Source organism: Anabrus simplex, chromosome 1 (genome assembly GCF_040414725.1).
Source record: "Anabrus simplex isolate iqAnaSimp1 chromosome 1, ASM4041472v1, whole genome shotgun sequence".
Taxonomy (NCBI): domain Eukaryota; kingdom Metazoa; phylum Arthropoda; class Insecta; order Orthoptera; family Tettigoniidae; genus Anabrus; species Anabrus simplex.
Genome location: NC_090265.1, coordinates 1,008,905,476 through 1,008,977,564, shown reverse-complemented (window position 1 = coordinate 1,008,977,564; position 72,089 = coordinate 1,008,905,476). Strand labels below are relative to the sequence as shown.

General features: G+C 39.5%; 1 protein-coding gene across 1 annotated transcript; it reads right to left on the bottom strand.

Moving 5' to 3' along the window:
• Positions 1-18,532: 18,532 nt before the first annotated feature.
• Smug (Single-strand-selective monofunctional uracil-DNA glycosylase) lies at positions 18,533-53,635 on the bottom strand. The gene is made up of 5 exons (XM_068228141.1): positions 53,050-53,635; positions 38,720-38,983; positions 27,049-27,201; positions 23,390-23,508; positions 18,533-18,883 (listed from the first exon to the last, which is right to left on the bottom strand). The coding sequence occupies exons 1-5, from the start codon at positions 53,434-53,436 to the stop codon at positions 18,877-18,879; spliced, it is 930 nt and encodes a 309-aa protein (XP_068084242.1). The 5' UTR covers positions 53,437-53,635; the 3' UTR covers positions 18,533-18,876.
• Positions 53,636-72,089: the final 18,454 nt, after the last annotated feature.

The window sequence follows — 72,089 nt, the reverse complement described above, 5'->3', positions numbered from 1 at the left end:
TGAGAGAGAGAGAGAGAGAGAGAGAGAGAAAGAAAAAGTAAGTTTACCTTCCATGAATACAATGGGCTGAATTGTATATGAATGTGATATTTCAGATACTGATTACACTCCGACAGTTGTGTTTTTCACCAATGCTACATAGCGTACGGTCTCGGTGAATTTCATAATTAAACCCAGATTGGCTGGTATTCAGAATTTCAGCTGATGAATAATTAGGAACAAATTTTTCAGTGAATTCAATACCAAATGCAATAACAGAATTCTCAGTCTCTTTATATGACTGAACATGTTTGTAAGGTATAAATCTTGGGAGCTGCCTTGAAATTCCAAACCCAAGTAGATCCAGCTTTAAAATCGGTCAATTCAAGCGCTCTTAGCTTTATATAAATATCATGTACAGCCATTAGAATAGCCCTTGCCTCTTGGATATTAGACCACACTTACTCCAATATGACTTTGAGTTTCTCACATCTTATTCCTTTGTTGTTGATTTTGTTGTTCATATCATCATCTTCTGTCTGCAAACAAAGGTTTTACCAGAAATTTTGATAAATGTGATATTTTTCTTCTACATATTATGTGCTTCCCTAAGAGGTATTTAATTTCCTGCTACTTAAAAAAAATCTCAATAAAGCTGCACATCTCATCACTAACAAGAACCAATAGCTAATTCAATTTAAAGATGTTGAAATAGGAAAAGCATTCAGAAGCAAAATTCAAAGAATTTAACAAAAGAATGTCAGGGCAGTAGCAACACAAACCTGTACTGTGTTCAATGGTTGGAAGTTTGATCCTCAACTTGATCATCACCACTTCTTGGCATGATTGAGATTGTACTTGCTTTACATTATGTTTAACTTTGATTCCCAGAACAATGCTTTTATTGTTCAGTTCACTCGACAAGTTAAATACGGGGTATTTCATTGCCAATTTCCAAGATTTTTAATTTATTCTGTCAATTATAAAAATGGTTATGGTTTCAGATAAAGAGTATTTAATTAGACTGCTCAGAGAGAGAGGTGTTTACACTTCAGATATATATTATATTTAATAAACATTCACAGAAACTATAATTTTATACATCACGACACTTTCTCAAAGTTTAGAAATGAAGTACAGTATATAGTTCTTGAATTACCTAAATGAGTTAACAAAATTATAGCACCTTCATAATTTGTACAGATCTTTTAAAAAATTGCACATTTCTTTTCAGAATTTTGGTTAATACAATGGCATGTAAATTAATCCAAATACAGTCATTTCTAAGACAATTTATAGCTAATGTTGACAGAATCATGTGTTCCTGGAGTACTGTTCCCACTTTCAAGCTAATAGCATTGTAGGTATACGGTAGCACTATTATTAACATTATTGGGCATAATTTGGTGTTCTTTATAATGCAGTAACTAGTTCACTATCTCTGGGTAAGGCCGTATATGTTTTCAGTATTGTATTGTGTTACTGCACTGCAAATTAAAAATGAATACCACACCACGGAAACATTAAAATTTGTGATATTAGCTGATCACACCTCTGACACAAGGACAAACTGCTTCACAGTGTGACTATGTAAATTCAAATTTGAAGCAACATCAAAAAACCAGGTCATTCTTATCACTGAAGGAAGGAAACTGTGGTTGGAAACACAAGCCTACACCAAGAGAAGACTGTTTATTCATTAAGAAGAGTAAAATAAACTTCAGGTTCTCAGCTGTTGACCTAAACCGGGATTTAAGTCAGAGTGGGCGAAATGTTCATGTTACAACAGGTTGCCGCAGACTGTTGGAGGCAGGAAGAAGAATGTGCAGACCAGCAAAGAACCAGCTTCTGATGGATGCAATGCAAAACAAGCAATTAATAAGGGTTAAACTACATAAAGATTGGTCTGTGGAAGACTGCAAGAAAGTCGTATTTTCAGATGACAGCCATTTTTAAGTTTGTGGTCAGTGTGTTCCTTATATATGTAAAGAAACATCTGAGAACACATCACCAGCCCATATTCAATAAACACTTAACCCATGATCACTCATGTCATTAGACTTGTGTATTCCTTCCAACACCTTGATGTAATAGATATGCTTTCTTTGACCTCTATGTTAGCGTATGCTATCATTTCAAGACACAGCAGGAGCCATTAGGATGTCAACAATAAAATTTCCGAACACCCGCGCGGCTCATTAGATAAAATCTACCATGGGAGTGATGAAATCAGGTTCCGCTTACACTGCTAAGATTGAGACAATCACAGTCTGGCATCAGTTGAAGAGTTTGTGCTGTGTACAATCAATTTCTGTTTATTAAAGGAAAGGTGTGGTTACTTATGAGTGTGATAGGGAAGTCCACATTATTTTATCTCAAATAATGCGTTGTTTTCATCCTTACATAATGATTGGCAACCTCGGCATACCCAAAAATTAATTTGGTGGGGATGGGGAATCTAAGTATAGACTGCCTTATGTGGTAATTTGCTCCTGGACCATCCATAGGAGTGGGGGAGTGATAAGATATCGCTTCAAATTTGAATTTACCGTTTATTCATTAAGAAGAATAAAATAAACCCCAGACCTAAACCAGGATTTAAGTAAGAGTGGGCAAAATGTTCACGTTAAAACAGGTTGCCGCGAACTGTTGGAGGCAGGAAGAAGAATGCGCAGACCAGCAAAGAACCGGCTTCTGATGGATGCTGTATGAATCTCCTTGTGTTTACGCCCCTGACGGCAAGAATAACCAGTAATACATTGATGCTTTTCTCTTATGTGTCACAGAGTTATACCAGAAAAACCTTATATTGATGTTGTTATTAGAAAATGCCAAAGGAAATTATTCAGCTGATGACAGGAACGCTCCACACATTTGTTCATCTCACTTAAACAAAAGTAATTCCCATCAGAGTAGGCCTATATTAAATAAAATCTACCACGAGATCGATAACGTGACAAAAACACATGCGAGTGATCGCTGATGGTGTTCCAGGGATGTTTTACCTACAAGAGGCCAGGACCTTTAGTCCCTGTTTAGGGTATGATGAACAGTGACCAGTATATACAAATCCTTTGAAGGAGGGTAGTGCCTGAGTTACAAAAACTCTCTCCAGATGGTTAAAGTGTGGCACCATGCCACACATCCAAAAAGATCAACACATTCTTCAGACACAGACAAAAACACTGAAATGCTCCTTTGGCCTGGCAACACATCCGACATCAACTCCATCAAAAATTGATGGTATGAAGTAAGAGAATGGTGAAACTGGATAGATCAATGAAAGTGAGAGCATGATATGTTAGCTTATCAACGTGTGGTTTCATGATGAAAATATCAAGAATATTTGAGTAAATTTGTTGGAATCCATGCTAAAATGTGCCAATGCTGTTTTGAAGAACAAACGAGTCATCATAAAGTATTAAGGTATGACTTTCTGTAATTGCAGAACTGATTTTCAGTAGTTTTATAATGAGAATACTTTTATTTTTGGATTAATTTGCATACTACTGTAAAATGAAAGTGCAAAAGTCAATAAAAAATGAGATTATAAGAAAAAATTGACATCAACCCTCAGAAAATAAACTTTTTTCAAACACTGAATCATACAGGCAAACTGTACAGAATATGTAACATGTTTTAGTTGTTTGAAACTGAATGGTTATGTATGTATAGAAAAAATCCAGACAATTATAGGAAATGGGTCATAGTAGATTAAACAGAAAATAAACAACGTAATATCAACAAGCATCCATACATGGGCACATAACCTTCGAAGTTAACGCATACATATACAAACAGAAATTGTAATATATTGTCTTAATTTTCCAACTTTTTAAAAACATTTTTTAGAAAGACAAACTTAAAACATAAAATAATATATTTTGGTGCATACTTGGTTTGAAGTCAGGTACAATAAAGTAACAGAGACGTATAAAAATTCCAAAGATGTATCATTAAGCTGGATGTGTCAAAATAAGTTGAGAAGAAAAATAAGAGAATACTTTTGTTGTATGTCCGGCGCTCCCTTCTCGCTCCGCCAGCCAGCTGCACGCGCGCCTGTGTATCATTCTGCTAGCTTCGACGCGCAGCCCTCAGTGCGCGTGCCTGACCATCGAGTGTACTATAAATAGGAGCTCCCGGCCTGCTCACTTGCCCACTTGCCCCGGTGTCCAGCTCCAGAATACACCCTACGTCGAGCACGGAGGCTACTCCTCTTGAAAATGTGCTTCGACCAGGTGGACTGAATTTCTGGCAGTACGAGGTCTCACCTCTGGTCACCGCTCCCTTACCTGTTTCCGCTGCCTATGTTCCGTAATTCTTTTACAAGCCATTTTCATTCCCTAAATTATGCAAGCTCCCTTAGTTTCGCTAGGTGGAATTTCTTCAATCAATTGAACTTGCTTTTTAGGAATTCAGGCACTTCAACAAACAAGGACTCTCATAAACATTTATGTTAGTGTGCCAGATAGTTCTCGACTATCAACGTGTCAATTCAAAAAGACTATCTTTTCAAGATAGAAGTGTATATAAAGACTGCAAACCTGTACATATTGTATAAAGACAGACTTTTCTCAAGATTCAATATTCCTTTTTGCTTCAAAATAAATTTCAGTTATTTGTGTAAATATCATAAAGTGAAGCAATAAAAGTTGTGTTCTGTAAACTTCAACCTTGGTTACAACACAACTCTATGGCGACGAGGTAAAAAAGCGACACTACAATTCATCGGCCCAGTCGCCAACTCTATGGCGACGAGGTAAAAAGCAACAAACTACAATTCTTCGGCCCCAGTTGCCAACTCTATAGCGACGAGATAAACACGACACCAACACTACAATTCAACGGGCCCAGTTGTCAACTCTACGACGACGTGTTCAACTACAACGACACTCCAACCAGTTCTGACACACAGCTTACCTTACTCTTGCTTGCACGCATTGCAATGGCTACTGCGGAACAACTCGCTACGGTCTTCCAAGCCTTACAGCAGCAACAACAACAGTTTATGCAACAACAACAGGCAGCATTAATTCAGGCTATTCAAGCTATTTCTGTCTCGACACAGCCATCAGCTATTCCTCCGTTCTCTGCTTTTGACCCGGCTAAGGAAGAATGGTCAGTTTATTTAGCCCGCTTGCAACAGCATTTCATCTGCCATTCTGTCACAGATGATCAACGCCGCCGCGCACTATTTCTTAGTTCGGTTGGCAATGCTACGTGTGAATTACTACGTAAATTGAGTCCAGAAGAACACTTATCTGAGGTACCCTTCACGCAGCTCTTGGCCCGTCTCACGGAACACTATGCCAAAGCTCCTCACATAGTGGCTGCTCGCTATAAATTTTTTCAGAGCAGAAAGCAACCCCATCAGACACATACTGAATGGATAACTGAATTGCGTGGTCTAGCTAAACCCTGCCAGTTCATCTGCTCCAAGGACGGTTGTGGTTCATCCTACACTGATTCTCTCATTCGGGACATGATAATTTTACATACTCCTGAAGACAAAATACGTTTTGACGCTGTCAAGCAGAGTAACCCTTCTTTAGAAGACGTCCAGCGTATTGCTACGGTTTATGAGCTTACTACCAAGACTGCCGCAGCCATAGCTTCTCCACACGAAGTTGCACAAGTCTCGCCTCAGGCCCGCAAGTCCTCTGCTACAGTGAACCGTACGGATAAGGCGCTCTCCACCAAGCATTCTCGCCAGGTTCCCTCTCGTAATGCTACACCGAAGCCCAATTCTAAAAACACCTCGAAACTCCTGCCTTCCTGCCGAGGTTGTTTCAAGCATCATGAACGTCGTGACTGTCGTTTTTTCAAAGCTACTTGTGAACGATGTAATAAACTTGGACACATTCAGACTGTCTGTCAAAGTTCGCCCCGCCCTGCTAAGACTACTGCAGCGCGCCGGAAGCATATACAGCCCCGCCAAGACATGGAAGTTGATCAGATCAATCTTATTCTTCCCACAAAGGATTCTCACAAAATCATCATTCCTCTCTCATTCTCTGATCGATCTGTCGATTTTCAATTAGACACTGGATCACCTGTCTCTATTATTAACCTGACTACCTACCACGACTTAGGTTCACCTTCATGCTCTCCAGCTGACATCCAGCTCGTGACATTTAACAAGAAGAAAATTGACATCAAAGGTCAAATTAAACTTCAGGCTCGTTATAAAGGAATTCAGAAGGCCATTCCTCTTCTCGTAGTTAACAACTACACTGCATCAAACATTATGGGCATGGATCTATTTAACTTATTTGGTTTCCAGATACATGACAACATTAACGTCGTATCTACATTGCATCCTACTTCTGACGTTACCGCTCTCCTAGCGCAGTTTCCTGAAGTCTTCGACTCTCAGCTCGGAACAGCAAAAGACTATACAGCTCACATACAGCTGAAATCTGGAGCTAAGCCTCGCTTCCTCAAAGCACGTCCAGTACCCCTAGCACTTCAAGACCAGGTCACGAAATAATTAGAAAGATGGATACAGACTGGAATTGTAGTACCAGTTACTTCTAGTCAATGGGCTACTCCACTCGTGGTAATCAAGAAACCTGATGGTAATGTTCGACTTTGTGGCGATTTTCGATCTACAGTCAACGCACAACTCGAAACAGATATCTTTCCTATTCCACGTCCAGCAGACTTATTCCGTCGTCTCTCTGGTGGACAATTCTTCTCTCGAGTTGATCTTAAAGAAGCATATCTCCAGCTACTTTTAGACGAAGAATCTAAGAAATTTCTCACACTCAACACTCCTCTCGGACTGCTCCAGCTCCAGCGGCTCCCATTCGGTGTTTCATCCTCAGCGGCTATTTTTCAGCGCTATTTGGCTCAACTCACCGCCTCAATTCCCGGTTGTGCTAACTACCTGGATGATATTATTGTTACTGGAAAAGATCATCAGGAACATCTAACCAATCTCCGCCTTCTTCTCCAGAAATTGAAAGACAATGGCCTACGAGCGAATCTCGCTAAATGTACCTTCTTTCAGCCTCAAGTTCACTACCTCGGACATATACTTGATAAGAATGGAATTCGTCCTAGTATGCAGAATGTCTCCGCGATAGTAAACATGCCAGCACCTCAGAACCTCAAGCAGCTTCAGTCCTTCATAGGCAAAGCGAACTATTATAATAAGTTCATTCCACGCTTCGCTACAGTGGCAGCTCCATTAAACGCTCTACGTAAAAAAGGTGTTAAGTTTCAGTGGACTCCGCAATGCCAACAGGCATGGAAAACAATCAACAACGCCTTAATTCAAGCTATACAACTCACTCATTTTCAGCCCGACAAGATCATCATGCTAGCTACTGACGCTTCAGACTATGGTGTCGATGCAGTTCTCTCCCAGAAGGATCGTCATGGACAAGAACGCCCCATCGCCTTCGCTTCGAAAACACTTAATGACCATCAACGTCGATACTCACAGATAGAGAAAGAAGCTTTAGCCATCATCTTTGGTATTCGCCGTTTCAATGAATATCTTTATGGCAATCATTTCCTGATCATTACCGATCATAAGCCTCTCGTACACTTATTCCATCCTGGTAATAAGATCCCAGAGAATTCCCTCAGAAAGCTTCAAAGATGGTCCATGTTCCTTTCTGATTATTCCTATCAGATTGTATATCGAGCCACATCCCAGCATTGTAATGCTGATGCCCTCTCCCGCTTACCCGTTGGTCCTGATACTGCCTTCGATTCTCAAGAATCTGAATGTCTTCAGTTGGACATAGAACTTGAAGATACTGTATCCAGTTTTCCTATTGATGCTACCTGCATAGCTAAAGCTACGGATAAGGACAGTACAATTGCTACTGTACGTACTTACATCCGCAACGGTTGGCCTCTTCAGAGCACACTTCCTGCCCACCTGGCACCTTATCATCGTATGCAGCATCGTCTCACGACTCGTGCCGGAGTGGTACTACTAGAAGCAGGCACCATCTTCCGAGTGGTTATCCCACTTAGCCTACAGAAACAAGTTCTCGAATTATTACACCAAAGCCATTGGGGTATCTCCAGAACAAAGCAACTCGCCCGTCAACACTGCTACTGGCCCGGTATTGATGCCGCCATCGAAAAGCTAATACGTCATTGTGAGCAATGTCAAACGAATCAGAACGCCCCGTCTTCTGATCTTGCTTCATGGCCTCCTGCTACTACTCCATGGGAACGAGTTCACATCGATTTCGCAGGTCCTTTCCTCAATTCCATGTGGTTAATAGTCATTGATTCACTGTCAAACTTTCCATATGTCGTGGATATGCATTCGACTACTACAACCGAAGCTACCATTCGTGCTCTCCAGAAAATCTTTACTACAGAAGGTTTACCGCAAGTACTCATTTCGGACAACGGACCTCAATTTACAGCTACTGCTTTTCAGAACTTTTGTACACATAATGGCATTCGTCATATCCTAGCACCACCTTTTCACCCTCAATCTAATGGTGAAGCTGAACGCTTCGTACAAACATTTAAAAGAAGTATGAAGAAAGCTGTCTCTTCAGGCTTAACTAAAGACCAAGCCTTGCTCCAACTCTTAAACAACTACAGAACTCTACCCGGCGCTGATAATATCACTCCTGCACAGAAGCTCCATGGACGACCTCACAGAACTTTACTTTCTCTGTTACAGCCTCTTCCGGCCCAGCATAAGACCTCACCAACGAAGTTCTCCCTCAACGACAAGGTCTACACCAGGACATTCAAATCCAACCCACTCTGGATACCTGGAGTCATCTGCAGATCTTTGGGTCATCGTCTCTACGAGATACAGACTACGGAGAAACGTATCTGCCGCCATCAAGATCAGATACGTCTGCGCTACCGCCCCTGTCCAGCTATTGATGCTATTGCTAAACCTGATAAATCTATTGCTGAAAGAGCTTTAGATCATTTAATAACAATGGGTTCCTTTCAGGACGAGACAGCGCCACTCCGCCCAGTTCCAGCTCCGGACAATACAACAGAGACATCAGCAGCTCCGCCCCAGCATCGCAGTCGCCGCCAGCGCCGCCGCCGTTTCACGCCGTACCGGCGCATTTAGGAGGGGAGGGTGTTGTATGTCCGGCGCTCCCTTCTCGCTCCGCCAGCCAGCTGCACGCGCGCCTGTGTATCATTCTGCTAGCTTCGACGCGCAGCCCTCAGTGCGCGTGCCTGACCATCGAGTGTACTATAAATAGGAGCTCCCGGCCTGCTCACTTGCCCACTTGCCCCGGTGTCCAGCTCCAGAATACACCCTACGTCGAGCACGGAGGCTACTCCTCTTGAAAATGTGCTTCGACCAGGTGGACTGAATTTCTGGCAGTACGAGGTCTCACCTCTGGTCACCGCTCCCTTACCTGTTTCCGCTGCCTATGTTCCGTAATTCTTTTACAAGCCATTTTCATTCCCTAAATTATGCAAGCTCCCTTAGTTTCGCTAGGTGGAATTTCTTCAATCAATTGAACTTGCTTTTTAGGAATTCAGGCACTTCAACAAACAAGGACTCTCATAAACATTTATGTTAGTGTGCCAGATAGTTCTCGACTATCAACGTGTCAATTCAAAAAGACTATCTTTTCAAGATAGAAGTGTATATAAAGACTGCAAACCTGTACATATTGTATAAAGACAGACTTTTCTCAAGATTCAATATTCCTTTTTGCTTCAAAATAAATTTCAGTTATTTGTGTAAATATCATAAAGTGAAGCAATAAAAGTTGTGTTCTGTAAACTTCAACCTTGGTTACAACAACTTTAATGTTGTTTTCTTTCTTTCTTTCTTTTCTAGTTCATCTAGTGTTTATAATATAAGGTACTTTACAGCTCTCCTCTGAAATATAGGGAACTTTTCATTCTTATGTTGGTTATGGAAACCAATAGAGAACAGCTTAGCAGCCAGCAACGTCTCATGGAAAGAAAGTGGTTATCTGTTAGTTATTACAAAGGTGCTTCAAAAAGTAAAGTAACAAAAGCCTGAATGGAGAAACTTTATTTTACAGGGATATACACAGTACAGTAGTAGGGCACTGATATACATTCAACATGTAAAATTTTTTGTCCAAGCACTTGTTCCAACGGTTCACCACGGCACCGATTTCCTCTCCAGGGGAATGTTACCAGTTACCACATTCCAACAGCACACATGAATTGTTATGATGGGAGATACTGGACCATCCTCAGTACAGCCCTGACCTGGCACCCAGTGATTTCCATCTCTTTGGACCACTGAGAAAGGACATGGGTGATAAGCGATTCAACGACAATGCGGCGGTTCAGCATATTATCATGCTGTGGCTTCACGGACTAGATGCAGATTTCTTTAATGCCAGCAATGATGTCTAGGTGTACCACTGGAATACGTGCTTGGACATGAATGGTGACTATGTTGAATAGTAATGCATATCAATTTCCTATTACTGTGTATAATACTGTATCTGCTTGTAAAATAAAGTTTCTCCTTGCAAAGCTCTTGTTACCTTATTTTTTGAAGCAATCTTGTAGTTAAGCTGACTTGAAACAAGCAGTACAGTCAATCCCCTACACAGCTCTTTACTATAATTATACTGTCATCTTATATTGCAGTGTTATAAAATAGTAATCATCTCATTATACTGCCACTGCTACCTACCTTAAACCCGTGAACAAAATATACAAGTAAACCAAGTGAACTCGTCTTTTTTATTAAACTGTTGATATTGTGATCACAGCCACAGTTTTACATTGAATAGAACCACAAAGGAATCCATTTCAAAAAACTCACATGCATTATTGCCAGGATATGAAACACAGCTGTCTTGGTGAGAACCCAGTGACAATGTCAGTCAGCTATCGCTCACCTCCCAAGAATGGTGTACAACATTGTACATGCAATCTATATATCACCAACTGTAGGCCTAAAATTATCGGCAATAGCGAGGAAATATCTTCTTCCTGTAAAGTGAGCTATTATTTTTATTTGATCAAGAAAGAAACTGAGGGAACTGAGGATTGTCACTTCTCATTATCTCCAGCAATACCCTATGTCAGGAAGAGCTTCCCTGCACTGAGAATGAAATATCTGCTATAGCTTATAGCAAGGAGTACAGCTTCGGATCCAGATGAGATTCTAAAAAATATTTTGAATCTATCGATGAAGGACTAAGAGGATTAAGAGTGAGAGTGACCCGTAGCTTCTCTTGCTTGAGCATCACTTGTAATCTTCACTAGAGAATTTTGTGAGAGCATGCTTTTGCAATAGCAAAGGTCAACATCAATGTTGGAACCATTCGGCTGAAAGCAGTTGATCACTTCACCTATTTAGAAAGTATTGTTGTTCATGACCTCGACGCCTAGGCCAAAGTTCACATCAATGACTATGTTTCATTGACTCTAGCCTGTGTGGTTAGCAGCTTCCATCTCTAATAACATAAAGCTACTCTGCTACTGATCGCAATCTATGCAAGTATTGGCCACATTACAAACGGTGAAGTACTGCAGCACGTGGCTTGCCTGACCTTCACGTCATCGTTGTCTGCCATTGACTCCAGTTATCTGGCCATGTTCTTCGTATGCACCAACATAGCGCATCCCAAGTGGCCATGCAATGGGTCTCACCAGGAGCCAGACAAACCAGAGGCTGGCCCCAGAACACCTGGTGGTGAACATTTATCAATGATCTCAAGCTCACTGATGTAACCTGGAACAAGGCAGAACTACTCACAGAGGACCGATAGCAGTGAGCTCAACAGCTTGGGAGGAGTTGAGACTGAGACTATTGCACGATGAGTAAATACACAGAAGTGCAAAAAAAATCAAGAAATGTGTTTAAAATGTTCTTTCAACTTATTAGGTCATGTCAAGTACATACAGTAGGGTCAACATGTCCAGATCAAGGTCAGAACAAAAATGGCCAACCGGACACTAGTGGGAACCGAACCCACAGCCTTGAATTGAATATTTCAAATACAATTCTATTTGAATAGCCCAGAGTGGGTGACTAGCGCACACTCTACAGTTGTGCTGAACATAGTGGTAGACCTGTAGCTTACATCCCTGCCGACAGATCAAGAATGTCCGAGGCCACTATATTTGAATCAGGAGAGCATCGGGTATGAAGTCCAAAGGTTGTGGGTTTGGTTCCCAGTGGTGTCCAGTTGGCCATTCTTGTTCTGACGTAACATCTCTTTAACATGTATGATCTAATAAGCTGAAAGTCAAATTCAAGTACAATGTGGTTGTAATAATTTCGTGTGGCTATTTCTAGCCGAGTGCAGCCCTTGTAAGGCAGACCCTCCGATGAGGGTGGGTGGCATCTGCCATGTGTAGGTAACTGCGTGTTATTGTGGTGGAGGATATTGTTATGTGTGGTGTGTGAGTTGCAAGGATGTTGGGGACAGCACAAACACCCAGCCCCCGGGCTGTTGGAATTAACCAATTAAGGTTAAAATCCCCGACCCGACTGGGAATCGAACCTGGGACCCTCTGGACCGAAGGCCAGTACGCTGACCATTCAGCCAACGAGTTGGACAATGTGGTTGTGAAAGCTAAGTATTCAATTCAATAAATGTGTATTTATAAAGAATAGTTCCCTTCCATTACTCAACACAACATTATTGTATTCATCAGCGTTTGTACTGCCTAGTGGCAAGGTCCATTATCTCCTTTTCATTCAGTTAAGGGTCATGTTGAGGTGTACATTTAGAATGTTTACGTCCTTGTGTAGCATACTTAGGTCATCTTTTGGTTCTCTTTCCAATGACCTCCAGCGTGTATCTATCTCTGCATTGCACCTCCTTCTGCACACAGCACATGTCCAGACTATGTTATTCGACTTTCACACCCTTTCCCTTGGAGCGGCACAATGTCTAATAGTTTTTTTAATATATGTAAGAAAAACAATTCAATCTAGTAACCCCAGCTGACCATCACAGTATATTTGTTTCTATAACGCTTAGTCCATGATCTGGCTCTCCTGTAGTTGGACAATTTTCAGTACAACCAAGAGCAACCGGACGGAAGATTGTGTGATAGATCTTTGATTACAGGTAATCATTCGACCAGCAATCGCTGTCATCTTTCACCACTTCATCCAGGTTGTGTTAATCCTTGCATTCACTATCATCAGCATTTACTGACACCAGATATTTAAACTCTGTCACTCATGCCAGGTACCCATCATCAACTTGGATAGTTCCAATTTCTAGTGAGTCTGATGGAATGTATTTGGTTTTCCAAAGTGGAAGCCCATATTGTATCAAACAATCATTTAATCCTTGACTTTTGCATTGCAGATCAAGCTTGTTTCTTGACAGCTAGGATAATGCCATCAGTGTAGGGGGCCAAAGTATTGGTTGGCGCAGGTCTTGCTGTTAACAGTGTTCATCACAAGGATGAACAGAAATAGTGAAAGGGCCAAACCCTAATGGATGTCAACTGTGATGTCGAAGAAATTGGGCATTCCTGCAGCAATTTGGACTTGGTCTTTTGGCACTACATAAATCAGCTCCATCAAACTTACAAGGTACTTTGGGAAACCATGCTGCTGAAGTGCTACCGAAATCAGGTCATGCAGTACATGATCAAAGGCTTTCTTGAGTTCCAGAAAAGCGAGGAGTTGCCAGTTCATCCAAGACGTTTCTCAACTAGGAACCGAGTAGCATAATTTTCACTGGTTTTCACAAATGGAGCTTGGTTCTTGGTCATTTGATAATTTTACGAATCCATTTGTCCAGAATGGATTTGAATATCTTCACTGTACAGCTTGGAAGTTGGAACAACTGGTAATAAACAAATTCAGTGCTACTCTCCTTCTTTTTGAAAATATGTAGTGAGGCTCTGTTGCCAGTTTGTTAGCATTTATACCTCTTTAATGATCTGTTCTACTGTGAGGTTGTCATTGTTCACTTTTAAAGTGGTACTGACTCCAGTTAAATTGATCTGTTTGATGGGAGCTTCAACACCACTAGTGTTTGGTTTGGGAGAATAGGTTAGTTACTCAGTCAAAATCGTTTCCAACTTATTTTACCAACATTCATTCACATCCTTCCAATTTACCGGCAAACTGCCCATTTCATTGCTGATGCCATAGAAATATTTGATATGATTGGTTTTGTGCTGTCTTGGGTTGGTGAGTTGGTACATGTCATGTTCCTTATGAAGTTCTGTGAAATGAACATTTTTATTGCTATCACAAACATCTCCAACAAGACAGCATTTTATCATTCAGAAACTCATAATAAAACAGCTTCTTCCAGTTGTTATTCCAAAGCCATGTTTCTTTGTCAATGTTGTTTTTTCTGGCATTGTTGCCTCAAGAATGAAATTTGCAACTTTGTGAGAAGTCTCATTCACCTTCATCCAACCTTCTTTGACTGATTTGATTCTCACCGATTCTGTTCATGATAAATGTTTGGTTTACATTATGCCTAGCTGAGTCCGGCACTGATTCTACTTACTTGTGTAAGGCTCCTCATTTTCAGATATGACCTCCAGTGGACAACTCTTGTTTTGGCAGTGGTAAAGAAGTAGGGGACAGCTAATAACAACAATACTGCTTTTGAAAATTAAAATTTATTAAAATTCGTATCCATCTTATTCAATACCAAAAATGTTGTTAAGATGGTATTGAATAAGGTGGATACGAATTTTAATAAATTGTAATCTTGGTTCAATACGGACGAATAATGAAATTTATATACTTAACTTTTGAAAATTACTCACATATGTTCATAAGTCCATTTTGAAGTTATTCAGGTCCTGAAAAGTAGGTTATTAAGGCATTTAATAGTTATGTTGGTCATAATATGTGATATACTGGCAGGAGGTTTTGTTTTGATGCCATCTTGGAAACCAATGGTGTTAAGGGATAGACTGCACACACTGAAAGCATTGAAGTGAGAATAGCAAAGCATGGAAGTTACAGTACCAAGCAGTGGCAGATTTCAGTTCAGTTTAAGTTAGTCAGACAAAGGACAATCACAACTTAAACATAATACATTTTTTTAATACGAGAGATAAGTGTTCTGAAGGCTTCATCTCTAAAATAAGTCTGACGCCACAGGAACCCGTCCATGCGTTCTGGTAGTTAAGAACTCTTCAAGACATCAGTTTTTTGAATAAATGTCTTCAGAACACTACAATCATTTTTGACAGGATCAATGACATGACGAGAGTGGTTGACTGTTTGATGTACATACCCCAAACTGTTCAGTCCATGGTAAGTTCTCTATTCGTCCATATAAATATTTGACCCTGAGAGTACATACTGTGGTATAAAAGGAAGTAAATTTGCCCTGTTCCTCCTAACGACGTATATTACAACTCCCCACCGTAGCTGGACATCATTTATCCCTAATACCCATCTTTCACGCACTATGTGACTTCTGTTAGATTTGCGTTTGTCAATCAAGTTTTCATCAATTTGGATAGTCACTCCAGGTCTGTCAGACTGGAAATTTTGTATGTCTTGAATAATCTTCCATGAACATATGTCCAAGAATAAAAGAGTAATACTGAATAATGCTAGCTTATAAGATAATAACTCTGATGCCAAAACTGAAATATGAACATACCAGTAAAACATTAGTTCTATAATTCTTCATAGAGGGAGGCTAGTACTTTAAAAACAGTTCCTATAAAAAAAAAATGATTTTTACAGCGACACTGAAATGAAGTTCCTTCGGTCATGTCTCCAAAAGACAAGGAGAGATAAATAAGGAATGAAAGTATTTGACAACAACTTGGATTGGACAGGAGCCTGTTGGAAACCTTAGAATTAAGCAGATTACAATGGTATGGACATATGAGAAGGATGGCTCCAATTAGGTTCAATTTATTCGGTCCCAAAAGTGTTCCATATAAACCAACGTTAAATTTCCCTGCATCTATCATTCCTCGGACTATCGTTTTATCGCATCTATCATAAAAAAAATAGTCCTCGGCCACAATTTTCCCTCATGGATCGAATGAACGTAAGAAAAATATACGCAGAAGTTTTTGAATTTAAAGAGACAGCTGAATACTCTAGCATATAATAGCGGCAACCTGTTATGCGAGAATGTACGAGCGATTAAGAGTTGCTAGTCTTGTGCAAGGATCTCATAGGCTGGAGTGCTGTGCGGAGGTTTTCACATGCAACCTCACTACGAGCCTCCTGGCATCAACGCTTCTCCTCAACCCACTGACTGGCCCATAGAGTATTCTTATTTACAAAAGTTAAAACGGAAACACTATAAAACTCAAATTTGCCACCATTTTCTGTGTTGATATCGGCTGGCCGGGGCTGCCAGCTTTGTTGAAAATGAGAAAATCGCACAGTTTAAAATAGTCACAGCGTGCACCAGGTACGTTTTAATTAGTCACAGGGTTATTAATTGCTTCGTACCTTGTGATGTGTGTGGGATGCTAGAGGCCTGTTGACTACTTTGTTGCCCCCTGCCCAGTTGTCTTTTTACAAGCCGGACCTAACCAAGCCAGACCAATAATCTTTTCATTAGCCTGGTCTTGAAACTAAGCTGGCAGCGTCGCTTAGCCCGCTGTGACATCGTACGAGGCGCGCCATGTTGAATTTCTAACCTCTGTGACATCATCCGAGCGGCGTCAAGTGGGATCTCTAACCTATCATTCGCGAAGGGTCTACAGAATCTTTACCAAAATACAGGTTATCATTGTAATATCCACGTATATCATTATTTAGCAATAAGAGAACTGACCTTGAAGGTTTTCTAATTACTACAAGATGTAAAGAAAAGTGAAACAAAATGACATAAAAGTCGCGCTTTTTATTTTCATTGTGTAACTTACAGTACATTATGATTGCAATGATTTGATATCATTATGTAGTCTATAGTATGAGCATGTCTGGCTCCATGGCTAAATGATTAGCACATGTTGACCTTTAGTTCGAGAGGTCACGATAAGGTCGGGGATTTTAACTTTCATTGATTAATTCCGACAGTTTGGGGGCTGCGTGTGTGCGCCGACTTACGCCTTAAGATTCACCTTAGATACAGCCACATTTTCGTAAGTGCGTAGATCGCTTATCATGCAACAACTCAACAGATCTGCACCCGGCTACAGAGGCCACATGCCATTATTATTATTATTATTATTATTATTATTATTATTATTATTATTATTACTGTATATTTACACGATAAAAAATACAGTAGGCCTACACGCATTTATCGTTTTCCCGCATCTATCGTCATTTTCCTCCTCCCCCTTGGAAAACGATGCATCGAGGTTTTACTGTACCTATACATACCCTTCCATTTTCCACTAAAATTTGTATGACTGCCAATTATGCTTGCCATCATGTTATCCTTAGCTGACTTCTTTGCTAGATTCAATTTCCTAGTAAGTTCCATCAATTTCTCCTTACTTCCACAGCCATTTCTAAATCTATCTCTTTCCAATCTGCACCTTTCTTAATCTCTTTACTTCTCTGTTATAATGTAGTGGGTCTTTACCACTCCTTACCACCTTTAAAGGTACAAACCTGTTTTCACATTCCTTAACAACTGCTTTAAACCCATCCCAGAGCCTGTTTAGATTTTTATTTACCATTTCTGCCGATCATAGTTATTTTTTTTAAACTCTCTCATGCCTGTTTTATCAGCCACATGGTACTGCCTAATAGTCCTACTTTTAAGAACTTCCTTTCCATCACATTTATTTTTAACTACGACAAAAACAGCTTCATGATCACTAATACCATCTGCTACTTCAGTTTCTCTATAGAGCTCATCTGGTTTTACCAGCACCATGTCCAGAATATTCTTCCCTTTAGTTGGTTCCATCACTTTTTTTCATTTTACAAAACCTGATACAGGGTCCACTGAGACCCAGTGTTAATATCATCTACCGTTATTAAAAGGTCAGCCGAAAATATATGAGCGAGACCGGTGAGTTCACGTTATCAGAGGTTGCAAACGCCAGATGTTTTAATGTTGTTACTTGTCTCACTCGAGACATGTTTATTATTTGATCTTCCTTTTGATTAATAAACCCTTTGTTTTTTCCCCAGACTTCCATTTATTTAATATTCTTCCAGTGTCATTTTTTTGGAGGAGGGGGGGGGGGACTTTCATATCGGATCCAACTTCTAACAGGTTTACGTTTGTTCCAGCTAGAATTCACGGCCCGTTCGGTTTATGTTTATATGCTATCACCGCACTTTTTTAAAAATATTTATTTATTTTAACAAGTTGCTTTATGTCGCACCGACACAGATAGGTCTTATTGCAAGGATGGGACAGTAAAGAGCTAGGAGTGAGAAGAAAGCGGCCGTGGCCTTAAATTGAGGTACATCCCCAGCATTTGCCTGGTGTGAAAATGGGAAACCATGGAAAATCATGGAAAACCATCTTCAGGGTTGCCGACAGTGGGGTTCGTTTGAACCCACTATCTCCTGAACATCACCGCACTTATTCTTCTGCTAACTTTGACTGTGTTCTGCCTACGATACGCGGTTGGTGTTTTCGCTGGGTTCATCACAATATTAATACCATAAACTGAACTGAAATGTCCTACTCTTTGCTATTCTAACTTCTAAGCTTGCCTCCCCAACTGTAAGTTCCATAGTTTACTCAAATCCAAGTGCAAGTGTCCAGTCTATCTCCTAACATCTTTGGTATCTACGTACATCCTCCTACTTGAATATGACTTATTATTACCAATATTATTAATTAAATCACTTAAAAAACCTACTTTCCAGGAACTCAGTAAGTTCAAAATGGGGTTCGAATATGAGTAATCTACAAAAAAATATTATGGTTTTTGGCAGTCCCCCACTTCTTTACCAGAGCCTTTGTTTTCTTCTGACCAGCCCATCGAAGGGTGCAGTTTATACTTATATTGTTCCTCGATGTTCAGCCAATACGACAGGTTTTTCCAGTGAGGATGCCTTTAATGGCTGGAAAGAGAGAAGAGGGAAAAAAAATGAAAATTCATGAACAAAGCAAGGTCACAGAGATTCTCTGGTGAAATATTATATACTTTTCATGTTAACAGTGAACTGGAAATGCAAGTACAGGAGGAAAAAAAAAAGCACAGAAAGTTGCAGCATATTGTATCTAGCAAAAAGGGGGCATTTAGGAGCAGTGTAAAAGATCACTGAATCCAAATTAACAGTAATTTCTTTAGGATCATAATCTTCATGCATGGTTCGATGCTTTGTGTTGGGTTACCTTATAGTATTTGTGAAGCCTGGAAGTGGCAAACTGTCATATTATCACTAGCCATCTACGATTAAATAGTTCTGCTAATGGTTTAGATAGTTAAGGAACATATAATGGTAGACTTTAAACTGTTAAGAGACCGGCCGAGTTGGCCGTGCGGTTAGGAGCACGCGGCTGTAAGCTTGCATCCGGGAGATAGTGGGTTCGAATCCCACTGTCAGCAGCCCTGAAGATGGTTTTCCGTGGTTTCCCATTTTCACACCAGGCAAATGCTGGGGCTGTACCTTAATTAAGACCACGGTTGCTTCCTTCCATTTCCTAGGCCTTTCCCTTCCCATTGTCACCATAAGACCTATCTGTGTTGGTGCGACGTAAAGCCTCTAACAAACTGTTAAGAATTCCTCAGATTCCATATCTGGTCCAACTGACTGTTCAGTTGAGTCATTGATGTCATAGTTTGGTAGCTACCAAACAAGAAATTTATGGCAGGTCGGTATGTTTCATCTAGAAAATTGAGATTGTCTAGGTTATCTAATTCAAGATATACAGTGGAGACTCGATTATCCATTTCCAGCAACTACGTTTTCCCAGATTATTCATTCAAATTATGGTGTCCCATGCGCATTCTAATTAAATCACATTGTAAAAATCCTGCATTATCCGTTCCTCGAAGAAACAATTTCCCGGATCATTGCGATAATTAGAGCAAGTACCATACTGGAAAACTGATCGCCGATGAACTTCCATATGGGACCATCCTCAAATGGTATTGTTTAGAGAATCCTCGGAAATCATAAAGCAAAGAATGGCTACAACAATTGGAAGGAAACAGAGCCCATTTCGACAGCTTTACTTGAAGACGGAATGAGGTTCGTCAAATGTTCGTACTTGTAAAACGTCCATATTATGTCCAGGGTTAAATGTTTATATTTTTACGTTTTTAGATTGTATCGCTGAACAGGTTTACGGCATTTCCCTTAGGGCACTGTATAGTCACTGGGCTTTCAATGCTTCTCTCAACTTCTCATTCTACAACGGTGTCTACTTTTCTTTCACTCTCGCCAATGTTCTACCATACGCACTGTCTGCTCCATTTACAAATGCCCTTTTGAAGTTAGACCATTCATCTTGCATACTTCCTTCTTCAGTAACCGGAATATGTTGCTTCAGTCTCTCTAGAAGTTCTTTCTATAGATTCTTATTGTTTAATTTCCACACTTTTATTTTACTATCTCTTATCTCCTTTAATTTTTTCTGTTTTCCGCTCTTCCAGTTTTGCTATCACAACCCTATGATCTCCATCGACTGCTTCTTCTAGTAAAGCTGTTACATCCATGAACTGTCTACAATATGTCCGTTCCACCAGAAAATAATCAATTATCCATTTTTATTTTTCTGTCACCCCAGCCACATCTTGTAATTTTCCTGCTGTTTTTCTTGCAAGACCATGTGTTGCCCACAGTCATTCCATTCCTCCTGCTAAACTCAACTAGTTTCTCTCCTTCTACATTCCTTTCTCCATAACCTTATGGTCTAATTACTTCTTCCTTTTCTTGTCTTTGTTTCTCACCTGCAGGATACTCCTTAACCTTTTCCGAGCAAGTTTAAAAGTACATATTCATATTTAGGCTATTATTACGGTAGGATTGCCAGTCTCAGAGGCATTTTATACCTACCTTAGGAGTACAGATGCCTTTTGCAACCGCTTCACTCAAGTACAGACGTTGCTGACAGGAGAAATCTTCCATTGTTATCACTACCACATCAGTTATCTCCTTTTCTAGTTTCTCCAGGAACTCCTCTCTATCCTCCTCTTTGCTCCCTGTCTGTGGTGCATAGACTGGTATGAAGTCCTTTACTTCGTTCCTCATTCTTGGTCTAATTTTCATTATCCTGTTGCTGATGTACTCTATCATATCCACATATTTCTCCAGCTTTTTTGAAATTATCAGACCCACTCAATTTTTCACCTCTCGGCCATCCTTTCCTCATTTTCTTCTTTCCTTTCCCCTTCCATTTAACTTTGCTAAACCCTATTACTTCTATACCCTCTTTCTCCATAAAATCCACCACTTCTGCCTTTCTGTAACTTAAACCGCGTCTCAGAGTACAGATGCTTTTCGCAACCACTCCACTGAAATACACATGTTGTTGAGAGGAAAATGTTCTTCCGTTTTCATCTGCTGTTAGGACTGGGGTCCACTTTCGCCATCTAAACCGCTGATCATGTTCTCCTTTCAGGTGAATTTATGTGTCATTTTCTACACAAAGGCTTCACCTGACCTCCAAAGGCAGGACTCCTCCACCCATAGCCGTTGGTCCCCCCTTTGGGTGTCATGTCTGATAATGGTTGCTTGACCCTCGGCCAGACAGTTGTAGGTAGTACCCTCTACTGCCACATAGGATAGCAGGATGATCCTGATCAGATCATTAAACATTATTTATTTACCTAACTTCATTTCATGGGTTTTATTGATGAGCTGGGTTCTTACCTCTCTGCCTTGTTAGCCTTGGATAAGCAGCAGCATATTTCACATAGAATTATTGTCAATTAGTAAGTTGATTTACTTGGTACTGGTGTGACACTTATCCAGTAAACTCCTTGGTCAGGCAGTGGATCATTGACATCCGTCCACTTCTCGCACCTCCCTGCAGATGATATAGATTTCAATTCCTATAGGGAAGTTGAAATATTTGTCAGAATGAGTAAATTCATAATTCCAATATAATTGATCCATTACTGGAAATGATACATTTTCCAGCTAACTCATTCCTGGTTGCCAGCGCCTTGCCTCGTGTATCAATTTGGGCTCATCAGCTGGTAACTAGCACAGCTACCACAGCTACCAAGACGTATGTGTCCCTGGAGACACAGAAGATGCAAGTCGCTTCTGAGGTACTACTCAGATCTTTGCTCCGATCCACATCAATGCTTCATACAAGCTATTATTACAATAGGCTCACCACATTCAAAGGCATTTTATACCCAATTGCCAGGTTTATGTGAGACTGCCCCTAACCCGGAGAACAGATGCTTCCTGCTGGGTTTCAGAAGCATTTCCTCCAATAGGGGACCAACACCGAACTAAAGTAGCTCTTCCATGCAAAACCATAGGCCCCTTAACTGTCGACCAACACTTGATGTTGAGTCACTGGCTGTATAGTTTACTCCATCCCATAGCAGGTAACCCTGGCCAGACTGGCCCTTTTAAATTCTTCTTGCTTCCGAATTTGGCAAACTGTGGACCGCGTGAAAATGCTTTCTGGCTTTTCTCTTCCCAGAACTTCTTCATTCGTTCACTCCTTATTTTTCTCTGGTCCTCAGATATTACTAATTTGGGCCTGTTCTTCCACTGCTCTTCATGGAATTTGTGGTCATCTACTCGAGTTCCGAACTTCTTTCTGTTGAAGATCAATTCTATTGTTATTTTAATTTCTTCTGCATCCTTCTTAACCTCCTCCACCCATTTCGTTGTCCTCCTCAACCCAAACTTGTTTTTGCTGTTTGTTTTATATCGCACCAAGAATGGTGATGATGCGACAGGAAAGGACTCGGACTGTGAAGGATGTAACTGTGGCTTTAACTAAAGAACAGCCTCACCATTTGCCAGGTATGAAAATGGGAAACCATGGAAAACCATCTTTGGGGCTGCTGAGACTGGGGTTAGAACCCACTATCTCTTGAATGCAAGCTGACAGCTACAAGACACAAACCACATAACCAACTTGCTTGGTACACTGGATTTTGGACTGACAAGCTTGTACAGTATTATGAATTCACACATTCTTCTATCACTCCAATGACTTCCCCATTCAGAACTCTTTTCTCAATATCCTCCCACTTTCTCCCTGATCATTGTCTCTTAAATTCTCTTTTCCTTGGTCATTTTTCTATCCAGAATTTGGTCACAATTAATTTATGATCCCAATTGTAAACTTGTCTCATACATTCAGTAGTTCTTTCCTCTCACTCTTGTTAATCAGGAAATAGTCAGCGACAATCTTTGTTCTTTTGTCTTTCCAACAATATTGGGTTATCCGTTTGGTGCTATTCTTCATGAACCAAGTGTTTCCAATTACTAGCTCATTTCTCTCACAAGGATTCACTACACTGTCTCCCCTTCTCTACATCCAAAATAGGGCCAATAAAAAGCTTCACTCCCTTTCTTTCACTTTTAAATAATGCACACATATTTGAGGAAAATAAAACTAAAGAAATATAAACATAATACAGTACTAACCATGTGGATATCCCTGTGAAGTATTTCATCAAGTCCAAGTCTGTAAGTTTCTTAGTAATTGTCTCTTTCCAATTTCCTGCTCCAGCATTTCTTGGACTAGGATGCAAAATACATTCAATCTGAAAATATTGAAATGGCTTAGACTTAAAATACAATATAGTCTACATCATCAAACTTAACACTGCAGTGGTCTTAGAAATAATAACAGCAGCAATGCTTAAAAAGATTCAAATGGCATGCATCCAGAGAAACATGTAAATATTATATCCCATGCATTAAATTACAACAATCATCTTCAGTGGTACAGTAGAGTCCCACCAATCCAAACCCCGCTAATCTGAAAATCTGCCTAATTCAAACAGGTCTAGGAAAATATATCCACCAAATTTGTTTTGAATTTTAAAACAGGAAAAAATAAAGATTAAGATTAAACTAGTTTTTCCAAGTCAAAACATAAATTTATTGGCACAGAAAAACACGAAATAAATGCTACAGGAGTAAACAGTGAATCTGTCAGCTATCTTATACACAAAAACTAAAAAACGGAAGGCCAACAATGTGCATAACAAAGTTTGAATGCAATTTCTTTATGTTAACGACAAAACAAACGGAAAAGCAAATCAACACTTAAGAAGTGAAGTCAATGATCTTTTGACGCAACGCACTGAAACGACTTGAAGAGGCAATATTTTGCCAAAGTCGCATAAACATTACATCACTAGGAGTTGCAGCAGTACCAAGCTCGATAGCTGCAGTCGCTTAAATGCGGCCAGGATCCAGTATTCGGGAGATAGTGGGTTCGAACCCCACTGTCGGCAGCCCTGAAGATGGTTTTCCGTGGTTTCCCATTTTCACACCAGGCAAATGCTAGGGCTGTACCTTAATTAAGGCCATGGCCGCTTCCTTCCCAGTCCTAGCCCTTTCCTGTCCCATCGTCGCCATAAGACATCTGTGTTGGTACGACGTAAAGCCAATAGCAATAATAATAATAATAATAATAATAATAATAATAATAATAATAATAATAATAATAAGGAGTTGCAGCGGCATGCTGCTCAACGTAACTTACAGGGAGGTCAAGGACACTGGCAGTAACAGTGTGTGAAACAACATCAGTTTGGACGCCCCCCCTCATCCTGACTATCATCTGTGTTGATCTCAGCTGATGTACCCTGCACCACTGCTACAATGTCTTCATCTGCATAGTATTCCTCATGACCACTGTCGTCGAAAGCCGTCCACTCTTCGATGCACTTTTCCTCTATATTTTTGCAACCTGGAACTTTCTCTACCATTAAAAGAAGTTCACATTCTTTGACCAGGGAAAAAACTGATTTAGCAAATTCCAGATCAGGCCAGAGACTTTTCCACGATTTCTGCAGAGCCCCTCTGTTTGTGTTGTCCCAACCTTCTGCCACCAATAAATTACGTCTTTTATGGTAATTTTCTTAAGTTTTTGCAGGATTGTAAGTTCTTCATTCTCTTCAAGTAGGCTTTGTAGAAGCATTTTTCTGTAATTTTGTTTTATTGCTTGCAACACTCCTTGGTCCATTGGCTGCAACATCAAAGTGACATTGGGTGGAAGAAAAATGGCTGTAATGTCACCGCAAACAAGTTGCATTTCTTCTGGGTGCAACGGAGTATTGTCTATCAGTAACAATGCATGAGGAGGAAGTTCATTTTCTTTGTTAAATGCTTTCACTTTTGGCACAAATTGTTTTCTGAACCAGTCTTGGAATAAGGCACGATCCATCCAAGCCTTTTCCTGATTTTTGTAATAAACAGGAAGTGAGTTCATGTTCATGTTTTTGAAACACCGTGGTTTTGTCAATTACCATTAGTGGAAGCTTATATATTGCAGAGGCATTGCTGCAAGCTAACACAGTTACGCATTCTTTATCCATTTCAAAACCCGGGGCAGATTTTTCTTCTTGTGATGCAAGGTTTTTGCTAGGCAACGCTTTAAAATTTAGCCCCGTTTCATCGGCATTGTACACTTGCTGCGGTGAGTACATAGAAGAAATCACTTCAAATTCCTCAAGGTATTCAGTAGCTGCATTGTTGTCTGCTGACAGTTTCTCACTAGTTATCGTAAGCTGTCTAATTCCATATCTTTTCTTCGGTCTAAAAAACCGCAACTAGCCGAAATTGACAGATCGCCGTCCATAAGCTTGTTCAGTTAAAGCACCTTTTCTTGTATTAGAAGGCCAATGATATGGATTCTTTTCTGGCTTTCTTGAGTAAATCACACAAAAAAAAGAGACTTTTCACTCGTAGCAGAACAAAACTGCTCAATCTTATCTTATCACGGTTCTGACACCAAATTCAATTGATAATTGACTGGCACTTTCGCCATTGTTCAGTCTTTTTAACACTTCAAGTTCTTCTTTTAATGTACATGAGTTGTGTTTACGTTTACTTGCCATGATGAGAGACAGCAGGGACTAGGAACAGAATGTAGAACAAACTCAGCACTCATGAAACAAAGCATACACTATTACAGTACGCACACACAGTCCGGAAGATTGCACTAGACACACTGAACTGAGAGTAAGAGAACGAGTAGGAGGAGTGGGAAGCTTGCATGCTCGCTAGTTGAAGGTCACTGCCTCTTCCATTTCAACTTTCACCAGGCTACTCGCTCTAGGTAGACGCCAACAGTGCTTATAAAAACATTACAGTACAGTAATTGGTTTTTGAGCCTCAGAATGTAGTTATAAAATAAATTACAGCATACTGTACTAATTTCCTACTTTCAATCATTTTAAAACTTAACACATAAACACTTAAAGTCAATATGTTGTTGTATTTGACGAAAATCCACCTAATCTGAATTTTCACTAATCGGATTAGTAGGACTCTACTGTACTAAGAAAGAGAAGAAAATCTGCCACATACTGATGCACAAAGTAGGTGAAAAACTGAGTTTAATATGTTCACTCTACAGCAGATGAACACCGAATTAGGAATTTTTTGTTAATTATGGCCCCATATCAGAAACTTTCAATAGCATTGCATTCCCCTCCTAGAACATATGTTTGAGTGTAGATTGTAGATGTAGAGTGATCCATGTGTGGTGGTAATTCTGTTATCCCACCACTGGAGGTCTTCAAGGTTTGACATTTTACCAGCAGATTACATAAGTGCTAACAATGAAAAGTTTCTGTTCCGATAGAAAGAGTTTGGAATGTAATGGAAAAACAAAGCAAAACAGGTTAGTATCCCTATTTTCACTAATGTTTGTCAAATAGAGGAATATCTTCAGCAAGTATGAGAACACGATGAGGCTATTACAGAAACAGTGATATGGAGCTTTGAAAGAATGCCAAGACACAAAGTATTACAATCTTATACTGTATGTTTCAGAAATATATGTACTGCTGGGGCTGTACCTTAATTAAGGCCACGGCCGCTTCCTTCCAATTCCCAGGCCTTTCCTATCTCATCATCGCCATAAGACCTATCTGTGTCAGTGCGACGTAAAGCAAATAGCAATAAACATACTGGATTTAAACAGTCAAAATATGGTAAAACAAATATTGAAAACTATGTGTAAACTTAAATAAAATCATAAAATATAAGAATTATTAAAAATTCCTAATTCACTGTCCATCCACTGTAGTATGAATAAAGTTTTAAACTGTATATGCAGATGTTACCCTGATATGATCGAGGCCACGAGTTTTCACAAGAGATTCAGCCCTCTTTTCACAAAACTTGCCTATTGCTACAATGATATTTGTATTCAATAATTGCAGAACATCGTAGAGTGCTTCATCGCAAAGAGTATTAAGAGCTTCTCTCTCTGATACCTGTCAAATAAACATAAAGATTAATTTCAAGTTAATACAAACAAAGACATGAGTAATGACTATATGGACAATATACTTGAATGAAAACATCAAAACTTCAATGGAACAATCTTCCACACCATATCTTCTATAATATATGAAGGTCACACTGAAATTAATGAGCAACAGCTACTTCTAACCATGTGGTTATGATTTCCCCTAATGATGAAGTTGAGGTAAAAGATTCAGAGCAGACTTTCCAATTGCTGCAATCTACAACTAAAACCAAATCTCTACAGGTTGGAATAAACATTGTCAAAAAAATACATAATGAGGGCATCATTTTAGAATTAATAAAAACAAACTGTGGATTTTCAAATGAAGAGAAATGGTACAAACGACTGAATCAAGTAAACTGCATCTGAAAGCAATCATTCCATACTCATTCATGGAATTGATATTAATTTTCCAGAGAATGTAGTGAGTGAATGCACTAAAGCTAATGCAGTGAGCTCGCAGTTGCAATCAACAGTATTCTGTAAGAAGGAAGTAAGCTCCCGGACGAAACTATCTTTACATCAGTCTGTTTTCAGACCAACTTTGCTTTACGGGAGCGAAAGCTGGGTGGACTCAGGATATCTTATTCATAAGTTAGAAGTAACAGACATGAAAGCAGCGAGAATGATTGCTGGTACAAACAGGTGGGAACAATGGCAGAAGTGTACTAGGAATGAGGAGATAAAGGCTAAGTTAGGAATGAACTCGATGGATGAAGCTGTACGCATAAACCGGCTTTGGTGGTGGGGGTCATGTGAGGGAAATGGAGAAGGATAGGTTACCTACGAGAATAATGGACTCTGTTATGGAGGGTAAGAGAAGTGGCGACGTCTGGTAAATTCACAGAGGCTTGCAGATTGAACGCTGAAAGGCATAACGAGAGAGAGAGAGAGAGAATGCTAGATTGCATCACAGAGCACAGCCCTGCCATTTTTTAGGTAGTACCTCTTACAGAGCTAGAGGAAAGTTAAAAGGGACATCTTGAGCTGGCACTACTATGGTTACAGCTGACCATGCCTTGATCAGTTTCCAAGAGTGTGGAGTTTTCTGGAAATATCATTGAAATGGTTGATTTTAGGATCTTACAAAGTTGGCTTTCCTGAGACTCAGCACCCAGTGGTATCATGGTCTCAGTCTGCAATAAGCTTCTGTACAGCGTGATTAATTCTTATACAGCATTTCATGGTTTCTGAATTTAAGTACTGAACAGCATACTTTCATGTTCAGCAGATTTTGAAATGTAAGATTCATGAGGCTGAATTGCAGGGAGTGAAGCAGAATATCATCACATGTTACAGTGCTTGTCTACAGGTTGAGGGAGAGCATTTTCAGCACTTACTGTAATGGGGTAAGTTTTATTGTTTTACAACCTGTATTTCAATAGGTTTGTTCCAACAAACAGTTTGCGTACGGTTTGGTGTCGATTCATGAACTGATGTAAGCGCATGCGCGAGCTATGTACTCGTTGGGAACGGTCACTAAACAGCAGTCTGTTGGAACGGTTCGTGTACGGTCAAGAAACACTACAATGCGCATGCGTTCACAATTACGCGGAAGATTCCTGTTTGAGGATAAACAAACAGCTGTTCTTGTTCATCTCTGCTTAAAAAAAAAAAAAAACTTGTTAGGCCTACTCAGTGGAAGGTAATTGGCAATAAAATGACTCAACTAATAAAATAATAGACTAATGGACCTGTTTCTAAAATACTTTATTTTACTTTATTCCAGAATTAAGTGAATTTATAATTCTACCACGAGTACTAGCAGCGTAAAAACCGATGATGTAGACGGTTCTATCCAAAGGATAACCATGTCACCTAAAAGAAAATACTGATCACATTTTTTTCTTCTAAATCATTGCCAAGAGATGAACTTCTAAATGCTCTCCTAGTCCGGCCCCGCGGTGTAGGGGGCAACGCGTCCGCCTGTCATACGGCGGCCCCGAGTTCGATTCCTGGCCGGCTCAGGGGTTTTTAAATTGTAATGACGTCCTTAATCCTCCTTTCCTCACACACAACATTCCACACTACCGCCATTCCAATTACACGCAGGTTCATACAATATGGTGCCAGTAGGGGAAAAAAAGATCCACATGGGTCAACGCCGCAAACAAACAGCATTAAAAAAATACCGGTACTCAGAAACACATCCGAAATTTTTCACCTGTGGTCACAAACAGCTTGCATTCTTTAATTCATTAATAATAACAGTCATTTATTATGAAGACATATGTTGATAAATAAAATATAACTGTATGGAATAGTGTCCTTTTCTATTTATGTAAGAGTCAGGATCATTTGCAGGCTTATCAATTGCAATATGACAGCCACCTTTTGCACCAATGACATCTGGAAATCCACTTTCCCTGAAATATTGCTCAATATTTACTTTCTCATCTTCTGTAGCCAAGTGATCACTTGTGGAGATAAGTTGCTAGTGAAGACCGTCAATCGTTTGACAATTCTATGTAGAGAGCTCAAAGAAATGTCAACCCGATCTGTAACATCCCGGAAACTTGGACTTTGATGCCCAACAAACCACAGGAAAATTTGAACCTTTATTGGAAAAGCAACACTCAACGATTATTAAAATTATTATTACTGTCATAATAACTATTATTATTATTCTTAATCTGCTTAACCTCCAGGGTTGGTTTTTCCCTTGGACTCAGAGATGGATCCCACCTCTACCGCCTCAAGGGCAGTGTCCTGGAGTTTCAGACTTTGGGTTGTGGGATACAACTGGGGAGGAGACCAGTACCTCTCCCAGGCGGCCTCACCTGCTATGCTGAACAGGGGACTTGCTGGGGGATGGGAAGATTGGAAGGGATAGACAAGGAAGCGGCCGTGACCTTAAGTTAGGGACCATCTCGGCATTTGCCTGGAGGAGAAGTGGGAAACCACGGAAAACCACTTCCAGGATGGCTGAGGTGAGAATCGAACCCACCTCTACTCAGTTGACCTCCCGAGGCTGAGTGGATCCCTCGTACCACTTTTCAAATTTCGTGGTAGTGCCAGGAATCGAACCCGGGCCTCCGGGGGTGGCAGCTAATCACACTAACCACTACACCACAGTGGCGGACATTATTATTATTATTATTATTATTATTATTATTACTATTTTGTTTTACGTCGCACCGACACAGATAGGTCTTACGGCGACGATGGGACAGGAAAGGCGTAGGAATTGGAAGGAAGCAACCATGGCCTTAATTAAGGTACAGCCCAAGCATTTGCCGGGTGTGAAAATGGGAAACCATGGAAAACCATCTTCGGGGCTGCTGACAGTGGGGGTCGAACCCACTATCTCCCGGATGCGAGCTCACAGCTGCGCGCACCTAACCGCACGGCCAACTCGCCCGGTATTATTATTATTATTATTATTATTATTATTATTATTATTATTATTATTGTTATTGTTATTGCAGCAGCTACAGACAAATCTGACTCAGTGCTGAAAGTTTTCCATATTGGCCAAACTGATGTTTTTACTGGTCACTTCCTTCATACCGTTCTGCAATATTTTCCATTATCTCCCTACTGACGTGAAAATGCTACTTGAACGTTTCATTGTCATAGCGAGGTACTGTTTCTTCTATAGGCGGAGAGCGAGAGAGAAAGAGAATTTTGGTTACTAAATTATGAGTTACTGGTGCATGTAGTGAAAATAAATATCATTTAAACATAATTGCAAACAAGTAAAAAAAATAATAACTTGCCTAAATAATGTTCATTTTTCGCTTTTGGGATATTGTAATATATCCCTAGATCATCTTCACTGGAGTCCGATCATCATCAGAATTTATTTATTTTATGTATTTATTTATTGGTTATAGAATGTCCCAGTGAGCTAGTGGCTCAAGGAACCGAACTTCAAAATGGTCATGCATCATTCTCGTTTTTATCTCGTGCCTCTTACTATTAGTGTGTAGTGAAATATGACTTTTTAACTTCTACTGTATAATTGTATAACAACGTCGTACTTCTATTTAATTGTACGTGTAACATGTCGTCTGCTCGTGCCAGATGATACCGATCAGCTGTTCACGCTTCACCAAGTGACAGCTATGGACCACAATGCACAGCTCACACTTATTTTGGTGTACTGCGCATGTCTCTGACAAACAGTACTTGTTCTGGAGCACGAACTGCTTTGCCAGTCCGCAAACTGGTTCAGGAACGGTCCACAGTCTGTTGGAACAACCGACTCCGAGTCCGCGTTTGAGTTTGAAGTTTGTTGGAACGCTCTTTCCGTACTGCGCATGCGTCCGCCAGTTTGCAAACTGTTCCCGTTCTTGTTGGAACAAACCTAATCTGATTATCCATTCATCGAAATTGTGTTGGGTTTTCTACAAGCGTATGGGAATGGTGTGACAGCAACCACACTCTCGTTTATCAACACATAGCATTCACGAAGGCCAGCAACACCTTGTACTTCACATTAACGTTACTTCAGATTAACACAAAAAAGTAAATCAATAATTAAAATATAAGACTTAATTTGCACTTGTTTGTTCCTTTCTAGCACTTTGGGTTCCTTTTATCCTTTTGTGTTTGTTCTGAGTTCCTAGTATTTTACCACCTGTATTCACCTTTTTTGTCTCTTTCCTCTTTTCCCACACTTCTCACATGAAGATGACCCCTCAAAGAGTATTGAAGCCTGCCCTCCTGATGAATCTGGGAAGCAGAAACGACCTAATTGAGGGCTGAGAAGAAATGAATTTAGAAGAACTGTGATTAATACACATTAGCTTTTTACTTACTGTTTTCTGTAAGACCTTATCAAGCTTATCTGTAACATTTATCTGTATTAAGTACATACTGTCACAGTAAAGGAAATTTTGTAGTATCTATATGCACCTATTTTGACATTACAACCTAGTTTTGTCTTTCTGAGCCTATAAGACTCTTTTTTTTTTTTTTTGCTTTAAATCATATTGTATTTAACAAAATAATTAATAATGTATTATATTGTTATGTTTTCACAGTACATATGTAAGATAAAGATGCAACCCAAGCGTTAACATTATTGATTTTATATTATTAAGTTTTTTTATTTGGGATTGGGTAGCTCAGGCGGTAGAGCGCTGGCCATCAGAGCTCAAGTCCGTGGGTTTGATCCTGGGTCAGTACGGTGGTATTTGAAATTGCTCAAATATGTCAGCCTCGTGTCAGTAGATTTACCGGCACTTTAAGAACTCCTTCCAGTACCTTGGCATCTTCGAAAACTGTAAAAGTAGTTAGAGGGACGTAAAAACAATAACATTAATATTAAATTTATTTAAGTTTTCACAATATGCTTCTAAGATGCAAACGAAGCAGCAGGTGTGGGGTTGTGACTCAAACGTGGAACCAGGAAATGGTGGGTTTTACCATTACCCCAGTGCCGTTTCTATTAATAGAATGTCACAGAAGCCAAGGGTAGATAACAATGCTGTATTTAAGATGATGGTAGTAAGAAATTAATCAATTTCCAAGAACTCATTGCATCATGAGCATAGACAACTTCCTTGTCTGCATTAATGAGGCAGTTGTTTGCAAATTTCCCGTGTTTTCCAAATGATGGATTTTCTGCCAGATGTGCAACAAAGAGTAAATGTAATTTTTTAAAATATAACCTTTCTTGTCACAAATTGCATCAACCTTACATTTCTAATGCCCTTTATAAACATGTAATGTTTTCAACATAATATACAGCCTATGAAAATGTAAATCAGAGCACTAAATGGGCATTTGCCAGCTACCAGACTCCACAACCCACTATATTTAAATACATACTTTGCCATGCCATTTCATATAGCAGTGGACATCTGAAGCGAAGTTTTAAAGCTGTCATTTGTTTACTTTTGCAATATCAAATTGTAGTTTAAGCAATTTCTCTGTATTATTGATAACCCTTTTTTTTAATCTTTAGGACAGCTCATTTTAGTACTATCAAACAGTTAATTTAAAGGGTAATTAAAATATTTCAATGCTAACTGAACCACATTTTAAATCAACTTCAGTAAAAACTTATTTCAGGACATAGTCTAAGAAATGCTAAACAGCATTGTCTACATTGTTGTATTTTATTCTGTTGTAGAATATTATTTCAAACTCAAATCTTCCATTGTCTCTATCCACACCCACAAATTATTCAAAAAATCTAAAGCAAAATTGGGAACATAAAGAGATATTTTTAGATGATCTAAACATAATTTTATTGAATCAGTTTCTAATAATTTTAATTATTTCTGAGCAACAAAAGTAAATATGCATTTTCACAAAGCATCTTCTTTAGGTTTCCGTTGATAAGAGGAGTCATTTAGTTCCACACTAGAAAGCATCACTACATCAGGAAAATACGAAAAAGAAACAATCCCACAAACAAATTTTGCTTATACAACCTTTTCCTTCAAAAAGAAACAATCAATTTATTTTGATATGTGTGAAGCATTCGCATCTGCTAGCACTCCCTAGAATGTAACTGAAAATCCAACAATAAAATCAGTTTCGGAAAAATATCGCAAAGAAAAAATACTATCATAATCAGCTTGGAAAGGCGTACAGGTCCACACTCGATGAAATAACTTAAGTGCTGAAATAGGAGATTCTTGTAAATGGGTATCAGTACATGAAACCATCAATGAACTAGGATGGAGCATATCAAATTTAATTCAATGGTAGAGAAGTTAGATGAAGAGAACCCTCTAAACTCCCATCTAATATCTTCCAAGGAAATGGAGAAAACAAATGCTACATCAGTTGTCTACTTTGTAAACTCTGGTCTAAGGCTATTGTATCTTAATGATGTGAAAGATGAAAAGGTGTTACTACTTTACACAGATGCAGCAGCATTTACAGCATGTCCAGCTTGAATGTACAAAATTAATATCTTGAGAAGTAATAGAGACAATCATAGATGGTTTGGTTCTACAAGTAGAGAAACTAAAAATATTTTTTTATATATCTAATACATCTCAATATGCGCACCATTAATGAAGCGACAGACATTGAAACTATATTCCACTTCTTGCCATGTGTTTTGCTGCATTGCAGATGTAGCATTTGCAATAGTTAATCAAATGTTGCACTTAAAAGTGAAAACTGCATTTAACGTGTGAATTTTTAATTAAGTATGCATCCCAATATATAGCTGGCATGCCAGATAAGTATCCCATCTGTCTCTCTTTTTTGAAGTTTAAGCAGCTCAGACAGCTGTGTAGCACAGCATGCATCCTGTTCGTCTGTTAGGCTTGTTAGGCTTTTACAACATTGTTTTTGGCTGGAGTATCAACTGCGACTAAGTGACAATGTTCCCCATGTACATATCAATCAGGAAATGGCACAGACACCTTCAGGAAACTGGCAGATCATTTTTGATATCAGGCCACAACACTAAGCACACCAACATGGGGAGCAGTGCAAGAAAGATTTGGCATCTCTTGCATTAGGTATGTAAAGAAACATTTTGAGTTTCTCTACTTGTAGAACCAAACCACCAATGATTATCTCTATTACTTCTCAAGATTTTAATTTTTATTTTATTATACATTCAAGCCAGGCACCCTGTATGTTAGCAGCTGTAAGCTACTCAAAGTGTTTTTCCAGAATTGAATATGCATTACTTGTCTCACACATGCTCTACTTCAAATAGCAGAAGAAATTAGAAAACAGTTCCCAAAAGTGAATGATTTAATTTCTTCAGTAAAGAAAGTTTAAAAAAAAAAATCAAGTACTTTAAAGAAAAGTGTCTAAGTCTACCCCTGCCTCCAGCACCTATTTTAACAAGGTGGGGTACATGATCACAGACTGTTCAATATTACAATGAGAATATCCAGTGTATGGAAAACATTGTCAACAGCTCCTCAGAAGATGACTCAGTGCATTAAGATGGCCCAGAGTGTACTACAAGAGAAGAAACTAATGGACTGTCATTAAATCAATTCATGCCAATGTATATTCTTGGCAAATATAAAACAATTATAGTCATTAAAACTCAGTCTCACTGAATCAATGTCTGTGTTTACAAAAGCAGTGTGTCAGCTGAAAAAAGATAACATAACATCACAGAAATTGTTTTCTAGAAACTGCAAAGAATGCTTGACAGAAATCTGGGGTATACAGCACACCTATTGAAAAGCATGTCAGATATTTTTCATGGGGTGTAGTGCAGACCTACCAGAAGGATTTAATCCTGTTAGGGTTTCATTGTTCAAGTATGTTCCAGTCACTTCAGCAGATTTTGTTCATTCTCTGCATTCAAACTAATCCTTGTCCAATAAAAGACAAACTTACACCACAATATTTGAAAATGTTGTTAGTGATTTACAGTGCAGAAAATTACAGCAGAAACAACAGTGAAAATGACAATAATGCATGAATAAATTTTTTGTTGCACTGATCAGCTATTTGCCACTTTTAGGGATTTCATCTCAACCAGATTTAAACTACTGTACATAAATGCTACATTTTAATGTATTACATGCTCTATTTCCAGTATTTAAACAAAATATGAACACATTATACTATTATTTCTACTTGTACAGTAATCCTTCAGATATATTTCATTAATATACTGTAATTTTGCCCATTTTAAATTAATGACTGAGCAAGCTGGCCATGCGGTTAGGATCTCATAGCTGTGAGCTTGCATTCAGGAGATGGTGGGTTCAAATCCCACTGTCATCAGTCCTGAAGATGGTTTTTCCATGGTTTCTCATTTTCACATTAGGCAAATGCTGCAGCTGTACCTTAATTAAGGCCACGGCCCCTTCCTTCCCAATCCTAATCCTTTCCCATCCTTGTGTGGCTGAAAACCTTCAATGTGTTAGTGCGACGTTAAACCCTAGCAAAAATTAAATCAATGAGAACCTATTTTAAACATTTTCCCATCTACACAGGCATCTAAAACTTTTTTTGGGACTTAAAAACCCAATGTCTAGTGATTAATGAGCAGGGAACCAATCTATTTGAAAACAACAGTATATGAAGATGTCCTTTTGGTTTTCTTTCTATTTCTCCCTCTTCCCACATTGACTTATCGCTGTGTTTATCCTATTATGGAATTCTTTCTCCTGTCTTTCTATATATGACTTGATGTTAAACAACTGTCTACTGTGTCTCAAACATGTTGAAATACCATTCATGATGCACCATCATAACCCAGTATGAACAGATTGTTTAAAATGATTATAACATGATTTTAATCAAGAAATATTTTTAGCCTAGGCCTACATTCATCATAAGAAAACATAAACTGTATGTGTGTGTGAGAGAAAGAGTGTGCAAGTTTAAAAATAAAAAAAATTCATACGTCATATCGAGGTGCACCAACTCTTCACAGAAGGTACATCATGGAGTATTTTTTCCTATTTTCAGCTTCTCGTATCAGGGTTACTAAATTGGATGTTGAACTAACAGAGAAGTTCTGCACTCAAGATACTGCAATGTTGTTTGCTCACATCCCAGTTTTCCTTCTATATATATGCAAGGATGGGAAAGAGTTAGGATTGGGAAGGAAGCAGCTGTGGCCTTAATTAAGGTACAGCCAGCAACATGAAGGTGGGCATAATCAACCTTATGACCCTGACAGGAAAGGCACAAGAAGTGGTGGATTTTCTGGAGAAATGGTGTGGTTGAGCAAAGTTAAATGGAAGGGGGAAGGCAAGAAGAGAATGGGGAAGCAATATACATTATAGTGGAGTAGTGGCCAAGAGGCGAAAAATGGGTGAGCCTGATAATTTCAAAACAGCTGAAGGAATATGTGGATATGGTAGAGTACATCAGCGACAGGATAATAAAAATTGGATATGGGAAAAGGAATGAAGAAGGAAAGAAACTAGTTGAATTTTGTGAGATGAATAGAATGATTGTAAGCAACACATGGTTTTGGCAGAAAAACAGCAGGAAAATTACATGGGTTGATTTTTTTAATAGTGGCAACTATGCTGTAACAATACCGTGAAACGTAGCCAGGCAATATAACATATACCTAGGGTACCTTAGATGGCCACCCTCCCTCAGCCTAAATGAACTTGCCCTCCACCACGCCATGCACGTGTGCAGCGACAACAACAAGAACGCAGTTTTGAGCGCGCGCTCATGGAGTACAGTTGTAATGATTTCGAAGCAAGATCAGAGGAGCAGATTGAAAGCTGAATGCGCTAGAGGCAAGGCAGTGTTACGATGGATTGCAAGAGGCTGGCGGTGAAAGTGCTTTACCTTACCATACTGTAGCAGGGTGGTTCAAGGCCTTCAAAGACGCACGACAAAATGTGACAGACATGCCACGGCCTGGTCATCCTGCAGTTAAGTGATGACGATGTGCAGAATGTGAATGTGTTGGTGCTGGCAGATCAGAACACCACAATTTGTGCATTGGCCAACGATACAGGGCTGGCGTCTTCGACTGTGCTGCTAATCCTGAAGAAGTGGCTGGGAATGCAGAAAATCGCCTCCAAATGGTTCCACATGACTAGACTGAACATAAAAAATGGCTGCGATATGATGCAGCTCGTACGACTTGGAGCGCTATGAACGTGAAGGTGAGGCCTTCTTACAGCGGATAATAACTAGTGACGAGACCTTGGTCGGAGCTTATGAAGTGCAGCTGAAACGCCAATCAAATTAGTGGTGTCAACACGGGTCACCGCAAAAAGTAAAGGTTCGGCCAACTGGAACTAATGTGAAGGCCATGCTTATCGTTGCCTACAACTGGAATGGTGTTATCATAAAGCATACTGTTCCCCAAGGACGTACTATTAATGCGGAGTATTACTGTGCATTTTTGCAAACGAATCTGGTAGCAACTCTAAGAAGAAAACGAGGACACTTCCTCAATAACCCACCCATCCTTCTGCATGACAATGCAAGGCCGCAAGCAGTGGGAGCTTTCTCAGGAAAATTTTTATTGCCTTGTAGTATCCACACCATTTAATGCTTCTTATTGAATAATTGCAGCATATCGTCGCTGCCGGGACAAAACCTCCTATGTGAAATACTTTAGCTTAGAACTTTGGTATGTAAGGCTCTGTCATCTAAGGTGCAATATTGTGTGAATATTGCCAAGACATTCTCGCTCTTCATAATGTAGGTGCTGCGGGTCAATATATCTCCAAAAATATTATCACATGGGAGGTTTTGTCCCGGCAACGACGATATACTATCATACATCTAAATTTACACTAAAGCATTTTTTTTTTTTTTTTTTCAATTTCAAGCACATAAGACTTTGCCAGAATACAAACACTAACCAATGCTGCGCTCTTTTTATGCCTGGAAGAAGTATGGAATTTCCACCCAGCTTAATATTACAGCATGTAAAGTGTATTACATTCAAAGTGTTTATAAGTGAAGTTTTCGTTTTCAAGTCACTTATCTTCAAATTACAAAGATCAAGATTTTGGAGTTAAGAATTAAAACAAACTACCTTATTATTCATCAAAGACTAATTACTTATACACAAATCCTACCTAGTTCAATAGCAAAACTTACAAAATTACCTTGAGTTCAGATGGTGTAATATTTTTTCCACTTTCTGTCATAAAAGCGACAGGGCAATAATTATACACAATCACATCTTGGAAAAAGTTGTTTGGATCTCCACACAAGTCCTTGAAAAGACCCCAGAATCTCTGTCCACTAACTTCAATTCGTTTGCAAGCAAATCCCATCACGGGTCTGGATGGGTTCTCCCTCTCAGGACGTCCTACATCTCCGATGATACCCATCCAATCTCGTACAATATTTACTTCACCAAAGGGAACCTGAAAAAATAAAATAGATTATAACACTGCTCTACATTAGCCTTTGAAACTATCGCCTGTCTAACATGCTACATCATAGTTGTATGAGAAGAAAGATAAATAAATTTATAAACAACATGACAATGAAATGAAATGGCGTATGGCTTTTAGTGCCGAGAGTGTCCGAGGACAAGTTCGGCTCGCCAGGTGCAGGTCTTTTGATTTGACTCCCGTAAGTGACCTGCGCGTCGTGATGAGGATGAAATGACGATGAAGACGACACATACACCCAGCCCCAGTGACAGCGGAATTAACCAGTTATGGTTAAAATTCCCGACCCTGCCGGGAATCGAACCCGGGACCCCTGTGACCAAAGGCCAGCATGCTAACCATTTAGCCATGGAGCCGGACAACATGACAATGACAACAAGAGATGAGAGTAAAATTCAGGCCAGTAAGATGAAGTTCCTGAGGAGTATAGCAGGGAAGACAAGGGAGGGAAAGAGTAAGAAATGTTGAGGTCAGAAAAGAAATAGGGTTAGAAAAATGAGTGATAGAGGGAAGGATACCAAAACAAGTATTGGAGGCTAAGATAGAGGGAAAGAGAGCAAGAGGAAAGCCCAGAGCAAGATGGATAGACTCTGACAATAACAGTATAAGATGAAGGAGATTGCAATGGAATACAATTACAGAACAGGAGTGGTGGATGGAGAGGCAATGGTGGAGAAGTACCATCAACACATCGACCTGGAAGGAGCTGGACAAGGGGACATGAAAATGATAATGAAAACAAAACTTCAATTATCAGTTGAAAACACTTTTGATAATGATGATTATTACTGTTGTTGAAAAGGGCCTAACAGGGTCATCAGATAAGTTTCATCAGCTAGAGCAATTGAGCACAACTTCATCATCAATATACAATACCTCTTGACGATTCATTTTCTCTTTAATTGGTTTAGTCGTGCTAAATGTTCTTCAGCTTTACATCTATGTATATAAAATAAAGAGTTTTGTATGTACACTGCTCAGAATTTAAAAAGAATGGTAAAGGTCATGTTCACAATAACAAGGAAATGAACTTTTTAATTTTCTGTATGAAAAACATCACGAGAAAATGGCTGAAGAGAATGTAATGAAAATTGTATGTAAAGTCAGAAAATGAGGCACTACATCTAGGCTATAAATAATTTGTTCACGCTGAGTGAAATGGTAGTTTACACGAAGGCCTAAAATTTAATTCTCAAATATCTATTTTATTAGTGGTCCTATCAATAAATACGTATATTACATAACTTAGGTTATATAGAATTACATTTTCGATCATTTATGTCTTATATATTTTTACCGTACAGGCTATTATAACAGAGATATTCATGAATTTTGATTTTTGTTGCTAAGTCCATATCAATGCCGAACTGCAAGAAAGTGGGAGAACAGAATTGAATGAACATAGGTATGTAAAGTCAGGGAATAAGGCACTACAGTCTAGACTATAAATAATTTTGTTCATGCTGGATGAAATGGTAGTTTAGGGGAAGGTGCCTAAAACTTAATTTTTAAAGACGTATGTTCTTGGTCCTATCAAAAAGCACTACACAACAAAAGTTATAGAGAATACAATTTCCGATCATTTATGTCTTTTACAGTCTTACTGTACCAACTATGGTAATGGAATTCATGAATTTAGACTTTTGTTACTTAGTCCATATCAATGCTGACCATTGTTAACATGGAAATATTGCTCAATCATCTTAACTGGCAATGGTTTTGTTATGATTGTCGTAAGGTGTAAAACCACGTGGTCATTGGTCCATAGCGACAAGAAAAATTGTAAAGATGACTATAAAAAAAAAGAAAAGAAACGTAAAGGAACAACTGCTTGAAGAATAAGACAAGAGGGAGTCGTGTAAGAAGGAAGGACTCCCTTTACATTACATGTCCTAATATCACAGAGTCAAAAGAAAACTAAACGTGAATGCCTATAAAATTGAAAGCTCATAAAAGTGATCAACAATATCATTACACTGTCCAATGTTATGATGTGATTTGTCTATTCTGCTGCCACTTGTCTCTGATAGATGGGATTACTGCTGAGTCCCAAGTAAAACAGCATGCCTGAATATTAGCGGCAAGTAGCTGGAGACTGACAAATCTTCTCAAACATTTGTAACATATGATGACCGAAAGCCAATTGTAAAAATTTTTAAAATCCTATACTTTAATTGAGAAATGCCTTATGGAATGGTGAAAAATGCTGCATTCATTATCTATCCAGTGCTCCTCAAAGCTAACTCAAAAAAAGCCAAAGGCATCAACTGGGACTTCATATTATTACAATTTGTTTCACGTTGCACCGACACAGATAGGTTTGATGGTGACAATGGGACAGGAAAGGACTACAAGTTGGAAGGAAGTGGCCTTGGCCTTAATTAAGTTACATCCACAGCATTTGCCTGGTGTAAAAATGGGAAACCACGGAAAACCATCTCCAGGGCTGCCAACAGTGGGGTTCAAACCCGCTATCTCCCGAATGCAAGCTCACAGCTGCACGCCCCTAACTGCGTGGACAAGTCGCTCAGTGACTTTATATTACACTGTCTGTCTGTTCAGTCACCAACCTGCTGGTTGAATCCTCAAATAGCACCATCAAAGGTTATGTGGTTATAAGGAAACCACAAAGCAGAAGGCGGCACTACAATGTGGCATACAAGGCATGATGAAGAATGAGATAGATTACCACAGCTTTCCTCACTGGGCCAGAATGTGCTTCCACAGCATGACTGGCCCTGTGAATACCACCTTTCACAACAACCAGATGCACTAGTCACGCTCTGAATGTCATTCTTTATCATCACTCAGCTCCACCCATACCTCAGCAGCTTCCATGCTGTCAGCAATAAATGAGATAAAACTGAGACTTTCACAGGAAGCTACTTTTTTTTTTTTTTTTTTTTCGTGGGGCTTTTGCCAAAGAAACAGATGGAAAATACTGCATCTATCAAGAAACAGCAACAGACTAAACTAACTAGGTCCAAAGAATAATAAATAAATATTTACATCTTTACCTAATTTAAAGATCCAAACAGTTCTGAATTCAAATAACTTTTCAAATTTTCAGAGGAAGCCATTGCAATGCAATTTAATGTAAGCCTAAACTCTTTAGTGACTGCAGTTATCCTAGTAAAGATTCAGTCATCCTCTAATACATACTGGTGATCAATAAAAAGAAATGTAACCCCCTTCTCATATCAACACATGTAGCCTATGTCCACATTTAATTACTTTTATTGGTCTTAGATTGGGCAAAATTGAGGCCTTAAGACACATGCATGTAAGATGCCATAAATGGTTTCAAATTCTTTTGTGCAGCCAAGATAAATAAAGAATTCAATAACAAAATATAAACTTATGTAACAAGTAACTTACTGAACAAAAGTTATGGACTATATACCAGTAACAGATAACAATGATTAAGAAATATTTAACAGATTTCCCCCCACATTAAAAAAAAAACATACCTACAAGGTTCATCACCAGGTTGGCTGCATAGTACAAGCCATGTGGCTGTAAGCTTGCACTCAGGAGATGGACGGTTCACATCCTACCGTTGACAGCACTGAAGGTGACTTTACATGGTTTCCTATTTTAATCTGAGGCAGATGCCCAGACTATAATTAAGGCCCTGGCTGCTACAATCCCAATCTTAACCCATCCTTACTCCATTTTCACCAAAACCTTCCTGAGTAAGTGCGATGTTAAACCACTAGCAACAAAATAAATTATAGGACCTACCTGTGATTATGAGCAATCTCATTCATTCCTTATACAGTGCAATAGGACTATGTTTCTTTCAATAAATCACTGATAGACTAGTACCGTACAGAACAAACGGTAATTTTTCTTTTACACATTAATTAAACAATGTTGAAGAAACATGAAAAATAATGTTTAACTTTTTTTTCAATTTGCTTTACGTCGCACTGACTCAGATAGGTCTTATGGCGACGGTGGGATAGGAAAGACCAAGGAGTGGGGAGGAAGCGGCCATGGCCTTAATTAAGGTACAGCCTGGTGTGAAAATGGGAAACCACATTAAACCATCTTCAGAGCTGCCGACAGTGGAGTTCAAACACACTATCTGCCAAATACTGGATACTGGCTGCACTTAGTGACTGCAGTTATCGAGCTCGGTTTAAACAGCTTTGACAGACATTATCATTGTTCTTGAATTGTTGGTGTCTGTGGTGGATGATATTTTCAATTTGTTGCTGATTCTGCATGTATCTTCTGCCCAGAAAGGTGTTTAATATTTACATGATAACCTATTCATTGTGTTGCCAAAGCAGCTGTACCATTTTGCTACTGCTTTAGATGCTGTATAAATCGCCATTATTTACATGGTGTAATAAAAATAAGTTCTGGAACTGAAAGTGGAAGCCTTTATCATTACTGACCTCATGCAGGCATTCTCTCCATACTATGTGTTTATACACCTCTTCTTTTCCAATCTTTGCATTTAGATCTCCAAGGATCATTTTCATTTCATGTCCTTGAACTTTGTTGATTTTGTCCTTCAATTTGGAGTAAAATGAATCTTTCTCCTCATCTTCTGCCTCCTTTTGTAGGGGCATACACACAAACACTGTAACGTAACATTTGCCCAAGTCTCAAAGAGTACATCCTATCACTGATTGCAGTAAAGTTAATCACGCCTTGCTTTACAGACTTTTGTGTAAGAAATCCTGTGCCGTCACTGCCTTCTTCTCCACTGTACATCAGGATATGTTGTCCAGACACCATCATCCCTTGCCCCTTCCATCTTAGTTCCTGCAATACTGCTATTGTATAATCTTCACTTCATACTTACCCAATTCATTCCTTAATTCCTTCCACTTGCCAGGTCTCTTCAATGTCCTCCAGTGGTGGCCGGTGGACCGTTAGGTCGGGGGACGGGGGGCGCAGTACTTTTTCACACACCTCTTTCGTGACAACTTTGACAGAAAAGATAAGAGCAAATTGAGATCTTAAGGCTGCCCTTATCAGCTGTTTTTGCCTTTATGATATACAATAATTACATTTAAATTGATACAGTCACTGAGGATTTGATGTGAAAATTACGTATATACAGAATTAGTCAAGCTTTATTTGCCAAACTAGATTAAATGGAAGTAAATAAGTCCCCTGGAAAAGTAATTGCTCAGAGCTATGAAGGTTCGAATATGATAAGAGGGCAACACACAGGTGTACAGGCAAGAAAGAAGGTCGTGTACAAAATGCGCACTTTGTTCATTGTTACGCCCATCAACTGAACTTGATTATCGAGCGCTGTGTAACCCAACAAGCAAGTGAAAGGTTTTTAAAACAGCAATTCAGAAGGATTTTGCACATTTTTCTCGAAATCATCCAAACGGACAGTTGTACTAGATGAGATCGTTCAGAAACAAGTCCCAAAAATGTCCGCAACTAGATGGAATTTTTGGGCAGGATGTGTAACAACTGAGTAAAGGTTTTGGATGACTGTAATGGTTACTCTGATTGTCTCAGAGAAATCTAGTCACATATCAACTGAAAGCGTGTGGAATAGTTCGAGTCTAAAAGCTCGTTCTGTATAGTTTTAGATAGTCCCAGAAAAAGACGACTGTTAGCTTTTTTCAATGTGCCCCTTTAAAGTAGAGTCTAGCTCGAACATTAAATTACCCAACCCACGAAAAATTCCAGGATTATTGGATTAACTGGTTTCATTGTGTCCTCGCAGTGTGAACTCAGATTTTCCACAAAACTTAATGCAGTCAATCAGTTTACTGAGTATTTAAAGTTAAGAACTTCATATTTAGGTTCCGTATTGAAGCAGAATTCACATCAAAGAAAAGTACAATAAGTTCCACCTTTTCAATACATCGTGATTTTTTACCTGGACATGTTCACACCTTTTGTAGATAGATAATGTATAATTTTATATTCACTGTTATATCATACCTGAAGTATTGTAAGGTTTATTGTCCTCGATTAATTGTTCTTGGCTGATGATGACAGGTACACTGTCGAAACCGGTCCCGAGTGTATAAAAATGTGAAGGTTTAACTGTAACGTAAAACTGTCACATAATATAATGTATTGAAAAGGTGGAACTTATTGTACTTTACTGAGTATGTAATGGTTTTTCGATAGGTCTTCATTGAACTGTTTAATTTTGAACCTATATGGACTATATAACTGGCACCTGATGTCTACCTTACCAAGTATCGCAAACTCAATGCTATTGTTTATATGCTTCTCATTAGATTTATGTTTTTTCTAAACTCATTCAAGAGTTTTAGGTCCGTAACACCAGTTAATGTCCACGCGAAATCAGAAGAATTCTTAACCAAACCTGTGTAGCAAAAGAACGCATTTCTTATCTCATATCCACACAACAAGTCTGCATGCTTGTACGATGTACGATTTACTTTTGCAAGGATTCTGAACCTGTGTAATATTTAAATTGGGTTTCAGCCGTCCTAGCCTTTTCAGTTCTAATTTACTGTCAAAAGAAATGTGTTCCCCTTGAAAATAGCGTCCACAGAATTCATTTTCAAAACCAGGAATAATTAATCACCCTAAAATGTAAGCATTATCAGAATAATCAAGGGTTATAAATTTCATTTTTTGTTCCGTATTGAACTGAGATTACATATAGTTTAGTTAAACAGAATGTTTTATTCCACCTATTCAATACTATACATTAATTACAATGCCTATGTTTACATCATAACGCGTTGCTAGGGACTAGTTTCGACCCTATTTGGGTCATCATCAGCCTAAATAAAGTCGAATGTCCTGGAACATTATCTTCTTGTGAAGCAATAAAATTAATAAAGTGAACTATATGTTCAATACAATAATAATCATTGTAAAATATGGTTAAATGCATGATATGTTATATGAGGTTAAAATGCCATGGTACCAATCAATTAGATGAAAATAGTCAATAAAATGTTCAAGTTTAGTGTACATATGTCGCCAGTAAATCTATAAATATAGTTAAATTCTATCACACTGATTTTACAATGGTGTTTAAGATATCACATAACATTAAATACTGTGTAATAATAAAAGTATAGATTTTCATAGCAGTCTGAGTACAATATACAAATTGCTTCCAGTGAATTCTACAGCTCAATTGCACCTTCTGTCAAGAGAGTGATTATTTATTTTGTACAACATTGGCGCAGAGGGTATATATAGCTTGCTCGAAGTTCAAATATAATATAGTTTATGATGGTGCAGAAAAAGATATATACAGGCTGGATATAAGTAGGTTCTTGTAGAATATAAAGTTCTGCATATGGTGAGAGGTGGAATTCTCAGTCCAAGATGGAATCAAATGGAACCTTGCACGGCAATGTGATCAGCTTGAACGGTGGTGTGCAACTGGAATGAGTACGTGTTGGGACTAATTAAATTGTTAGTTGAGTTTGATGAATAATTAGACAGTCACTTCACAACAGCGAATGTATTTACAGGACTCTCTCCATTCATTCAGAATGATTTAATTCAAACCATCTGCACGATAATGACCACTGAAATAAAGATTCAGGTTGAGGAAGCTAAATTCGTAGGAATTATGATCGATGAGACTTCTGATGTTTCAAGCTTTTCAGTTATCTATTGTCCTCAGATATGTTCATAATGGTGATGTTGTTGAAAGATTCGTTGGCTTCTATAACGTGAGTTCTGATAGGACAGCAAATGCATTGGTGAGACTTGCGATTGAGTGTCTGGATAACTTTGACTGCCGCAAAAAATTAGCTGCGCAGACTTTTGATGGAGCGGCGGTGCTTGCAGGTCAGCTGAATGGTGTGCAAGCTAAATTAAAAGAAGTAGTTCCTGAGGCTGTATTCACCCACTGTTACGCTCACAAGGTTAATTTGGTCCTTTCTCAAGCCGTGTCATGCACAAAAGAATGTTGTATATTCTTTGCAACAATGAGTGGCTTTGCGACAGTTTTTAGCAATTCTTCTAAGAGAACTAGCCTGCTGGACAGTATCCTCAAGAAAAGGTTTCCTAAACAAGCTCCAACAAGTTGGAACTATACTGGCCGTTTAGTACAGACCATCGCGGAATATCATGCTCCACTCCAAGAGCTTTACGAAAGTATTTTGGAGGAAATGGAATTTCAGTTCAATTTTCTTCTGAATGATTTTAATGAAATATTTTCATTGACATGTTACATATTATTATTATTATTATTATTATTATTATTATTATTATTATTAGAAAACATACATATAACATACAACATCCTTCAATCTAAGACCCTAGACATTGCATATTGCACCAGAGAAGTGAATTCTTTAGAAACTAAAGTATATATAATGTGAAACAGTGGATTTACTAACAACTAGAACAGAACAGAAGAGAAATTTGATCCACCAAGGAAGAGAGGAAAGGAAGAAACTTCATTTTCGGTTCAAGATGAGTGTAGGAGGGTTTACCTGGAAATACATGATATTATTTAGCACAGTTAAAATATCGCTTCTGTTCATTAGGAGATCTGTCCTTCATTGAAATGCTTGATTGTAAGAAATTTTCTTCCTTTCTGGCGATTATCCTGAAGAGCAATTCAGTAAATTGATTGAAGTTTATGAAAAATATTTTGATATAGTATGACTTGAATCTGAATTGAGGGCAATGTTCTCTTCTGAGCACTTCAAAGATAAGACTGTGGCTCAAATTCAGAAATTCCTATTGACCAGTGGTCTCCACAGCGGTCTTCCCGAGTTTTATAAGTTGTGCACATTGATTACAACTATTCCCGCTACATCATCATCTGTAGAACGCTCTTTCTCGGCCCTAAAGCGAATAAAATCTTTCGTCCGCAATTCTCCAAGTCATCTCTCTGCATTAGGAATGATTTCTATAAAAAAGGATCTTCTTGTTGAGATGAAAACACGTGAGGACTTCTACAGTGACGTCACCACCGAATTCTGTAAAAAGAATCGCAGGGTCAAGTTCACCTACATGTAATTAGGGTGAATAGAACTGAAATTTACTTAATACATTATGTTACTGCATGGTTACTAGTTGCATGCCTCGGTGGAGATTCCAGGATACGCCACTGATAGTAGCAGCTGGAATTGATAAAATTACTGAGGATGTACTAAAGGTAATGGGTTGAGAGATAGTACCATAGTGGTAGTGATTACTGTTTTAAGAGGAAGTACAACTAGGCAACCATCCTCAATATACGGCTATATGACACTAATCAGAGAGAAAAATGGAAGGGGTCCGACACTTCAAAAAATTAAGATATCAACCAAAGAAAGACAAGGGGCACAAAGGCTGTGAAAATGAAAGACTCCCTAGGATTCGCAGCCTAATACTGTTGGGGTCAGAAAAGAACAAGAGTTGACCAAGGGAGGTTGGACAGGATAGATGAAAGTGAGGAGCTTGGCACAAGTAGAAGCAATGCCAGGACTCAGCTAAGGGTCCTGTGGTTGTCATGCTGAGAGCCCCTGGGACCCCTTTTAGTCACATCTTACAACAGCCAGGGGATACTGTGAGTGTTATTCTACCACCCCAACATATCTGAAGTATTTATTTCATTACTGTTTACATGAAGAAGATAGGCTATACCAAATAAACGGAAAGTTGCTATAGTATTCCCAGGATACAAAGAAAAGGGTGATAAATATAAAGCAGACACCGGTACAGTAAGTTAATTACAGGCCAGTCAGTCTGACACAAGTCACATGTACGCTCTGAGAAAGCATTCTTTCTGATTATATATATTATATTAAACATATTTGCAAAATTACAGACTGATTTGATAGAAGGCAGTTCGGGTTTAGTCCAGTGAGCCTCAACTCGTAAGATTTCCAGCAAGATATAGCAGATATTTTAGATTCAGGAGGTCAAATGGTCTAACTCAAATCATTATTGACCTATCCAAAGCTTTTGATACAACAGATCATGGGACAGTACTGACGAAAATGAGGGCTATTGGACTAAATAAAATAGTGATTGAATGTGTGGCTACATTTCTAGAAGATGGAACTCAAGAGAACTAGATTAGGTGAAGCATTACATCTTTTCTAACAAGAAGCATAATATGGAACTGCCAAGAGTGCAGCTGATCCAGAGTGTAAATGACAATATGAACTGCAGCAATTGGAGTGAGAGAAGACAAATTGAATGAATGATGTTATGTTGCTAAAGATTTAAAGAACACTACTTCTGTTACTATTCTTATGAAATTTAGTTGATGAAAGGAATCTTCCTTCAAGTGGAGCTCAAATGTTGGATTCTGTAAGGGGACAAGAAACATAATGAAAATGGTGGCTGTGAGTTCTGCAGAAGGGTTTCAGTTTAATGAATAACACTGCAGCAGACACAAAGAAATAAGTTAATTCTCTTCTGCTTGAAAACATTTCACATCTTTATTAATACAGCTTGTTGGTACACCTCTTGTAGTGAAATCTTGGCTATGCCTTGGATACCACAGGACAGCTGACACTCGTGCTACGAAAAGGGAAAATGTAGAATATTTGCGGCAACAACTACCTTCATGGTCATTTTTATAATCTTCAGGCAGGATTGGTAAATTTTGAAATTACTGCACACATGACTCTAAAAAAGCCTGCTGCATTGAAACTTCTTTACTTGTGGGAGATTATCATCTTACTTAATAAGCCATTAATGCTGAAATTAAGATTAAGGAAATTATTCAAGAGAGTCTGTTGTTAAAACCTTACAATGATGCTATTGGGTTTAGACTCTGTTCAGCGTATACACAGACTAACAAGGAAGTGACCATGCCTAGTTTCAAAATGGGAAACCGCGTAAAACCATCTTCAGATCTGCTGACAGTGGGGTTTGAAGCGACTGTCTTCTGAATCCACGCTACCGGTAAGAGCTACATGCCTCAAACTGAGTAGCCAACTTGTTTGGTTATTTACCAATACAAATTCTCACTTGAAATGATCCAGCTTTTCAAATTTTGTATTCTCATCTGGCATTCTACCCTTTCATGTTTCTTTGCAACCAACATCACATCAGTCTTGGAAATGTATGTTTACAAGTCATATGGCTGCATTATTTTCAACCTCTTTACAAATTAAAAAGATAAGCGGTTTTTCTCCTTTTGGCCAATAACTTAGTTCTCACAGAAATTTGACTCCAAATGAATAATTCTGTAACTTAATCTACCGGCAAAGTGAAGGTATTATTATGCAATATTGAGGGTCTTTTAAATATCACGAATTCAACACCAGATAGCATTTTCGATAATTATGATGCCGTGATTATGGTAGAAACTTTCTTGATTACAGAATGGTCATCGTCTGTCCACTACACAATCCACAAATTGGCAGAGCAAGGTCTATTGAGTAGGCCAAAAGGTGGTATAACATGCTTGCTAAAGGCTATATTTGCTCCGTTCAAAGTTCTGTACACATCGAATAATGTCTTGGTGATAGATACAAAACTGTGCGTGTTTATAGATGCATATTTTCAGCCAGAGTTTATGTCTGATGAAATTATTGATGAAATTGGCTCTGCCATAGCTGTAACAAATAAGAACGACAGCATTATCCTTGCAGGGGATCTAAATTGCCGGACTGATGTAGCAACGTGGAAGTCGATGGAAGTTATTAGCTACTTGGAAGAAGAAGGTTTGACACTGATAAATAAGGCAGACAGTATATAACATACTTACATTGTAACGGTACCAGCATCATAGACTTGGTATTCACGAATCAGAGATAAACTGTAACTAAAAGTCAAAAAAATCATCCCAAACGTTAACAGGAAACACCAACTAGTGGAAACAACCTTTCTTATTGGATATGGTAGAGATCAGAGGGACTCGGAGGTTATTAAGATATCGAGGAAATTACAGAATGAAGCAATAAGTGAATTGGACAGTTATGAGGTTCTTAAGGCGAGTCAAGGATGCGATTTGGATGAGGCAGTGACGAAGTTAGAGCTTCTATTACATAATGCTACCTTGCCAGTGGTTTATAGAAAAATACAGTCAAAGCCATGGTTCAATGAAGTCTGTTACTGGGGCTCGCAGGGCTACACAAGACGCTCTACATTTAGCACTAAACTCTCTAACTAACAAACATTTACAGGTTTATTCTAAAATGAGGAAGGAATACAAATCTATCATAAAAGAGACAAAAGAATTATACCAGGAACAAGAAGAAAAACGTCTGATTGAGGAAGCAGAACGAGATCCATACAGAGCTCTAAATCCTAGACGACCCAAATATCCTAGTAACATTCCTATGGAAATTTGGGAGAACCATCTTAGTACTGTTCTACAAGAGAAAGATACGCACCTTTTAGAAGACAAAGAAAGCAATTATGGATTTGCGGTGGACCTGGAACATTTTACAGTTGAAGAGGTGGTGGCAGTAATTAATAGTTCTAAAGATAATAAAGCCTCTGGTCCTGATCTCATTTACAATGAACACCTCAAAACTGCTCTTCCAGTGCTCAAACAAGCTATCACTTCTATTTTTAATGTATGCCTTCAACAGGCAACGATCCCTAATCGTTGGAGAAGATCTACGGTCATAATGATATATAAAGGCAAGGGAAAATCAGATGACCCAAATGCATATAGAGGTATTGAGTGCACCATGTTTAAGACCTTATGAAAGCTCCTGGCTAATCGTCTAATTAAAAAAGTTGATGACAGACTTCCAGAGGCACAGTTTGGATTTCGGAGAGGAAGCTCAACAACACAGGCAATTCAGTACCTTTTAAATGATGTCGAGGCTGCTCTAGCAGTCTCAAGAGGAAAATTACATGCCATTTTCATAGACTTTTCCAAAACATTCGACACTTTAAGCAGGAAGATTTTGTTGGAGAAATTAGAACAATTGATAGGGAATAGCAGCTACATAACACGACTCATTAAAAACATACTGGCCTCAAATTGCATAGTGATAAATGACAGAATAACAACATCTAATCCTATAGAACAAACCACTAGCGTATTACAGGGTGATCTGTTGAGCCCATTGTTATTTGTCATTGTGACTGCTGATCTGTACAGAAAGAGTAATTCTGTATATGTATGCAGATGACATAGTGTTGACTTCGAGTTCAGAAAAAGAGCTACAAGTAGCTTTTAACCTAATGATGACATGGGCGGAAAAGAATGAGCTTCGTTTGAACGAAGAAAAGACAGTTTCTATGACATTTAGGAAGGGTGGAAGGTCAACAACTTTCAGCGCAAGGAATGGTCCCCTGCGAAGTGTGAAGAGCTTCAAATACCTGGGCGTCACATTATAGTTTTCTGGCAAGGATTTTACGCTGCATATTAGGGAAAAAGTAAACGTGGCAATAAAGACTATGAATGACATCCGGTTCCCACACAGGCTATCACTAAAGACATCCCTGGAATTGTTTAAACTGAAGGTAACACCCGTTATAGCTTTTGGCCTTGAAATCGTATGGCCTCATTTAAAGAAGAAACACGTAAGTGTTAATAGAGAAAGTTAAGGCAACCTTCTTGAAGAAGATTCTGTGTGTTTCTAAATACACCCTTTCACGTCTGATTTATGAGTTAACAAGGGAACTGTTCTACATAGAAGATCTTCGGCTACAAATGCCTCTTCCGCCCATGCAAGGATATGATCAATTACTGAATGAACAAAAATTTAAAAAGAATAGCATAGGGAGAGACTTTTATGCTACGGATGCAATGGTCTATAAAGACTGGATGCGAAAAGAGTATGACCTAAGACACCTAGTCACTAGGTTCGCCGCACATGGCTTTCACTGCAAACTGTGTATAATGAAGCGGTTTCATCAGCCTGGTCTGAACTGTGTGTGTGTGATAGCTGTGGAAACCCTTGTGATCGATATCATGCTTTGTACTGCAGGCTTCGGTGAGAATCATGGAAGGAATTTTGTTCAGACGAGCATTAGTTTGTGTAATTTAATATTGTACTATTGTGACATTGTATTATTGCTTTATACAATTGGCCATTGGCTGCAATATATGTTTTATTTAATCTAAAATCACTTATAATAAGCATTAATTAAACATGTATCTGCAGAAACAAAGTCAAAGGAAAAAAGCAACTTACACCAGTTTGTGACATTCCCCATGGTCCTGGATTCATTCCAAGAAACATTACGTTCTTCACTGAATTACAAAATTTATATACGAATTTAGAATGGACGGCATATGCGTAGTCAATAGGGTTATAAACGTAAGAAACCGGACCTCGGAATACCATTGACGTTATTTTTGTAGCCAGTTTTCGTTCTATTTCAAGTAACTTATCGGCAATGGTTGCTTCATTCTTTTCAACAGTGACATTTTCTGGAGAAGAACTCGGATGTACAATCACAGTAGTCTCCTTCCCGAAATATGGGCACTCCGTCACTACTAAAACAGCCTTATTAACCTGAGTATTATCACCTTCAAAGTCACTATCCGTATCCAGTCTCATCTTCTTTTCAGGAGACATGGATGTAGCCTATTACTATATTCTGAAGTCGTGAAATTAACAAAACACGCGGCACATTTCTTCTTGAAACGCTTTTTTGCGAAACCTACTACGACCTCTTGTGATACTACATTTTAAAAAAAACTACCGTATGTTATAGTTAAAAGAAGGGTACTGGATGCCGTGAGGACGGTGTACAAGAATGCCACACGGTACAGATGTCAAGACTGATTCAAATTATAATGACTTATTGCAGCTTTGAACAATCGAGTCAGATGTAAACAAATGCACGTGAAGAACCCTAGAATTATTACTTAATATTTGTTTATCTATACAAGTGACAATGTGTCAACATGGGAGGAAAGTCCCATATAGCCAACAATATAGAAACAAAAGAGAATAATTTTAATGCACATTTGTGTGCTATTAAATAAATAAATAAAATAAAGAATAATGCACACGATTTTGACTTGCTCATTAGATCAGAAAGCACACCTTATTGAACTATTATGACCGATAAATAGGTTCAATTTCGGTAAATTCTTCTTCCAAATGCTCTGTTAGTAGGAGAAAGAAAGATTTCACAAAACTATATTTAAGTTGGCAGTAACCTTTATAAGCCTGTCAGTGTCAAGTGTCAGCGTTATGCATGACATAAGTTTACATTGAATTACTGTATTAATATATTAACTTTCGTATACATTATTGATTACTGAACCGTTTCATTTAATGAAAACTGGAATCTACATTTATACCGTAGGCTATCTGACTAAAGATGAATAACACAATCAATGAAATGATAGAAAAAGTAAAACTTTCTGAGCGTCAAGCGAATATTCAGAGGAAATCTCTTGCTCAAAGTGCGTATTTCCTGTATGTGAGAACAGTAAATTCTGTTTTAAAAATATACATTTACACATTTTTTTATTTGACCAATTACATTTATGAGAGGCTTGTGGTTCAGTTATTTAATAAATTATTCAAATTCTTTTAACAGTAACAGTGCATTCGAGGTTCCAGTTGTGATTCCTTTTTTTTTTCCCCTATTGTAGAACGACAACAACATTATAATACCATGCAATGCGTTCATGTGGGCCTAACTGTTAATCTCATTGCAAACAGTTCACAGAAGTGTCGTATACACAAGTCCGCTATGTCCAGTCAAAGAGTTTTGTATTATGTTATTTTTGGATAAGATCATGGCCCTACTTATCTTACTAGGTTCTTGTTTAATGAAAATAACAAAATATTTTATTTTAAGAATGGGGTACAAATGAGGAAATAATTATTAATGTTATTGGTTTTACGTCTCACCAACTAAATTTGACGATTATCGGTGACGCCGCGGTACCGGAATTGTGTCCTATAGGAGTTCTTTTACATGCCACTAAATCTATCAACACAAGGCTATTTGAGCACCTAATATCACCGGTCTGAGCAAATATCAAACTTGCCAAGTTGGGGTCCAAGGTCAGCGCCTCAATTGTCTGAGCCACTCAGCCCGGCCAAATGAGGAAAACATTTGAAGTTGTTCACTGCAGTGGCATATGCTGGTATCAAGACGTGGGCTACCATTAGACTTAAGTTACTGGTTTTCCGTGGTTTCCCACTTTCACACCAGGCAAATGCTGGGGCTGTACCTTAATTAAGGCCACGGCTGCTTCCTTCCAACTCCTAGGCCTTTCCTATCCCATCGTCGCCATAAGACCTATCTGTGTCGGTGCGACGTAAAGCCCCTAGCAAAAAAAAAAAACTTAGGTTACCTCTTTTCGATGGTTGAGCTGCAGCCAATAGCCGACGGAGAAGCATGCTGTGTTGTCAAGGCTGCTTCGCAAGCTACTGCCCTGGCCTCTGCTACTGCCAATACTCAACAACTGATCAGTGGAGATGGTAGCCTAAGGTTTAGCAAATTAAAGTCCAGCTTTGTAGTCACATGGATAGAATGCTTGCCTTTGGTCCGATAGCCTTAGTTCAATTTACAGAATCAACCCCTTCACACTGTTAATTACCTGGCTTAGGGACAGGGTGTTTATGATGTCTTCACCATTCATTTTATCCTCAATAGGTCACCCCCAAGCCTATATAGATGCCATGCACTATTATTATATTAAATAAACATGTTGAATTTTACAGCAGTCATACCCATCGTTCACTGATTAGTGAGCTTCCTGGAGATCAGTGGTGGTGTCCGACCTATGATAACATGTTCGATTGCAAGCAACAAAAGAGAACACTAAACCTAAAGAATGCATTTCATTTTAGCAGAAGTATGAGGTGAGGAAGTATATACGATGAGTAACGCATGGTTGATAGCAGTGGCGATCTGATGGAATGAAGCCTAGCACACCGATCACCCCAGTCCTAGCACTTATCGGACATACGTCAGCAAGCCGCACAAGGTGGGCCCTTAGCTGAGTCCTGGCATTGCTTCCACTTACTTGTGCCTGGCTCATCACTTTCATCTATCGTATCCAACCTTCCTTGGTCAGCTCTTATTCTTTTCCGACCCCAACGGTATTAGGTTTGCGAATCCTAGGGGGTCTCATTTTCACGTCCTTCTTGCCATTGTCTTTCTTTGGCCAATACCTTCATTTTTAAAGTGTCGGACCCTTCCCACTTTTTCTCTCTGATTAGTATTATGTAGAGCAGGGCCTCTCAGGGTGCATGCACTGTGCATGGTCCAAAAGACGACTTCGCTTGGTTGACCAGAGTGCAGACCCCCACTCCTCGATTTGGAGCAATAGCGTTGTCTCTCTCTTTCCCCATGCCTGTCTCACTCGTTCCCCCTGTCTCCCTCTTCCTCACTTGCTCTGTAGCGCTCCAAATCCGAGCTGAGCTTAGCCGAGTAGCCCAGAGACAAAACGTTGGTCCAAGCCGAGCGGGACCGATGCACAGTGCATGGAGCTCTTGCGCCTCAATTTGCACGCGTGAGATTTTGGGCGTTTGAGAGACCCTGATCTAGAGGATGGTTGCTTAGTTGTACTTCCTCTTAAAACAATAATCACTACTCTTGAATTCATATTTTATCTTCATATCATGATCATTCCTATCTTTAAAAGCTCCACTCAAGTGTATTCATCTACTAATGTCATTCCTTGCCATCTTTCCACTGACAGCTCAGAACATACCACTTAGTTGAGCTGCTCATCTCCTTACTTCTAAGTCTTCCCAGCCTGAAGTTTGCAACATTTTGTAACACCGCTCTTTTGTCAGAAATCACCCAGAACAAATTGTGCTGCTTGCTTTTGGATTTTTCCAGTTCACACATAAAGTAATTCTGGTATGGATTCTATACATTGGAAACATAATTTGGGGTCCTGCCGGAGTCTTGTATTGTTAAGAATGTAAAGGATAAAGCATAGAAGTCTCTGGCAAGACTCCAACTTACGTTTCCAATGTATGGGACCCGTACCAGGATTACAGCCCGTAAATACCCTCATGTTGTTGTTTGAGTCATCAGTCCATAGACTGGTTTGATGCAGCGCTCCATGTCACCCTATCCTGTGCTAACCTTCTCATTTCTACGTAACTACTGCATCCTACATCTGCTCTAATCTGCTTGTCATATTCAAACCTTGGTCTACCCCTACTGTTCTTACCACCTACACTTCCTTCAAAAACCAACTGCACAAATCATGGGTGTCTTAAGATGTGTCCTATCATTCTATCTCTTCTTCTCGTCAAATTTAGCCAAATCACTCTCCTCTCACCAATCGGATTCAGTATCTCTTCATTTGTGATTCAATCTACCCATCTCACCATCAGCATTCTTCTGTAAAACCACAGTTCAAAAGCTCCCATTCTCTTTCTTTTTGAAATAGTTATCATCCATGTTTCAATTCCATACAATGCTACGCTCCAGCCGAAAGTCTTCAAAAACATCCTTCTTATTCCTATATCAATGTTTGAAGTGAGCAAATTTCTTTTCTTAAGGAAGCTCTTCCTTGCTTGTGCTAGTCTGCATTTTATGTCCTCCTTACTTCTGCCATTGTTAGTTATTTTACTACCCAAGTAACAATATTTGTCTACTTCCTTTAAGACTTCATTTCCTAATCTAATATTTCCTGCATCACCTGCCTTTGTTCAACTGCACTCCATTAATTTTGTTTTGGAATTATTTATTTTCATCTTGTACTCCTTACCCAAGACTTCGTCAATACCATTCAGCAGCTTCTCGAGATCTTCTGCAGTCTCAGATAAAATAACAATATCATCGGCAAATCTCAAGGTTTTGATTTCCTCTCCTTGGACTGCGATTCCCTTTCAAAATTCCTCTTTGATTTCTTTTCCTGCCTGTTCTATGTAAACATTGAAAAGGAGGGGGGACAAACTGCAGCCTTGCCTCACTCCTTTCTGGATTGCTGCTTCTTTTTTCAGAGCCCTCGATTCTTATCACTGCAGACTGATTTTTATACAGATTGTAGATAATTCTTCGTTGTCGGTATCTGATCCCAATCACCTTCAGAATCGTATATAGCTTGGTCCAATCAACATTATCGAATGCCTTTTCTAGATCTACGAATGCCATGTACGTGGGCTTGTCCTTCTTGATTCGATCCTCTAAGATCAGACGTAAAGTCAGGATTGCTTCACGTGTTCCTACATTTCTTCTGAAGCCAAATTGATCTTCTCCCAACTCAGCTTCAACTTGTTTTTCCATTCTTCTGTAAATAATATGTGTTAAAATTTTGCAGGCATGAGATACTAAACTAATGGTGTGGTAGTTTTCACACCTGTCGGCACCGGCTTTCTTGGGAATAGGTATGACAACATTCTGCCGAAAATCGGATGGGACTTCTCCTGTCTCATACATCTTACACACTAAATGGAATAACCTTGCCATGCTGCTTTCTCCTAAGGCAGTCAGAAATTCAGAAGGAATGTCATCAATTCCAGATGCCTTGTTCCTATTTAGGTCTCTCACAGCTCTGTCAAACTCTGACTTCAAAGTTGGGTCTCCCATTTCATCAGCATCAACAGCCTCTTCTTGTCCCAGAACCAAATTATCTACATCTTTACCTTGATACAACTGTTGGATATGTTCTTGCCATTTTTCTGCTTTGTCTTCTTTCCCTAGAAGTGGCATTCCATCTGAGCTCTTAATATTCGTACATGTAGGTTTCCTTTCTCCAAAGGTTTCCTTGATTTTCCTGTATGCAGCATCTACCTTTCCTAGTACCATACAACCTTCGACATCCTTGCACCTCTCCTTCAGCCATTCTTCCTTAGCTACCTTGCACTTTCTCTCCACTTGATTCTTTAATCGCCTGTATTCTTTTCTGCCCTCTTCATTTCTAGCATTGTTGTATTTTTGTCGTTCATCAATCAGGTCTAGTATCTCCTGAGTTATCCACTGATTCTTAGTTGATCTTTCTTTCCTTCCTAACATCTCTTCAGCAGCCCTACGGACTTCATTTTTCATGACTATCCACTCTTCCTCTATTGTGTTTCCTTCAGCCTTTTCATTTAGCCCTTGTGCCATATGTTCCTTGAAACAATCCCTCACACTCTTTTCTTTCAACTTGTCTAGATCCCATCTTTTTGCATTCTTTCCTTTCTTCAATTTCTTCAACTTCAGATGGCATTTCATGACCAACAAGTTGTGGTCAGAGTCCACGTCTGCTCCTGGGAAAGTTTTGCAATCCAACACCTGGTTTCTGTATCTCTGCCTAATCATAATGAAGTCTATTTGATATCTTCCAGTGTTTCCAGATCTCGTCCATGTATGCAGCCGTCATTTGTGATGTTTGAACCAGGTATTGACAAGGACTAAATTATGATCAGTGCAGAATTCAACCAACCAACTTCCTCTTTCGTTCTGTTGTCCCAATCCAAATTCTCCTACTGTATTACCTTCTCCTCTTTGACCTACCAGTGCATTCCAGTCTCCCATCACAATTAGATTCTCGTCACCTTTTACATATTGTATTAAATCTTCTATCTCTTCATATATTCTTTCGATTTCCTCATCATCCGCTGAACTAGTAGGCATATAGACCTGCACTGTTGTGGTGGGCATTGGTTTGGTATCTATCTTGACGACAATAATTCTTTCACTATGCTGGTCATAGTAGCTTACCTGCTGCCCTCTTTTCTTATTCATTATTAAACCAACTCCTGCATTTCCCCTGTTTGATTTCGTGTTGATAATTCGGTAGCCGCCTGACCAAAAATCCTGTTCTTCCTGCCAACGTACTTCACTCATACCAACTACATCTAACTTTAGTCTATCCATCTCCCTTTTCAGATTCTCTAACCTACCACAATGATTCAAACTTCTAACATTCCACGCTCCGATTCACAGAATGTCGGTGTCCATCTTCCTGATGATCGCCCCCTCTCGTGTAGTCCCCACCCGGAGATCCGAACGGGGGACTAGTTTACCTCCGGAATATTTTACCCGGGAGGAAGCCATCATCAGTACATCATTCATACAGAGAGAGCTGCATGTCCTCAGGAGTTAGTTACGGCTGTAGTTTCCCGTTGCTTTCAGCCGTGTAGCAGTATCAACACAGCTAAGCCATGTTGAGTATTATTACAAGGCCATATCAGTCAATCATCTAGACTGCCACCCTTGCAACTTCCAAAAGGCTGCTTCCCCCCCTTTCGATGAACCATTCGTTAGTCTGGTCTCTCAACAGATACCTATCCGATATGGTTGCACCTGTGGCTCGGCTATCTGCATCATTGGGACACGCAAGCCTCCTCACCGCGGCAAGGTCACATGGTTCACAGAGGAGGAAATACCCTCATAAATATATGAAGAGATCTGTAGGCCTAAACTTTATTCACAACCTCGTTAATATCATTAACTACATTTAAGATCTTTCTTTATATTAACACCTAATTACTTACAGTAATCCCCATGAGGAACTATCACCCCATCAAACTAATAAAATCTGAAAAGACCTCCATTTTGTAAAATTTAAAACCTGACTTTCACCCTATTTACCACCATACCATTGTCTGTTTTCCATCTTGCAACATTCCTCCTGTGGCTGGGGGGCAGTAGAATAACATCCATGGTATCTCCTGAACTTTGGAGCGTGGGTAGGCGACCACAGGGCACTCAGCTGAGCCCTGGCATGGCTTCCACTTACTTGTGTCGTGTTCCTCACTTTCATCTATCCTATCTGGCCTCCCTTGGTCAACTCTTGTTCTTTTCTGACCCCGATGGTATTAGAGCACTCGAGGCCTAGGGAGTCTTTGATTTTCATGCCCTTCGTGGCCCCTGTCTTCCTGTGACCAATATCTTCATTTTTCGAAGTGTCGGATCCCTTCCATTTTTTCTCTCCGATTAGTGTCATATAGCGGATGGTTGCCTAGTTGTACTTCCTCTTAAAACAATAATAACCACCTCCACCAACCCATTGCCTTTAGTATAACCCCAGAAATCTTATCATTCCCAGTTGCTTTTCTAGCTTTCAAACTTTGTATCTTTTTGTAAATATCTTTATCATCTTTGATACATTCACTATTTTGCTAACATCAGTCACCTCCTCAACTTGAACATTATCTTTATACCCAACTATCTGAACACTGAACTGAATACTTCTGCCTTCTAAATGGAGAAGAGATCAAGCCAAGCTCAAGTCGAGGATATTGGCTATATCTCCACGTGCCAGCCAAATCACGATGTGATGGTGTTGCCAGCGCAAGCTTCCTAGTGTTCACACTGGGAAGTAAGCAAGCCCAGCGGTTCACAAGGTCAAGTCATGATGAGCTCAAAGATCTTGGGCCACATTAGTGATGAATCCAGAATACCTGTCTTCAGTTCAATGCAGTTAGATGCTCGTTGAACATAGATATTCTAAGTGAAGTCAAGATGAAAATAAAAAATGAATCAAATGCATTAGAAGAAAATAGTGCTGGGAAGGGTGATGTATGGGAACGATTTTATGTTATTATCAATGACAAGAGACAGAAAACAGAATTTGTGCAATGCAAAATAGGACAGTGCTTTTTACAAAGCTCAGATACCAGCACATTAGCAAGGCATAATTGCACTCGTTCTCCTTCGAGTCAGATGAGTGTTTCATTCAGTCCAGTTATTCCTATCTCTATAGGACATAAAATAAGAGAGGCTTGTATTAAAATGTGTCCCATAAACCTACGCCCTTTCAGTGTTAAGTCAGGTATAGGGTTTCAAATGGTAGAACAAGAATTAATGTAGGAAATGACTTTAGTAAAGTAAATGGGTCTGAGGTGCCACCGCACCAGACGACTGTTTCCTGGAGATCATGAAATGGCCAATGATATTCGTCACTAAAATATCGGACATTTGTGATGCAATACAGTGTTTTTCCTGTGCTGCAACTACAAATATGTGGATGGTTAATTACAAAAAAACTAATTTCATTTCCCTTAAGGTTCACTATATTAATGAGTGGGCAATATAAAAAAACAGAGGTTTTTCAACTTGCCTCTTCTCCAGTACTCCCAAGTCTGGAGAAAACATTGAGAAAGAATTTACCATTCAGTGTGCTGCGTTAGGAATTCGGCTGCCAGATGTACATTATGTTTGTAACATATCAAGGTGCGAATATTAGGGAAGGCCTTAACGGTTCACGAAAACTTTATGTGAATAACTTGTGTAGGGCATTGTTTAAATACAGTTTTTTGGCACACATTCCAAGATGATTTTCTTAACCCTCAGGTGCAGGACATTGAATACATAATTAAGGAAACAGAAGCTGTGACCTATTTCAAATGTACAGGTTGAGTTAGTCATGTCAAACATACTCTGTATCAGGGTGTAGAAACAATATGGAATAATAAGTTAATCATGCTCAAATCTGTATATAACCAGTACGGTAAAATGATTGAGGTAGTATTGGCTTTGACTGCAGTCAAGAGAGAGAAAGTAGAAAAAGTGGGAAATAAACTGAAAGCAATCAATAAAGGACTCATGAGTGATTTGATTTACCTCCCAGAACCTTTCAAAGAATCCATGAATGATTTAGAAGGCAAGAGCAGTCCAACAATACAAAACTTGCTCTTTTGGTTCAATCACCTAGTACCGGGAATCGCACCTGGATGCGGATGAGGAGCTAGAGCGCTATCCTGGGGTTATGGCGGTGATCAATCTTGATTATTACAACTACATTACTTACAAAACAATACTGAAAGTTTCTTTCATTTAACTCAGAAGGGAAAGGTGCAAACTGTTAATAAATGCAGCACGCTAGAAATCGCCACTCAGCCAGCCTGCCCAGTATGCCAGCCCTAACAAGCCCAGCCTGTGAAGGAAACCAAGCCCTGTTAGCCAAGCTGCCTATATGTGGTCCTTGTGATGCAACAAGGCAGTCTAACTCTCCAGTGCTATTGCAGGATGCAAGCCTAGCTCAATCCATCAATCACTACTGCTCTGCATTTAGGGCAGTCGCCCATGTGGCATATTCCCTGTCTGTGTTTCCCTAGCCTTTTCTTGAATGATTGCAAAGAAATTGGAAATTTATTGAACATCTCCCTTGGTAAGTTATTCCAATCCCTCCTATAAACGAATATTTGCCCCAATTTGTCCTCGTGAATTCCAACTTTATCTTCATATTGTGATCTTTCCTACTTTTAAAGACACCACTAAAACTTATTCGTCTACTAATGTCATTCCACGCAATCTCTCCACTGATAGTTCGGAACATACCACTCATGACATACATGTTGATTCCCATAGGGAACCTGAAATATATGTCCCGAATAAGTGAATTTATAATACCAACATAGTTGGTCCGTTATTGGACATTATCAATTTTCCAGCTAACTCAGCCCCAGTGTGCTAAAATGGGCTCATCAGTTGGTAAATAGCACACCCACCAGGACACATGGCTAGTGCAAATATGCCATGGTATGCATGGGGCCTCTAAATATTAGTTCCTAATTAGCGTCAACCTCTAAGATCTTTTGCTACCATGTTTTTCCATCATTCCCACCAAGATATACCTGCTCCCTTCACAAAGCTGCAGGTTGTTCTTATTGGGTCTTCTTGGATTTTTTCTCTCTCTTCACCCGGTAGTCCTAGAGTGGAGAGTATGATTCAACCCAGCGCCTCACATTCGAAAAGTATGTATTCAGCTGATTCCTCTGCTTCATTGCATTTCCTACATATATTGTCTCTTATTACTCCAATTCTATGTAGGTGTTTTTTTTCAGATGGTAGTGTCCTGTCAACAGTCCTACTACCTATCTTATATTTTCTCTGCTAAGTTTCAGCAGTTCTTTAGTATGCTTCTTGTTTGGTCCTTTTATCAGTTCCTTTGCAAGTCTGCATCCTGGAGTATTTTTCTAGTTTTCCATTTGTTTCTTATGTACTCATTTTCCTATGTAGGGTTGGGCTTATCCATAGGAAATCCCGCATACTGGTTCTGGGCCTACAAAATGTGTTTCTGCTCCTTTCTTGGCCATTTTATCTGCCTTTTTATTTCCTTCTATACCTGCATGCCCTGGTACCCATATTATTTTGACAGTGTTGTACTTTGTGAGAGCTTCAGGAGAAGTGAGTGGCAATAATAAGACACTACTATACACTACAATAATTTTAAACTACGTTCAGACGTATTCTAATTACAATATGTTACTACTAAGCACAGCAGAAATGAAAATTGCAAGTTTGTAATTTACAAGAACTACTCAAAGATTACTAACAAAGCTAAATACATAGACAGATTATTATTAGTACTATTTTATCCTAGTATGTTCTAATAGATATGAAAGATAACTCACACCAAGATACACACGAATATAGCAGGCAAAATACTATCTAAATTTATGCTACAATTCTCAACTGCAATGTGGTTATATGATTTTTACAGCTGGTGGATTACTATTATCTTCCCTACTACATGGGACAGAGAGAAAAATTGTCCTTAAATGCTGAAAAATAAGAGGTTGTCTAAAATAATATCTATCAAAACTATACTGAGGACTTGGAACTGCAATATTATTGGGATATAGGAACTTGATTATTAACTTTTACTCGATGAATAATCAGAGGTGCAAATTCTACAAATTACCGAGCTCGATAGCTGCAGTCGCTTACGAGCATCCATTATTCGGGAGATAGTAGGTTTGAACCCCACTGTCGGCAGCCCTGAAAATGGTTTTCCGTGGTTTCCCATTTTCACACCAGGCAAATACTGGGGCTGTACCTTAATTAAGGCCACGGCCGCTTCCTTCCCACTCCTAGCCCTTCCCTGTCCCATCGTCGCCATAAGACCTATCTGTGTCGGTGCGTCGTAAAGCAACTAGCAAAAAAAAAAATCTACAAATTATCAGAATACAGTAATCAGCTGATTCGTATATTTGATTACTCAGCAACAATATTCTCTTTGATCTCGTTGGAATGCAACAAACAGTCGTCAACAATCCAAAGACTGTTGAGTAATTATCCAGTGAAATACCAGCTTAGCTGGCAGTTACATGTACAAGCACAGCCGATCCTGAGACCGCTTGTTGCTCTTCTCTACTTCTAAATCCTCACATATACACTTGCCTTGACCATTAATAATCTCTGGAATCTGTTTCTGCCTTTAAATATCTATACATAGGTATCCTTCTCATTTTACCTGAAATTCATATGACTGACAGTTACCGTATATTTGCCATCATGTTATTCATAGCCAACCTTGTTTTTGCTAAATTCATTTTCCTAGTAAATTCCTTCAATCTCTCCTTACTTCCACAACCATTCCTAACTCTATTTCTTTCCAGCCTGCACTCCTTAATCTCTTTCTTTCTCTATGAAGTCTCTTGGGAGACCATTTTCTCTACCATTCGTTATCAACAAAATAGCCTTTCTATGGTTCAGGTGTTTGCCTCCATACTGTAATAGTTAGCACTATTAGCTGCCATCCTTGGAGGCCCAGGTTCGATTCCCAGTATTTCCAGAGATTTAAGAATAGCAGGAAAGTTGGTATATGGATAAAATAGTATGTGCAATTCACCTCCATTGGGGGGTGTGCCTGAAAAGAACTGCACCACCTCAGGGTGAGTTTACTTTACTTTATGGCTCAGGTGGTTGGACATCGATCTTTCTCCACTCCATCGTGGGTTCAAATCTTGGTGACTCAGTGTGGTATTTGTGCTGGACAGAGTGGGAATAGACAAGGTTTTCTCTATAATTGGTCAGTATATCTCCATGCAAGCAAGCTTATTGACTTACAATCTCTCCTATATAAGTGTTAATTATAGTTTCCTTTTTCTTTCGGTGTAACCTAACCCACGACCACTTGACATACTGTACATTTAGATTCTTACATGCATTTATTGGGAGTCAAATCTTGGCCACAATGACAACAAAATGTGTTATTATAACAGCCCTTCAACCAATAATTGTCTTGAGAGAGGTCAGAATGCATGACGTATTCTCCATTTTATTGTGCATAAGTATTGTTCTTATTTCCTTCTAAGTTTGCCTGGCTACCTAATAGCATACTTAGCTTGGGATATATGGTAGTTTGTATCTGCACTAACACAGTATTGTATGAAGCTCTTTGATACCTGATAGTCATATATTAAAATGAAAGAAATATTTATTTCAGTTGAAGAAGAAATTTCCAGAGTTCAGAAAGATACAAAACGTTTGAAAGAAAAGACACAAGAATTGAACTCCTCCTATGAGAAGAAACTTGAAGAATTAAGCTCTAAGGAAACAGATTTGAAACTTGCTGAACAGTGGGAAAATATTCTGAAAAGTATTCTTGCTGAGAAGAAAGCAAATCTTCAGCATGAAGAAACTGCTTTGGTAAATGTATAAGTACTAATACTGGTACTGCACATATCCTTTCCAGAAAAATGAAGTGTATTGGTATTCTATTTATAGTTATAACTTTCGAGTGTTAAAGGGTTTCTCAATGTAATCGGTGTCCAGCTCCATGGCTAAACGGTTAGCATTCTGGCCTTTGGTTCAGGGGCTCCCAGGTTCCATTCCCAGCTGGGTAGGAGATTTAAAATTGAATTGGTTAATTCTTCTGGCTCGGGGGTTTGGTGTAGGTCTGTATGCCATCTTCATCATTACAAATCTTCTTAGGTAGAGCCCCATCCTCACAGACACGCACGCTGTTATAGGCCATCTACTAGAAAAAAAACTGCACCAGGCTTGGAGGTTATAAATGTCACTATTATTATAATATAATCAGCAATTCATTAACCCACCTGGTGGCCATGATCGTTAAGGCGTTGAAGTCTAAACTGTCTGACACCGAGGTTAGCCGGTTCAAGTCCTGTTAGTCGAACAAATTTTCACCATCAGAATATTGGCTGGCAGGGTAGGAGAGGTGGTAGTATACAATTTCTAATCACTAGATTGCGTGTCAAAAGTCTGCATCAAATTCCAAACCTCTCCGTAGTGCTCATATGGAGTAAGGCATATGACGCTGTTGATGGTGATTCGTCCATCGGATGGAGACGTTAAGCCTTGAGCTGACCCCTTGGTGCTATTCAACAGGAGTAGGCTATGTGCCGGCACTGGGTTTCACCCTCTCCCTTCCTAGTACCATATATCACGTCATTCATTTCATCTCATTAACTCCTCTGATGAGGTTGATGTCAGGAAGGGCATCCGGTCATAAAAACCTGCCACGACAGATTCATCTCACCTCACCTCATACCCGATGCCATAGAGATACGGGACAAGGGTTGGACAAACAATCAGCAATTCATTAATTAAATTTACCGGGTGAGTTGGCCATGCGGTTAGGGGCGCGCAGCTGTGGGCTTGCATCCGGGAGATAGTGGGTTTGAACCCCACCGTCGGCAGCCCTGAAGATGGTGTTCCATGGTTTCCCATTTTCACACCAGACAAATGCTGGGGCTGTACCTTAATTAAGGTCACGGCCGCTTCCTTCCAACTCCTTAATCATTTGTTGGCAATAGAGTTGTGCATAAACGGTTTCGCTGGGCTTCAAGAATTCATAATGCACAATACCGCTCTGGTCCCACTGGACAAAAAGCATGTTCCTCTTGCCAAAGTGATTTGGGCTTGGTGTTGAAGGACCAGCTTCACCAGGTGACAGCCAGATTTTCTCCACTTCAGGTTTTCAAAATAAATCCATTTTCCAAAATAAATCCATTTTCGTCACCTGTCACAATTCGGTACAGAAATGATTTTCTTTCGTGGCATTGAAGCAGCATTTCACAAGTGACTTCGCATTTTCCCATTTGCTGTTCATTAAAATCATGTGGGACCCATTTACCGAGTTTACTGATCTTTCCCATTGCTCGTAAATGTCTGCTGACTGTTTCTTGTGACACATTTAATGCTAGTGCTAATTGTTATTGAGTTTGAGTCGGGTCATCATCCAGTAATGCCTGCAATTGCTCGTCTTCACACTTCTGTGGCCTACCACTTTTTCACATTGCATCACCACGTTTAAATTGTCGAAACCATGTCTCACATGTTCTAATCAATGGAGCATGTTCACCATATGTTTCTACCAATAAAGGATGTCTTTCCATAACATTTTTAATTTGATTAAATAAGAAAAGCAATGTGTGCAGCAAATGTTCTTTTTCAGGCACTAAACATCAACATGATCACTGAAGGATACAACACAGGCGCTAGTGTTTGGCACACTCAACTTGTGTATATTGGTAGGTTAATGTCAGACGAACAAACTAATGTATGTGTCAAATTCTACCTCCTCCTTTCCTCATGCTGGGACGCGTGAACGCCCGTAACACACTCTGGGGTTCTCCATCTTCCTGTGCTAGGGGGAAGATGCTCGAGCGATTGATCAACCTGTTCGATCTTTGCATGCTTAATACAGGGGAACTGACACATTTCAGCAGCACACATGGCACATTCTCACACCTGGATGTCACTGTGTGCAGCCGTGCGCTTGTTCCCCTTCTTCGGTGGCAAGTACACAATGAACTCTGTGATAGTGACCACTTGTCAATAATTCTATCTCTCTTGAATCAGACAGTCCGAAGTACCCAAGCGCTGGTTATTTCAGCGGGCAAATTGGCCAGAAATTTCCAAACATGCAGTGATGGCCGACGATGATATGCTGGAGTCTGTTGATGACCATGTTTCTTCCATTACTACTGGAATTCGAGCTGCTGAAGGGGAAACAATTCCTTGCTTGTCTGGTATTCCTTGACGGAAACAGGTCCCATGGTGGACCGACGAAATTGCAGCAGCTATACATGATCGCTGACAAGCTTTTAAGCTTTATCATCGGAATCCTACGATGGCCAGTCATATCACATTTAAAGGACTGCACGCAAATGCCCGTTCATTGATTCAAGAAAATAAGAAAGCTATGTGGGAAAAGTATGTGTCTTTCATGACGGCACATACTCCATCATCACAAGTGTGGACAAAACTCTGCCGTATTGTCAGAGTTCACAACTTGCCCTCAGTCCCCAGAACCTCCATTAATGGAGATATAGTTACGATTCCTTCAGCCATTGCAGACTACATCATGTCACAATTTGCAGATACGTCCATCTCTGGGAGATAAGACTCTGCATTTCTACCAATTAAGCGCGAGGCAGAGGCACACCATCTCTCCTTCACCTCTAGTGTTTCGCATTCCTATAACGTGCCTTTCACACAGTGGGAATTGTGGAGTGCACTCATGCTGTGCAGAGATACGGCTCCTGGACCAGACAAAATCCACAAACAAATGATTAAAAACTTGAGTCATTGATGTCTCAAGGATATCCTCACCCAGTTCAACAGAACTATGGAGTGAAGGAGTATTTCCATCTCAATGGCATGAGGGAATTGTGATACCAATTCCCAAGCCAGGTAAAGATCCAAAACTTCTGGATAGTTATAGGCCAATATATCTTACAAATAAATAATTTGCTTTACGTCCCACTACTTTTACAGTTCACGGAGACGCCAAGGGGCTGGAATTTAGTCCTGCAGGAGTTCTTTTACGTTTCAGTAAATCTACCAACACGAGGCTGATGTATTTGAGCAACTTCAAATACCACCGGACTGAGTCAGGATCGAACCTGCCAAGTTGGGGTCAGAAGGCCAGCGTTTTACCATCTGAGCCACTCAGCCCGGGAGTATGCCTTACAAAGGGCCTTTGTATGCTATTTGAAAGGGTGGTTAACTGGTGTCTTGTGTGGGCCATAGAAAAGGAAGGCCTCATGTCTAATTACCAGTGTGGTTTTCGCTCTCATCAGTTTGCCACTGATCATCTGGTCAGACTGGAAGGTGCCATTCAGGAGGCCTTTCTCCAGAATGAACACCTAGTCACCGTGTTTTCTTGACCTGGAGAAAGCTTACGATAATACCTGCTGATATGGGATTCTCTCCGCACTACACCAGTAGAGGGAAATCTGCCAACGTTTATTGAGAATTTCATGTCCCTCCGTTTATTGGAGGTATTTCCAGGACTTTGTTCACCAGTATCCGGCTGCAAGACATCTTCATGGATGGTTCTAAATTTGGAGATAATGTTGGTTGCTGTTTCATCACCGTTGATATGAGCACAAATATCTCTCTTCCTAGTGTATGCAGTGTGTATACTGCGAAGCTTTACGTCATTTTAGAAGCTCTGCAGTTTGCACTGAGTGATGAAAGAAACCATTTTCTTATGTGTACCGACTCGTTAAGCTCTCTGCAGTCTATTGATACCTGTTTTTCGCAACACCCACTGGTGCAGCAGATTCATGACCTTCTAGCCAGGTTAAGTCATGCTTGCACCAGGATTACTTTTGTGTGGCTTCCACGTTGGGATTGCGGGAAATGAACTTGCGGGTAAAGCTGAAAAGGAAGTGGTACTTTTACCTCCAAGACCTATTAATGTACCTGCTAAAGATATTTGTTTTCAGCTACATCGAACAATCGTGGCGTCCTGGGAATCGGAGTGGCTAGCTATCCAAACTCCCAACAAGCTGAGAGCAATTAAGAAGACAACCTTCGTGTGGCGGTCCTCTTTCTGGTCTTCACGGAGTGAGGTCATAGTATTGTGTAGGCCGAGGATACGTCATGGACGATCTACGCACTCTTATATCGTAAAGAGGGAAGACCCCCCAGTGTGTTCTTGTGGTGCCAACTTCACCGTGGCCCACATTCTCACAGAGTGCGCTGATCTCTCTGGCTTAAGACGGAGCCTCAGCCTGCAGGAAACACTCAAACGCATATTAGCCAATGACGCTACTACTTCTGATCTCGTCATCCACTTTATGTGCGACAGTGGATTATTCGAGGGTATGTAAATTACAAATGTACTCTTACTCAGGGAACGCACATTCCCCTTTGATTCGTTAGTAATTTTTTGGCTTAATTCAATAATTTTTTGTTTTATTTTCTACTTCATTTCCAAATTCCTTCATTGAGTAAATAATTATGTTTTATTTTAAATTTCTTTTCCACTTAATTTTTTCAGAGGGGATGAATACCTAGTTGTTGTACTTCCTCTTAAAACAAAAATCACCACCACCATCATACGCTGTGTAATGTTCGCTGACATACTTATGCATACACCTGGTACATACCAGTGACAACTGGCCTGTAGATATGATGTGTTTCTGCTTTGTTTATTCTACACACCTTTGAAAAAATAAAAATTGTCTCAAATTATCAAGTAGTTGGTTGGTTACTGAATAAATTTATTTATTCACTGTAAGTTAAATAGTATGATGAAGAGAAACTTGATACAGTACATGCAAAATAAATGTTGAGAAGAATCTTGCTTTGTTCTGCAGGTGGGTGCGGTGCATGTTAGCAGACCCCACCTGGGGTTCTCAGTTTGGCAGCATGGTGGTACAACCATGAGACCCCAGATGAATTTCATCTTTCTTCCCTAAACTCTCTTTACCAACTCCTGTTTCTCTTCCGATCCCCATCCCATTAAATTTGCATGGCCAAGGGGGCTTTGCCTTCTGTGGATTTTCTCTTTATTGTTCCAAAACCTTCATTTTGTGGAGGCCAATATGACATCGTTATAGAGAAGCATCCATGGCAAAGAGCGGTGCAGATCTGCAGTGGCGGCTCGTGGTGGCTCGTGGCTGTAAAGTATGATGAAGAGCTATTACCCGTTCGGTTTCGAGTGACAGATTTAGGAACTTCTTTTTCTTTCTTTCTTTCTTTCTTTCTTTCTTTCTTTCTTAATCTGCTTACCCTCCAGGGTTGGTTTTTCCCTCGGTCTCAGTGAGGGATTCCACCTCTACCACCTCAAGGACAGTGTCCTGGAGCTTCAGACTCTGGGTCGGGGGATACAACTGGGGAGGATGACCAGTACCTCTCCCAGGCGGCCTCACCTGCTATGCTGAACAGGGGCCTTGGTGGGGGATGGGAAGATGGGAAGGGATAGACAAGGAAGAGAGAAGGAAGCAGCCGTGGCCTTAAGTTATGTACCATCCCAGCATTTGTCTGGAGGAGAAGTGGGAAACCACGGAAAACCACTTCCAGGATGGCTGAGGTGGGAATCGAGCCCACCTCTACTCAGTTGATCTCCCGAGGCTGAGTGGACCCGGTTCCAGCCCTCGTACCACTTTTCAAATTTCGTGGCAGAGCCAGGAATCAAACCCAGGCCTCCGGGGTGGCAGCTAATCACACTAACCACTACACCACAGAGGAGGACAAGATTTAGGAACTACGTGTTGTTTTTGGTTGTTTTGTACTCGTACCTCGTACCTGTGACTGGCGGAGGGTCCAGCACGTGACCACGATTTATTGAATTTAATGTTTCGTCATGACCACGAAAAGCTAG

What these genes read in the sequence shown, in the direction of transcription:
- Smug (XM_068228141.1), bottom strand. Translation starts at nt 53,436, where the DNA reads ATGTCTCCTGAAAAGAAGATGAGACTGGATACGGATAGTGACTTTGAA. An exon ending in GGGGAATGTCACAAACTGGT is followed by an intron (nt 38,984 to 53,049) that starts GTAAGTTGCTTT and finishes TTATTTTTTCAG; the next exon opens with GTTCCCTTTGGTGAAGTAAA. An exon ending in TTACACCATCTGAACTCAAG is followed by an intron (nt 27,202 to 38,719) that starts GTAATTTTGTAA and finishes TTTATTTGACAG; the next exon opens with GTATCAGAGAGAGAAGCTCT.